This window comes from Cibotium barometz, chromosome 16, assembly GCF_041138505.1.
Source record: "Cibotium barometz isolate CiBa-2024 chromosome 16, ASM4113850v1, whole genome shotgun sequence".
Classification (NCBI taxonomy): domain Eukaryota; kingdom Viridiplantae; phylum Streptophyta; class Polypodiopsida; order Cyatheales; family Cibotiaceae; genus Cibotium; species Cibotium barometz.
Genome location: NC_141061.1, coordinates 52,580,431 through 52,652,519, shown reverse-complemented (window position 1 = coordinate 52,652,519; position 72,089 = coordinate 52,580,431).

Below are 72,089 nucleotides of genomic sequence, written 5' to 3'. Positions count from 1 at the left end.
AGAAGATGTTTTGCCTTAACTACCCTAGATTTAGGTTTTCCTCTTATCCCCTGAACAGATATTACTTGGCCATGCTCATTTTCAAAAGTGATACTCCCCTGGTTACAATGAATGCTAGCTTTGTTTGTAACTAACCAATCCATCCCAAGGATTCCATCATAAATTCCTAATGGCAAGACTCTAAAGTGGCCATGAGTTTGCTCATTACCCAGCTCAAAATCAAGGTTTCCTATAGAGTGGCGAGATACTACTTCTTTCCCACTGGCTAACTCTACAGTCATTCTTCTAGCTATTTTTTGACTCAAGTTTAATTTTTCCAAACACCTAGGAGAAAGAAATGAATGGGTACTGCCACAATCAATCAAAAGCTAAAATGGCTTACCGTGATGAGTGGCTGGGGTTTGGATTACACCAAATTGTTTATTCAGACCTTGGTGTTCTACTGCCGCATGGACGGTGGCATGCTCTTCTTCAGCCATTTCCAAGGTCGGTTCTTCACTTATAATACAGGTGGTCCTAGCAACTGCTCCTCCGCAGCCTCTGCCACGCCCACCGCCTCTTGCACCTTGGTGGATAGGGGTTCCACGGCCTTGATTTCCTCTACTACCTTGGGGAAATGATGTTGCCATCTTGGGACAATTGGCTCTAAAGTGTCCCGGCTCATTGCACTCAAAACATAGAGGGCCTTCTCTGGAAGAAGCAGCATACAAGCGGGGGACAAAAGAGTTGCCTTGTCGCCCTCTGTTGTAGTAGGGGAAATTCTGTTGGGGTTTCTTGTAGGGTGGATCTTTAGTATTTCCAAATATTTACAAGGACAAGTTTTATTACAAAGATTTGAGACTAATATAATTAGTCTTATTTGCCATCAAGGGAAATCCCTAAGATTGACTATGACATAAAGGTAGAGAGGTCCACATAGGTGAGATATGGGGTTCCGCTGTAGTTTCTAAGACTCTAAAAACTAATGGTAAGTGTGGTAGACTCTGGATTGGGATAGGTCCCAACACAGCTACTCTATCAGATAAGATCTGCATCACTTGGTCATACACCCAGCAATCCTGAGGTATGCGAATCCCATCTATAGTCACGGAGGTGTCGGCCCTGGGGGTACTGAGACGAACCAAAATAAACAGATCATCTTCAACTTTTCAATCCAACGAATCCGCTTTAGGTCGGTGGTAAGGTTCCCAATTCGATCTCTCAGATGAAGAAATATCTCGGCCCACGACTCCAGAAATCTCTACCCCATCCTCTTTCAATACGAGAGAAATGAGGGAGGGACATCTTCTCTAGTATCTGCACCATGGTGTCACGGAACTCGAAATTTGAGGAGTGACTAGCAGTCTCGAAGATGCATTGGAAAACTAGAAACTTCAAGTAGGCATCTCCCTCTTTCTACAATCATTCAAACATCAATTTAACTTGTTTGTTTTAGTAGGCTGTTTTTATTAATTAGTGTTATGTTAGGTAAAACATTCATTGCAAAACAATCCTTAAATGGCAATTCCTAGGAGCTAAGATCGGCTCTGATACCAATTGTAAGGTTCCCCCCTTCTAAAATAGGGGCTCAAAATGCTCTCGCTAGAAGACCCAAATGGACTGAACCGTTGAATCTTCCAAAGAAATTGACTTAGTGCCCCAACACCATTGATGAAACAACTAAGTTTAAGGCTACTCAAGATTTGGGTTGAAAGAAACCTACATCTGATTAGAGGGACCTCGAGGGCCACTTCAGTCTGATTCCTATAGATTTATGCCTAGAAAAACCCTTGATCCTATTGTTGAAGGATCTAAGAGAGGAAGTGTGTTGTTTCCTTAAGGACCTTGCCTTGAAACCCAAAAGTTGAATCTTGAGCTTGTAACTATGCAAGCTACTAAGGTAAACAAATTCGACTCTCTTGTTGATGTGCAACAAGGCTAGATTCTAGTTCTACGTTGATTTGGTCCTCGGTCTGGTACTCTCACATCAAGAAGGTTATGGTGTTGGGATGTAATTCCCACAATTTATTTCATTAAGCCCGTACCATATCGTCGAAAGTAAGAGCGGCATAGCCAACAAATGTGTGAAGCTTCCCCTAATACGAGTCATACATTCTTGACAATGTGGAAATGGATGATGTTGTTGATAGAATAAAGTGACAAAGTGATGCCCACAGCAAATTTCACGTAAGGGAGCATAAAAGTACCTAGAATGAGTTTGAAAAGGAGGAGCACTATAACCCCCGCGATGTTCAGGTTGAGTACTATCAGGGTCAATGCATGGTGGACATGTATCTTGCGAACAAACCATGCCAGTGGTGTAAGTGTGGGGCCTATCCCCCAGGCGGGTCATCAGTGGCCACCGCCTCACTAGACGAGCTCGATATCTCAACAGCAATAACCGACCAAATTTTACAAATGGCTTAAGTCTAAACCCATTTACCCCCTTTGGTAGCAATGTTCCAAAGGCATCTGAAAGCATAAAGGTTCCTTGCCCCAAGTCTTTTTCAATTCTGTAGGGCCCAATGTACCTAAGCCTCAACTTCCCTGGGTGTGGCCCTAACTTGGAATTTCTAGAATATGGTAGGAAGTTCTCTTTTCATGCTTTGAATGAAATTATTTTATGTGTAATTTTTATAAAATTTTTAAGATAGTCCACTAAGTCTTAACTTGGAGAAAATTTCCTATTTATCGACACCTTGACCATGTAGAGATTCAAGGATACGATTCATAGGTAAGACCTAGTCCTATCCCGCAGGGGAAGCGTGATCTTCTAAAAGTCGAATCACCCATAGGGTAATTTATCATAAATTGGGTAACTACTAGACTTGATTTCTAGAGGCAACGCTTTTTTCCTCATCCATGCAAGGCACAGCTGCGCTGACCTAGTCTTCTAGAATAGAGTTACCCAAGAACCTAATTATCTAGCGTAGGGCTTTCACTTAATTTGTTGGAAAGCTACCCGACTAATCGGGTCCACCCGTCCATAGGATGGTGCCATCGGGGCATTCCATCCTCCCACTTTCCACCCTACTCACGCGTCAATTTATTTTCTAATTAATCCTACCACACTGTTTGACATAAATAAACATGTTCCTTAATTAAGGCCCTTTTCACAAGGTTTGTTAAAATAGCCTTTTTACACAATACAATCATGCCAAATACAAGATATATATATAAAAAGTTTATACCTGAATCAATTCCATACAAGCCAAACCGGCTCTCTTATTCTTTTCCTTCATTCTGTCGATGATCTAGAATTTGGCCTTCCAGCCTCTACATGCTGGGCAAAACCCTATGGGACCATACACCTCATTGTCGGCCGCTGGCGAGGACTCAAGCCAGCCTGTCGCCCTCTCAGGCTCCATCGCTCGATCCTCCCGCCTCTCATAGGGATGACTGCACACTAGGGTGGGCTTATTCACCGCACTAGCCTGGGCCCTCAGAACTAGGCAGCATCATAATCTCTCGCCTCAATCGGTGAACCTTATTCTCCCAATGGTATGAGGGATACCTTGGGCCATTCCCGAGCTTTGCTAACGACGCCGCCCGGCTACACAAGCACGGAACGGAGTTAGCGTTGAAGCCAGGAAAAACTTGCACTCTTTAAAGATAACAATTTCAAAGCAATTTATTGAATGCAGCATCACACAATTCGTAACTTCATACAATTTTATGTCATTATTTTTAAAAGGAAAAGATACACATTTATTAGCACTAATATAAAAAAACTCTTCTTTAAAATATAACCAAGCAAACATGGCCCACCATTTCCTTGAGGAGCTTGAAAAGGGAGGGTTGGGCATCGGGAGCATCTTCCCTAATCTCGTTGTTGCGCGCTCCTCTCGAGGCAATATTCTGATGTTTCCAAGAAGGGGCCATCTTGGACGTCGTCTTGTATGGCTCGCTGTCGCATCAGTCGGATCTCAATTCTGAGATCATTTGCTCACTGTATGAGCAAAAGACTATAGCGCATGAACCCTTTCTTAAGGCAAAAACCTCTTATTAAAGTCTAAGCAAATGTCTACGCAAATGGGGGGGGGGATTGTGAGATGTCCTTAATTAAGACAAAAACGTTTTTGCTAAAGGGGAGAAAGGCTGAGGGCTGCTATAAGTCTCTTCACACACGGGGGGGGGGGGGGGGGGGGGGGGGGGGAGAAGAATTAAGGACACTACAAGAGGGGGATGGAGGAAAATTGCCTTATCTAGAAAGAGGCAAATAAGGGGGTGTGAGAGGGGTGGCTGCAAGGGGCGGATGTACTACAGCAAGTACACTACACAGGGACGGACACGGTACAACAGGGCATACGTTGCGCAGAAAAATGTGTTGCCTGTGTAGCACCCCGAGGGTTTATATAGCCGAGGGGTAGGGGTACGGGCGCTGCACAAAGCAAGGACGAAAGGATGGTGTACCATCAAAGGCTATGGATCAGTGGCCTGCATGGGTCTAGGGGAAAGGTACAGTGTCGGTTATCAGGGAAAGGAGTGGTACGCATGTACCTTATCTGGTCTGGGACAGCATGGGTGTCCACGTAGTGGTACGTGTGGACCATACAGTGGGCGGCCATCCTTTGGTTCTTGTGCGGCCATCATACGAGCGCCTCGTAAGTGTGTACGGTCTAAATTTTGGGACGGGGTCCCCAAATTTGAGACGCCCGCCTCGATTTGCGTGTCGGACCGCCCGGGGTGCGATTTTTTTTTGTCCAAGAGGTTCTCCTCGTCGTTGGGGTTTAGACCGTTCGTCAATCGGACGCCCAGTCGTGCATTTATTAAGGTTTAAAGGTCGTCGCTTTTTAACTAAAATGACTGAAATTTGCATATAAGCTTGATCCGGTGTCCGTTTTGGATGCTGTAAAATCCTATATTAGGGTAAAATCATGCGCAAATTTCAAATTTGGACTCAGAATTTAAAGATTCTAAGTAAAAATAACTCAAATAATAAAATCATTGATTTTTATATCATAAAAACTCATAAATTTATCTATTACATGAATATTTCTTTATTAGTGAAGATGGGTATGTTACAGATAAGATGTGAATGTGATGTAAGGAGATGTGAGTGGATGTGATGAGATGTGATGTGATGTAAATGGATGTGAATGTGATGTGAGCAGATGTGAGTGGATGTGATGAGATGTGGATGAGATGTGATGTGATGTAAATGGATGTGGATGTGAATGTGATGAGATGTGAATGAGATGCGATGATATGTGAATGGGGGTGATGTGATGTAAATGGATGAGAATGAGATGTGAAGTGATAAATGTGCATGTGAGTAAATGGATGGATGTGGATAGATGTGAATGTGAATGAATGGATGGATGTGGATGAATGTGATGAGATGTGAATGGATGTGATGAGATATGGATAGATGTGGATGTGATGTAATGTGGATGGAATGAATGGGATGTGATGTGGATAGAGGTGGATGTGATGTGATATGGATGGAATGAATGTGATGTGATAAGAATAGATGTGGATGGAATATATGTGATGTGATGTGGATGTAATGAATGTGATGGATGTGAATGGGTGTGATGGATGTGAATGGGTGCGATGAGATGTGAATGGGTGTGATGAGATGTGAATGAATGTGATATGATGAGATGTAAATAAATGTGAACATGATGTGATGAGACGTGAATGGATGAGATGTGATGTGGATGGATGTAAATAAATGTGAACATGATGAGATGAGATGTGATGTGATGAGACGTGAATGGATGCGATGTAAGGTGGATGAATGTGATGTGATGTGGATCTAGGTAGATGTGAAAGGATGAGATGTGATGTGAATGGATGTAATGCGATGTGATATGGACTGGGTAGATGTGAATGGATGAGATGTGATATGAATGGATGTGATGTGGATATGGGTAGATGTGAATGGATGAGATATGATGTGAATGGATGTGATGTGATGTGATGTGGATTGGTGTAGATGTGAATGGATGAGATGTGATGTGAATGGATGTGATGTGGATATAGGTAGGTGTGAATAGGATAGATGTGGATAGATGTGATGAGATGTAATATGATGTGATTGGATGAGAATGGATGAGAATGATGGGAATACATAGCGGCTGGATGTGGAATAAGCTCGGGGGGATCACTATATGTAAATCCTCTATATCACGTGCGTTCAAGGCCTATTTAAAAAGTCCCTTATCTGTGAATTTTTTAGTGAATATAATGTATCCTTTTCTATTCAAATCTGTAAATTTTTTTTAAAATACAATAAATAAATCCCCTCTGTAAATATATTTCTGTAAGTTTTAAATATTTAAAATGTCCTTCTGTTGAACCCACGTGATACTTACATATTTATACGAGTGACCCCCCCGAGGGAATAAGCAATGTGAGTTGATGTAGAAGAATATGGAATAACGAGAAATGATGTGGAACAATGTGGAAAGATGAGTGCTCATTAGAAACTGTATTTATGAAACCTGTTTTTAAATGATTGTTTTATGTCAAGAATGCTGGGAAAGCATTTTTGACCATCTTGTGAATGAGGTCATGAAGACCTAAGTGATAAAGTTGCAAACAGCTGACGAAGAGTCAATGGAGGAAGTCTCGCGTAGCAAGGTGAGTCGAGGTCTTGACCAACCTCGGTTCGATTTAAATGGTGAGCTTCCGCTAGTACGGTGGATGAGGGACCAAGGAAGCGGCCGATGAGTGAAGCGCTAGGTGAGCTGCGAAGTAGCCTAGAGGGTGCTGATGACCATACAATGCTCGAGCTATGGGGTTCGCTGAAGATACCCACGCATGCGTCGAGGAAGAAAAATGGAACAATGTGTTAGAGATGTTTTTTGAACTCAGGCATGGATCTGGTTGATTGTCCTTGGTTGCTGGTCCGGATGAGTCCATGGCTCTTTTATATGGATCTGTTGGTTGATCTTGCTGATCTTCAACGGAGAGTCCATCTGGATTTTCTTATGTGATTATATTGCCGGGTACTATGAGCTAGGAACTATTGAAAAGGCCCCTGAGTAAACAGGTGGTGGAGCGTTTTGGTTGCCAATGAGGCCATAGGTACACCGATGAAGGAATGACTGGAAATTAGAATTCAAGCTAGATATTTTGGAGGATTATGATCAGTGATACTATGGTTTCATTAAAAGATTGTTTTAAAGACAGTTGAATCTGTGAAAAAGATTGTTTTAAAGATAGTTGAATCTGTGAGAATTATGATCAGTGATACTATGGTTTCATTAAAAGATTGTTTTAAAGACAGTTGAATCTCTGAAAAAGGCAATTTCATATTGGGTGTGTAAGTGGTGTGACTATCTTGAAGTTTGCTTGAAGCGTCGGCTAGGGAGCCTGGGAACTCTTTTCCCTAGTACCCGGGGCAAAACATAACCAAATTCCTAAATGTATCCTATCATTACAGTAGTTGGGGGCGGTTGGCTAACCCATGGGATTGGATGGGGTTAGGCTGGACTGATGGATCCCTAAAATGAGACTCAATTCTGTTAAGTTACGATAGTTGAAGTAAATCCTGAATAACCCTTGTTCTATGGAAAAGAATCAACGGTTGTGCCTCTTGACGAGGAAAAAAGCGTTGGACTCTATGATCCAAGTGCAAGTCTTTTCCTTGATCTGACCATGCGACTTACAGGTTCGGTTGGATTAGTTTGGTTAGTTAAGGCTCTTGACTACATTAGAATAAAAATATCATGGAAGAATCGCCTATGTCTGCTGGGCAAGGGAAGTTTTTCCGGGTTCGGTTTTGGAAGAATCAAGGGATTAGTCTCTTGTCTGGATATCTGTGGGCGAGGCCTCGATTAAGAGGTTTTGCCCTGTGCAAGAAGTGTTACTTTCACTGCTAGCACCCTCGGAATTTGTTGCGTAGAGGGGCAAGGATCTTTCAGCTACTGTATGCTCATTGTTTATGTGTGAGTTCATGTGAGAGAGGGATATTGTGAGAGGAGGGTTGAGCTTCCATTGGAGTGCGGCGGCGGCATTGGAGTGAAGCTTTGAGTGTGGCTACATAGCAACATCATCTCCTATGAGAATCCGAGCAGCACAAGCATTCATGAGGTGAGTGAGACACCTTTCCCATGCAATTGCGAGCTAGGTTATGGTGGAAGATAAGCTTCTTGGTTTGAGTTGTTTTATGCTCCTGAGTGCAGTTAGGCAAAGCCCCGTGACCTTGGTTAGTTCTTGCACTCTTTCTATGAGGCAAGGGATTCCCAAGTTGTTGAAGATTGTTCATCACATAATTGGGATTATCTACAATTTGAGCGCCTAAACAGATTGTCATATTATTCATTGAACGGATCATCGCAAAATGCTAATGTCATTGGAAGATTTGGATCGCCTATGATCGTAGAGCCCAAGCAAATCATCAAATAATGCTGTGATCAGCGGGATTACTAGAAGGATGGGATTATTTGTGATTCGAGAGCCTTAAAAAATCATCAAATGCTGTGATTGTTGGATTATTGGAAGGCTGGGATTATCGTTTGCAATTTGAGAGCCCAAATGGATCATGAGATGCTGGGATTGTCATATCATTGGAAAGGTAGGATTGTCTACGATTGTGATTTTTAGAAGGCTAGGATCATCTGCACTCTGAGAGCTTTAATGGATCATCAGATCACTGGGAAGCCAGGATTGTCTATGATCTGAGAGTGCAAATGGATCATCGAATTGTTGTGTAAGGCTAGGATCATTTGCAATCTGACAGTGTGGAAAAATTGTCAGGATCATTGGAAGGCTAGATCATCTATAATCTAAGAGCTCGAATGATGTGGATTATTAGCAAGTTAGGATTATCTACAATCTGAGAGCCCAAATGATGTGGATTATTAGAAGGTTAGGATTATCTACAATCTGAGAGCCCAAATGATGTGGATGAGACTGTATGTATGTGCAAGACGATGGTGGCAAGGGTCCCCTCTACAACTATGCTTCCTCCTCTGGTGTGATAAATGCTAAGCAGGAAGCCTCTTGAAATCTTTTGTTATTGTCAAAGGAACTATCTTAACTATCTCAAATCCATAATTTTTTATTAATCTAATCCCCTCGATTAAGTTTTAAGCATACTTAATCTCTGTATAATCTAATAATTTTCTTGCTGCACACTTGTTTTATCCCCTTTTAAGCCTTAATATTCCATTAACCTATCTTAACCCAATATTATAGATTTGCAATGAAGATCATAGGTCGAGACGTCACCAAGATTAACACTAATCATAATTATTAATATTAACCATTATTGTTAACAAATTTCTTCATCAAAAAATTTCTTAGATGACTCTCAATCTTCAAACTACTACATATTTTGCCACTAAAAACCTCAATCATGCACCAAACTTGCTTAATCTCTACATAAATTGCTTGTTGTCCACTAATAGTTTTGACTTTTGTGCAATATTTCCATGTTTCTTTATAATAGAATCAGTAAGAACTATAGAAAGGATGAAAGATTCACCACCACTTACTTTAATTCTTGCACTCTAACCATTTGTTGTAGGCTAATTTTGCACAAGAACACTCTACATGCTTTCTTGATCAGGTAAATTTGCAATTAGCATCTTCAAAGACTTGAATAGCAAACATTTCTTGATCTTTTTCCACCAAGATTTATAGTAGAATAGGAAATGTTGATGGTGGTTCTAGGGCTTGCTATAGTATTGTGTAGAAATTAGGGGTTAGAAGTGACAAAATTAAGGTTTCATCATGCATTATAGTAAAAGTAACTCTAATCAAGAAATAGTGTAGATTAGAGTTTAAATAATGATTAACATTAATCCCAGTACTAATCCACTCTTAACAAAGATTAAAGAAAGTCTTTGAAAAAATATGTAAAACCTAATCTAAAATTAATTAATCACTAATCCTTTCCTAAACAAGGATGTAAGAAAAGCTCTAATACCAATGCAAGAAAGGAATCTAGTGAGAGATTAGAAAATTACACTCATACTACATAGAGTATATACATGTCTACTCATCATAGAGAGTAGCCACCTAAACATGGAAAGTATGCCATGGATTAGCTATGAAAACTTGGGCCATGAGCTCCAAGAAAGGTAACAATGTATAATAGGTCAAAAAGTACCAAATACACAAGACATTTGCCTTTTATAGTCCCAAGGGCCATGTGCCCACATGTATAAATAACCCCAAGCCCCTAGGCCCATAAAATCACTTCACTACAATATGTGTGTGTGTGTGTGTACATACTTAAACATATATACATATACATGTATATATATATATATATATATATATATACACGTAGATATGTATAGATAGAAAGATAGAAATATATATATGTGTGTGTGTGTGTACGTCTGTATGTATGTACACACAAAAATGTATATATATATATACACACACACACACACACACACACACACACACACACACACACACACACACACATATATGTATGTATGTATGTATGTGTGTGTGTGTGTGTATACTCTCTCTCTCTCTCTCTCTCTCTAAAATGGTTGGCCTTTTCTTTATCCATATCCATAATAATTTTTCCTTTGTGTATTCATGTGCCACATAAAGCACACACTCACAAACATACATATGTATATATAGACATACATGTGTGTGTGTGTGTGTATACATACAAATTTGTGCATTTTTATTTTATTTATTCCATGCATACTCAAAGGTTCATGTATTATGGAAAGAAAAGCCAACAATGAGAGAGAGAGAGAGAGAGAGATGTAAGATATTGAGTTGCACATGACGGGGACTATTTTATGAACTTTTTTGTTGTTGAAATGCAAACACTCCCAAAAGGCTACATAGGTTTCTTTGTCCCTATAGAGAAAGAGAGAGAGAGAGAAATAGTTACACATGAAGAGGACTATTTTATGAAGTTTTTTGTTGTTGAAATGCAAACATTCCCAAAAGGCTACATAGGTTTCTTTGTCCCTAGAGAGAAAGGACATGGTCTCTATCATCCGTGCCTCCATATTGTCACATGGAATCTTATAGTCTCACAATGTTACAACTTGGCTATTTTATTGGTGCTAGGTGAGTTTTGATTTTGGAGTGACGAGAAAGGGTTTTAAGCTAAATAGATGTAAGATGGATTGGGCCATTTTTCATCAAAGGTTTATACATATAGGCGGTTTCAAACCTTGAAACCTTTTGGTTTCTTTTTGGGTATTGTCCTTGAAAGAGAGGTTAGTAAAAAAGAATTCTTCACATCAATATCAATCATTTTGATATGTTTTTAATACGATGGTGAACATGCTTGCTTGAAGATCCCATGGTGTAATTTTACCTTCAAGTAGTATAATAATGCATGCTAAACCCTATGTCACAAAGCATAATTCATACTTTGAGCTACCTTATAAGTGATATTAGGGAAACTTTGCTACACCAATAAATTAAATTAATCAAGTTTCTCTTCTTCAAAGTGGTTCCAAAAACCCATTTTACTCCTCTAAACCACCACCCATGTGGTTTTGAAGTGCCAAGGTTGATTTGGCCAAAATGTGAAGTCATTGAGAGAGGTATTTTGCTATTCCAATTTAGGCAAAAGATATTTCATGCACTGTGTGCGCCTGTTTCTTTTGTGAAATGGAAGTCCTCTCTGAGTGACATGAGGAAAGGCAGAGAAGGTACAGATTCCACCAAATGGCTATCTAATTGAGTTGATAACTCCTTTGAGTTATAATGCTACAACTTGGTTGACATGTGGTAATTAGCTTTTCATAGAGTGAAACTGAAAGATGATCTGCCCACAAACGAAAAAGCCTTAACATAACGTACTACAAGTATGGCACTAGCAGCCCATCTACAAACCAAACGGAATCGAGCACTTCAGACCAGAACAAACCGCACTATCGTACCCCCTTTTGAGCTTTGTAGTGCATGTATAACAGAATAAGAGTAGTGCTCACCCCCTTTTTGGAGCTTTGGTAGGGCAAGATATATCTGCTGCGCCTAGTAATCATAGATCCCATTCAAGAGGTGGCCAATGGCAACCACGTGACGAGTGAGGTATGTCTCTTGATAAAAAAAACACTTCAGGACAAGGGTAGCATGTTATGTTATGTTGGATGCCTCTCTAGGTGGTGAGAAGGCTTTATGAGTACCCCACCTTCCACTATAATAATTGATAAACACATGCACTTTTACTTCTCTCACCACCTCTAGGCCTATTTGAAGTACAATAAACTAACTCCAGAATGAACATAGATTAAACAAAGCCTCTCTTGTCCTTCACGAGTTTTTTTAGAAGGATTTGATGAGTTTTTCAAGCATGATTGCTCAACACACTAGGCATAGCATGGATTACAATCAAGTGCTTTTCCTTGTCATTGCTTTAAGAATATCCAAAAAGGGCTATGATATCCACTCTCTGTCTGTACGTGCACACATGTGTCAATTCAGTAAGAGTTTTAAATTCAAAGAGTTGGCCAACAAAGGCTTGATTGTGTGAGAATCAAATTAATAACTTTACAAGATTTTACATTTGTAGTACAAGTAAATACTTATGTCCCCAATGTTGCAGTAATGGTTATTTTCTAAGAAGGCCAACAAATGATAGGATTTATGCGATCATTTTAGGCCCTAAAGGTTGAAGCATCTGTTACCCCCTAGTGTATACATACTAGGTTGACATGTAATATAATATTTTTTGGTTTTCATTATGCCATTCCCTATCTTTGAACAAAAATTTTAATGTGGAGTACTGCATTCCTGTTTTTCTCTTTGAACAAGAATTTTAAATCCCTCTTTTTCTCTTTTCATAACTAAGGGAGATACAAATCAATTCTCTATGCAAATTTTTGAATTAAGTAGTAATGTTATCATAGGCAAAATACTTGTTTTAATGTGATGTAGAACATTAGAAAGATTTATCTGAGCACACACTAATGCACAAAGAACGTTCTGATTATGGATAACCATTTTTGTTTTCCTTTATAAACCTAAATATTGAAATCCTTAGATTTGGCTACCCTTAACACAATTAATGTTCAAGAAAAAGCTTAATGGAAACTAGTTCAAGGTGAGTGCACAATTTAAATTGGTTTCATTAGCAACACTAGGCCATACATAGATAGTTTAAAGGGTTTTCAAGATAGGATACCATGCCTATATTACTTAGAATGGGTTCCAATATCAAGCTAGAGTCATCATGCTTGAAGATGCTAACATGTATGGGCAAATGGTTGGTACCCTCATCCACTTTATTATGCTAACTAGGCCAAACCTAAGATATGTTATAGGTCTAGTTAGTCAATTCAAGCAATACTTGAAAGCCAAATTTGGGTGTAGTTAAGATGACCTTGATATACATGAAAAGAAAAATGTAAAATGAAGTGCACTGTAGGGATGAAACTTTAAGGATATACTGATGTTGATTGGGAAAGGAGGTAGTGTAGTTGAAGTTTACCTTTAGAAGTGCAACCGTATGTAAGTTATCGAGTAAGTACGATATAATAATTTTCTCCTCTATTCAATAGAATGTCAAGGATAGTTGCAATTATAGCATATGCATTTTCTTAGCCTCACTATGATAACTATGATATTAAAGCTCATAGATGGGCTAGTAACCTTTTCATCACCCACCATTTAGCTAGCAATTGAACAGTTGACAATATTAAATACATTTACATGGGATAGGAGTTTTCTACCTCAGGATAGATAAGCTAGACTTGTATACAAGGAGGTAGATGAACATGTATCTGATATATAATCAAAAACATATAGATAAGTAACATAATTAATGATAGAACACACGAAGTCCACTACCACTTTGCAAGATGAAAAGTAGTGCTAGATGAGCTAGAGCTATGCTTACACATAGCTAATGTATAGGCTGAATTATTTCCCAAGGATACTATTACAAGAATTATTTGATATAAGTAGAGCTATACTTACACATAGCTTACATATACTCGTGGGGTACATGAGCTAGAGCTATGCTTACACATGGCTAACGAGCCAAATTATTTCCCAATGATACTAGTACAACAATATAACATATTAGTTGGCAATTATATCAAAGTGTAGATAAAGCACACCCTACCTCAGACATGCCATGACTAGACCACATAATGATTCCATATGTGGAAAGATAGAGAAGCATCTTGGTATGATGCATTAGCATTTAGCATCTACTAGCATTTAACACCATACTTATTGTACCACTTTATTAGGATAAATTTGGACTCAAATTGGGCCTTTTAAGGATTGTTACACATTCTCTCTCTATAAAAATGGGCTTATCATCATGAAATTTTTACAAATCATTTTAGAAGTGAGTGGAGTTTGGATATAGATCATGATGGGCAATTTTACATATTCAAGAAGGCCCATCATGCTATATATCATTGGAAAGGTCTCGAGCAACGAAGAGTAGATTTCAAATGTCCAAACTCCGGTCACTTTTGCATTGATTTGTAAAAATTTCACCACCATGAGCCCATTTTTGTAGAGAGAGAATGTGTAGCAATCCTTAAAGGGCCCAACTTGAGTCCAAATTTTTCCTAATGGAAATCTAGAACATCAAATCATCTACATGAGTACTTCTACATGAGTAGTTAGACAAACTAATTCCCAAGGATACTAGCACATAGTTTACACATACACATAGTCATGTAGATAAGCTATGATTACACATAGCTAATGTATAAGCCAAGTTATTTCCCAATGATACTAGTTACTATACAAGAATATAACATATTAATTGGCAATTATATTAAAGTGTAGAGAAAGTATGTCGTGCTTCATGCATGCCACCTCTTATATGCCATGATTTCAAACAACATAGTCATGGTAGATGAGCTATGCTAACACATAGCTACTACTGTAAAAGCTAAGCCATTTCCCAAGGATACTAAAACAAGAATTTAACATATTAGTTTGGAGTTATATTAAAGTGTAAAAAAAGTACACCTTGCCTCTTACATGCGATGATTAAAGTCCCTATACAAGATGATGTAATGATTCCATACATAGAAAGGTCAAGGAGCTTTTTTTGACATGATGCAGTAGCATTTAGCATCTCTTGAAGTGTAGAACATCAAATCATCTAAATGTGAGAATTAGATAGATAGTTCTAATTTGGTTTGGAATTTCATGTATGCATACATGTTCACCAACAAAAAAAAGGTTAATATAGTAAAAACAAAATATGCCATCTCATGTTCATGTAGTATGTATTTTAAATCATTATTAACATGTGTGTAGATATAGATCTACTAAATAAAACCTAAATTTTTACATTTCTATACATCTCATATAGTGCACACATACATCAGAGAAACATTATTATCAAGTTCATATGATGATACGTGGTAGTTAAGCAATGGTGGAGAATGCATATCATCTCACAACATTGATTCGTTATATGCTACATTCACATTAGCCACTTGGACATCAAATCGATCATAAGCACATTGTGGAAGAGTATAAGATCATTATATCCTCTCAATCTTGTCTTTTTCTAATAATCTATAAGTGTGTATATGCCATTTTGAATTTATAGTTAAACTCAAAACGCAATCATACACACAAATACAAACAAAAATATAAATGTACATACATAGCAGCATAATGAATCCATACATACATGTAAATACACATATACCTACATACATGCAAATATATAAACATACATAAATACGTGTATACATACATATACAATGTGTGTGTGTGTGTATACATTTATACACACACAAAAACATATACATATACATATATATATTTTAATGTAAATGTAAACATATATATGTACGTATGTATTTATGCATGTATATAGATATGTGTATGTATATAAATGGATGCATAAATGTTTACATACATTATACGTATACATACATACATTTGTGTGTGTGTGTGTACACAAACACACACACAAACACATATACTGATATATATATATATATATATATATATATATATATATATATATATATATATATATATATATCAGTATATGTGTTTGTGTACACAAATGTATATATATATATATATATATATATCAGTATATGTGTTTGTGTGTGTGTTTGTGTACACAAATGTATATATATATATATATATATATCAGTATATGTGTTTGTGTGTGTGTTTGTGTACACACACACACACAAATGTATGTATGTATACGTATAATGTATGTATGTATGTATATATATATATATATATATATATATATATATATATATATATATATCAGTATATGTGTTTGTGTGTGTGTTTGTGTTTGTGTACACACACACACACACAAATGTATGTATGTATACGTATAATGTATGTAAACATCTATGCATCCATTTATATACATACGCATATCTATATACATGAATAAATACATACATACATATACATATACATATATATGTTTACATTTACATTAAAATATACATAGCATATGTCTCATATATGTATATATGTATATATGTATACATATGCATATAGTTATACATATAAGTATACATATATGTATATGTATAAGTATATGCATATACATGCAAACATACATATACTGTATGTATATGCAGGTAGATATGTATGTATGTATATGTATATATATATATATATAGATACATACATATACATACCTATATATATACATATATATTTACATATACATACATACATACATATTCATATACATATGTATATGTAAACATATATGTGTACACACACACACACACACACACACACACACACACACACACACACATACATATATACATATATGCACATATACATATACCTATATACACATATACATATATGTATACACACACACACACATGTGTGTGTGTGTATGTATACTTAAATATTTATGAATATATATATATTTATGAATATATATATTGTGTATACATATATATGTGTGTATATGTATGTATGTATGTATATATATATACATATATACATATATATATATAGCTATATATACATACATATATATATATATATATATGTATACATACATACATACATACATACATATATAAATATAGACACACGCACACGCATGTATATCTACACATAGACACACACACATGTATATGTATACATATAGACACACACATACATACATACATACATACATATATAAATATAGACACACGCACACGCATGTATATCTACACATAGACACACACACATGTATATGTATACATATAGACACACACACACACACATATATATACATGTGTGTATGTATTTAAATATACATGTGAGTGTGTGCACGTGGTGCATGTGTCTCTATATATATATTTAGACACACATGTGCACTCTCTCTCTCACTCTCTCACACACACATAGGTGTGTGTGTGTGTGTATGTCTGTATGTATGTACATACATACATACATATATATAGATGTCTTTATATATATAATAATGTATAATAATAATGAATACATTATTATATATATAAAGATATATGTGTGTGTGTGTGTGTGTGTATATGTATGTATATATATACATACATAAGTATATGTATATACATACATACATACATACATACATACATACATACATACATACCTACATATATATATATATATATATTTTGTTCAGGGAAGTTGTAGCTTCACTAACAAGCATTGTCTTCAACAAGGAGTACAACCCATCTAGATCGTAAAAACACATTGAACGTGGGAATTGAAACCTCAAGGAGTGTCAAGCCCTCAACCTCTACCAATCCAATGTTTATACCTTTGTAATCTAATCACTCATGAGGGAGTAGCTAGCAAGCTTTCTATCTTCTCTCTCTCTCTCTCTCTCTCTCTCTCTCTCTCTCTCCACACCTAGTTAATTACAAGCAAGGATCAAGAAAGCTTACCTCAAGTACAAGAAAGGATCAAACAAGCTTACCTCAATTGCACACACACATACTCAAGCACTCACACATGTAAGCAAGCAACTCATCAAGACTCCATAGCTAATGACAAACACAAATATGAAACCATGCAAGAATTAAGAAGAGATTTAGATAAGAAAGAATGAAGGAGCTCCCAAGTTTGAGCTCAAATGTAGATTGTATTATTAAAAAGTTCCTTTACACACTCCCATAAGTCACTTATATACAAGTGGGATTTGCTCGATTGCCCACACTTGCGGGGTGCCCAAAACATATTCTCATTACAAATTCAAGCTTTATATGGGTCAACTTTTGTTATAATGGTGGGACTTTGGCCATATATAATTTAAAATATGTAGGATGGGGATTACAAGGGCTTTACAAAAAAGGAGTCACATCCACACTCCCTACCTAGGCTAGATTTTGTCCTCAAAAGCCTCATTACATAGCAAGGAGTGTGATTTTTGAGGGAGCTTGGTGGAGGGAGCTTTTCCAGGGTTTCCTCTCTCTCTACTTGAATAATCTCTCTCTAACTATTGCTACCACCATCTTTGCCCCACCACCACCCAATCCAACCCACACCACTGCCTCTCTCCTTCTCCCACCCTCTTCCCTCCCGTTCTCTCTCTTCCCTCCCTTTCACTCTCCCACCCTCCCTCTCTCACTCTCTCTATCCTTGTCTCTCTTTGCTAACTCTCTTTCCTCCCCCCTGTCACTCTCTCTATCCTTCTCTTTTCTCACTCTATGTATCCTCCCTATCTCATTCTCTCTATCCTTCTCTTTCCTAACTCTCTATCCTTCACTCTCCTTGTTGGTAGCTCTCTCTACCCTCCACATCTCTCTCTCCTTCATTTCCTTCTCCCTCCCTCCCTTTCACTCTCACACCCTCCTTCTCAATCCTTCTCCCCTCCCTCTCTCTCATGTCCCTCCCTCCCACCCAATGTTGCACCCTCCTTGTCTCTCCTTCTCCCACCCTCCCTCTCTCTGCTCTCCCACCCTCTTCCCTCTCTCTCTCTCTCCTTATCCCATGACCACCTAGCCCAAAACCCTGCCTAGCCCACAACACCCTCTCTATCCTTCTCCCACCCTCTTCCCTCCCCCTCTCTCTCTTCCCTCCCTTTCACTCTCCCTCCCTCCCTCTCTCACTCTCTCTATCCTTGTCTCTCTTTGCTAACTCTCTCTATCCTCCCTCCATAACTCTCTCTTTCCTTCTACTTTCTCACTCTGTGTATCCTCCCTATCTCACTCTCTCTATCTTTCTCTTTCCTAACTCTCTCTATCCTTCGCTCTCTCTGGTAGCTCTCTCTATCTTCCCCCCCCCCTCTCTCTCTCTCCTTCATTTCCCTCTCCCTCTATCTCTTTCTCTCTCCCACCCTCTCTCTATCTCCTTCTCCCACCCTCCCTCTCTCTTTCTTCTCCCTCCCTCCCTTTCAATCTCCCACCCTCCCTCTCTCTCCTTCTCCCACCCTTAATGTCATCTCCCCAATTCCAAAGAGGGACACAAGTGTTCTTGATGTTCAATGATACCAAGGTAGCTACTAGTACTGTTTTGCATGTAGACCCCACCATGGATATTGTCCATGGAATTGGTTTGCTACTTACATTAGGAGAAATATGGAATCTCAAATTTTTCCCTTAAGGAGTGAATAAAAAAAGATTGGCCTGACCAATGAGTGAGCTAGGATTATAGATCCATGTAACATGGATCTTTTTGTCATATCTTTGCCCAAATCTCTTAAGACAATAAAATAATAGAGCCCATATCTGTAGACATATACAAAGATATGACCTTGTAGGCTAGTCTAGTACTTAGTCTTTTTTATGTTCTACTTGGGTACTATATATACCAAGTACTTTGTATCTCTTATCCATCGAACATCTATTGGAGCTTTCTTGTGTGAGCACATTTCGTTCACTCGTGTTCACTCTTTGTCTCCATCTTTGTTCCTTCATGTGGTATCAGAGCATTCGTCACTAGAACCCAGATTCAGCCTTGCCTTCCGTCTCGCGGCAAGTTCCCTGGTGTTCTTGTGTTGCTTTCGATCCGACATTCAGCTTGCTCCACTTTCCAGCTTGTTTCCTGACAGTTGGTCGCAAGATTTCTTCGGTTTACTTTAGCCATTGCTGCCCCGGGTACTCTACTTCAGGTCGCCTGCTCTCTGAGATTACCAAGAGCAAGTTTGTTTAATTTTTGCATTGCCGCGCACGCGCGCGCGCGCAGTTTACAGACTTATTGGTGGAGTTAAGCTCTTGAAATCAATCTCGGTGTTCCCGGAGCTGTGGAGCCAAGCGTCTTGGGGTAATACCCCCCTTTCGGAGCTGTTCGTGCACTCAGAATTTCATTCTGAGCTACGCTTCAAAAGTTGACTTTTTGTGGGCTACGAATTCATTTAGCATACAGCACGCTCCTATTCAACACGACTTTGTTCCTGGTAAGAATCCCTTTCATCCTTACAGGATCTCGGTGAACAGGTACCTCTTGCTTGGACACAGTTGCCAGCTTGCAATTTCAGATTGTGTTGGCAAGTGATTGAATGCATTTTCAGATTTGAGGTGCAGTGGTTTATGCCTTGGTAGTGATTGCAAAGAGCCTATTTGCTCTGTGTTGCAAGGAGCCTGTTTGGTCTTGGTTGCATTGGATTTTACTTGCAGTATTTGCAATCAGTTATTTGTGCAGGCACTATGTCTCTTTCAGAGAACTTTGGCACTATTACAGATGGGGACAAATTGGAAGGTCCAAACTATGCCTTGTGGTCATTTATGCTTCGCAACATTTTGGTTGGCAAGGGACTGTGGGATATTGTGAGTGGTGACGAAACTAGGCCAGCTGCTGCTGCAGCTAGTTCATCTTCATCCATCTCATCTTCATCCACAGCTCCTACTCCTGCCTTATTGGAGGAGCAAAGGAGGTTTGATAGGAGAAATGCCCAGGCTCTGTCCTTGATTTCCCTCTCAGTGAAGAGGCACATTATGTCTACCATCAAGTCCTGCAAATATGCTAAAGCTGCTTGGGATAAATTGGAATTCATGTACCATGTCAAGAATGAAGCTAGAGTGCTAGCTTTGACAAATCAACTCAAGGAGTTGAAGATGGAAGAAGGGCAGACAATTACAGAGCACATTGCTAAGATTACTGATCTTAGAGATCAATTAGCAGGTGTTGATGAGGAGATAGAGGACAGAAAGCTGGTCACTATCACTCTCAATAGCCTGGCTCCGTCGTTTGGCACTTTTGTTACCTCTTTGTCTATCATGCTTAGGGCTGCTCCTGTTTCATTTGATGAGTTGGTAGGTCTGCTCCTGCAAGAAGAGGAAAGAACCTCTAATTTTGCTCATTCATCCCGCCAAGGTGAGCAAGCTCTTGCCATGCAAGGAAAGGGCAAATTTCAGTCAAAAGGAGGCAATTTTCAGAAAAAAAACAGCCATGGATTTCAGCCCAAAAGTGAGGGCAATGCAAGCTCTCAGGCAAGTCCCGCATCTCAGAAGAAGGGCAAATGTAACTATTGCAAAAAGCCTGGTCATTACATTGCAGAGTGTCAGAAGAGGATTGCTAATGAGAAAAAGAGGGGGGTTACAAACAGTAATTTTGTTGCACCTGTTGAAAATTCAAATGCCTCTTCTCATGCACATTATGCCCAGGATGACAAGGATTTTGCTTTTGGTGTTGTGGATCATGAGATCATTGACACAGGGGGGGAATCCAGTATGTCCAGTATGTCACATGCTACACATGCTCATGCTCTTATTGAGCCAGTGCCAGAGGGTATTGATGCATCTTTGGCGACCACTGATCCTTGGTATTTGGATAGTGGTGCTTCTAAGCATATGACTCATCACAAAGATTGGTTTGAGGACATTACACCTGTTCATGGCAGACAGGTTGTTTGTGCCAATGATGCCACACAGGATATCACGGGAGTGGGACATGTTCCTATTCTTTTCGATGGTTCAGGGAAGAAACAATACATCCGTGATGTTTGGTATGTTCCAGATTTGAAAAAGAATCTGATTTCAGTTTCTTCCATTGCTTATGACCAACATATGTTGGTAGAGTTTCAGGGCAGCCAATGCAGGATTAAGGATCCTAAAAAGGGTTATGCTATTGTGGCTACAGGCACTTATGAGAAGGGGTTGTACAAGCTTGATGCTCAGCCCTATACTCAGCATGCTATGGTTGTATCATGTGTATCTCAGGGTGATTTATGGCATGCAAGGTTTGGCCATGTTCATCATAGGGCATTGACCTATTTGTTTAACAACAATATGGTCATTGGAATGCCAAAATTACAGCAGCCAGTCAATGAAGTATGTGAAGGGTGTGCTCTTGGCAAATTGCACCGCTTACCTTTCAAAAAGGATGGGAAAGGTGATGTGAAGGCAATAAGAGCATTGCAAATAGTGCACAGTGATGTTTGTGGCCCCATGAATGTTACTACTCATAGAGGGGCAAGGTACTTTGTTACCTTCATTGATGACTATTCCAGATTTACATGGCTCTTTCTCATGAAGAACAAATCAGAGGTGTTTTATTGGTTCAAGATATTCAAGGCTATGGCTGAGAATCAGACCAATTCCAAGATACAAACACTTAACACAGATAGAGGGGGAGAGTACACTTCAGATGTATTTGAAGGCTATTTGCGAGAATATGGCATCAAACATCATTTGACTGTGCCATACACACCCCAGCACAATCCTATTGCCGAAAGGAAGAATAGGACTCTTGTGGAAATGACAAGGTGCATGCTGAAATTCAAGAAAATCTCAAAAGGATTTTGGGGAGAGGCCATTACTACAGCCACATACATTTTGAACAGATGCCCAACAAAAGCTTTGGTTGACAGGACACCATTTGTTGAGGCATACTATGGGTACAAGCCCAAGGTCAATCATTTCAGAATTTTTGGGTCGGTTGCTTATGCTTTGATCCCTGCTCAACATAGAACTAAGCTTGATGACAAGAGTGTCAAGTGCATATTTGTGGGGTACAGTATTGAGAGTAAAGGATTTCGTTTGTATGATCCTGTTACTCGGAGGGTTATTATCAGTAGAGATGTTGCCTTTGCTGAAAATGAAACCATGCAACCGGTCAATGTTGACTTGCCACCATATGATGATGTGCCTCTTGATATTATTCAGTTTGATAATGGTGAGATGAATTCTCCATCCTCCTCACCCAGTTCAGATTTGGTGCCACGTGTTGAGGGGGGATTTCCCTCAAATGTTCTAGAAGGGCAGCCAGCTAGTGGGGCAGGACAGCCACATGTTTGGAAACATTACCACCGTCGTGCCAAGGATGCTACACCCAGTGGTACAGCCAGCGGTAGTGCTGAAAATTCAGTTCCAAAATGGGCACGGTTGACCCTCAGAGAAGCTAATGTTCAGCCAACTTTGGGGAGAACCAGGACAGCCACAAAGAATGCATCATCACAGGTGAATTATGCTTTGATGGCTTCAGTTATGGAAGCTGAAATTGAGCCTCAAAGATTTGAGGATGCCAAGGAACATCCCGCATGGCAGGAAGCCATGAAATCAGAAATTAGATCCATTGAAACGAATGCCACATGGGATTTGGTTGATAAGCCCATTGGAAAGAATGTTGTTGGCACAAAATGGATCTATAAGGTTAAGTATCATGCAGATGGTACTGTTGAAAAACACAAGGCCCGGCTAGTTGCCAAGGGGTATGCCCAAAAGGAGGGAGTTGATTATGAGGAGACCTTTGCTCCGGTAGCCAAGATGACTACCATTCGGTCTGTCATCTCTCTTGCTGCAAGTTATGGCTGGCCCGTCTTTCAGATGGATGTCAAGACTGCCTTCTTGAACGGTGATTTACAGGAGGAAGTTTATGTGCAGCAACCCCAAGGTTTTGAGGTTGAGGGACAAGAGCACAAGGTGTGCAAGCTACGCAAGGCGTTGTATGGGCTCAAACAAGCACCCCGTGCCTGGTATCACAAGATACATCAGTATTTGCTGTCCCAGGGCTTTGTGAACACACATACAGAGTCCAATCTATATGTTCTGCAAGAAAAATCAGATTTGCTGGTTTTAGTTCTTTATGTGGATGATATACTACTCACAGGCAGTAGTACTCAGCAAATTGCAGCCATAAAGACTGCGTTGTGTCAGACATTTGATATGACAGATTTGGGCCTCTTGCACTATTGTCTTGGCATTGAGTTCTGGCAAACCCAGGAGGGGATATGTATGTCACAGACAAAGTATGCAAAGAGTCTCTTGCAGAAATTTAAGATGGAAAATTGCAAACCTGTGGCCACTCCATTGACAAAAGGCCTTAAGCCTTCAAAGCATGACACAGCAGAGAAGTTTGATGGCACACTTTATAGACAGTTGGTGTGTAGTTTTATCTATCTGTGTTCTACCAGGGCTGATATTGCACATGCCACAGGGGTGCTAAGTCAGTTCATGCATTGTCCCACAGTCACACATTGGCAAGAAGCCAAGAGGGTTCTCAGGTATCTGCAGGGCACTCTTACTCATGGATTGCACTATGCTGCAAATTGTGACATTTCTCTGAGTGGTTTCACAGACTCAGATTGGTCAGGGGACATGGATGATAGAAAATCAACCACCGGCTATTGCTTCTCATTGGGTTCAGCATGCATATCTTGGCTCAGTAAGAAGCAAGACCGTGTTTCTCTTTCCTCTAGTGAAGCAGAGTATAGAGCAGCAAACGCAGCCACTACAGAAGCAATGTGGTTAAGGAAGCTTATGTTTGATTTGCATCATGCACAAGATGGTGAGGCCAGCTCAATTTTGTGCGACAGTGTGAGTTGCATTGCCATTGGGAAAAATCCTGTTTTTCATGCCCGCATGAAACACATTGAGAATCATTATCATTATGTTCGGGATTGTATACAGGATGGCTTCATTGATCTTATCTATTGTCCTACTGAGGATAATGTGGCGGATATCTTCACTAAAAGCCTGTCAGCTCCACTTTTTACTCGTCATCGACAAGGCTTGGGGATACGAGATATAACAACAATGTCAAGGGGGGTTATAAAATGACATTGTTATTCATGTGTTACCCCATAGGTTGCTATATCCTGATGGATGAATTTGTGCAACCATGGTACTTCAGGTGCCCTAGGTACTTCTGAGACGTTTCCAGAGTACTTCAGTCATATCTTTGAGGGGGGATTTGTAGACATATACAAAGATATGACCTTGTAGGCTAGTCTAGTACTTAGTCTTTTTTATGTTCTACTTGGGTACTATATATACCAAGTACTTTGTATCTCTTATCCATCGAACATCTATTGGAGCTTTCTTGTGTGAGCACATTTCGTTCACTCGTGTTCACTCTTTGTCTCCATCTTTGTTCCTTCAATATCTTCAAAAAATAGAGAAATGTTAGATTCCATATCTCTCATGTCAGATGTACCTTGTGGTCAGCACATGGAAGTTTGAAAACCAAATTTTATTTTTTTTTCCATTTTTTATGTTTAACTTTTTAGTTTCCCTCCTTTTGCATTTCACTACCTTTTCATTTTCCCCCTTTTTTTGGCAGAATTCAATTACACCATATCTTCTGCAACTCTAGTTCTTTCTTCACAAAAATTTACAGGCATGTTGTTCTCCACCATATCTCAGAGCCAAAGGAGACCACTCTAGACCCTATCGTTTTGAGGCTACAGAGAGCTCTCACATGGCGTTTGTATCCATCTAGCCTGATGAAACCCAAAGTCACGACCCACCACCACTAGCTTCATTGATGAGTGCCATCACCACCATCGAATGGGTGGAGTACCTCCTCATGCAGGATGTGTTAAAGCTCTTGGACTTGAGGGAGGAGAAACTATATAGTATACTTGTGCGAGATACCAGTGATGATCTCTTCGACTTTGATTACCTAGAAGCCCTACCATAGGTTGATGAGGTAGGGCGATATAATAAAAGTAGTGTAGATGATATCTCTGCTATCATTGCCATCCAGAAGCAGATTGAGGATACAGCTCCTCAATATGAGATCACAGAGATGAAGAGTTTAAGCGCTTGCAGAATGAACTCTTTGGACCTCGACCACAACATGCGACACTTGCAGTCCCAGCCAGACGATGGCAGACCCATTCCAGGAGCAAATCTAGAGGCACCCTTGCAGAAGGAGCTTGATGAAGCAAAAAAGGTATTTCCTTTTACCAGTTGCTCCCCATATTTGATATTTAGGGCCTCTAGGGCATGTAGACCCCACATGTATGATCCCATGCCCATCAGAGGCTGGGAAGTGTACTGTCCAAAGGCTCGCGTCATGGGAAGCCCTGAATCTATAAAAATCAAGGCTTCCCACACGAGCTTTTGGACATTGCACTTCCCAGCCTCCTCTGATGGGCATGGGATCATACATGTGGGGTCTACATGCCCTAGAGGCCCTAAATATTAAATTTGGGGCCATTCTTTAAAAAAAATCATCCTCTCCCCCCATGCATTGCATGATCGATGCTGACATCAATTTTATTTTGCAGGAAATTGTGTATCTTGATGAATTTGCATCAAGGCAGAGTGGAAGATCTGGGGGCCAAGGAAGGGTTCAACACTCTGCACTCAAGGAGTACATTAGCAAACTTGCCAATGATGTGATAGTCTTCCACACAAGACTTGCTCTCTGGGGTATGCGGAGAACTTTTTAAAGATTAAAGCACTTACAAAAGGTGCTGCATTCAAAATTATTCTGACTAAATCAAGTTTGGAAAAAATTGTTCTACTTCGACGCTCAAAGTAACTTTACTTGTTCTTGACTTAAAGGTCAGGGCCTTTACATTCTGTGGTGGCCCATGGCATTGTTGAGGGTACAAGATCCCACCGTTCATCAGGGCAGAGCTTTAAGGGTTCCATGTTTTGATTCTAGCCATCAAGGTGGCTTCAGAGCAACCTGGAGAGCCTAGTAGTAAGAAGCCTAGGATATAGCTATGATGATTATGTAACTTTGATGACTATGTTTTGATGACCATATAATTTTTAATTTTTTATGCTATGAATGGAAATTTGGATTGCAGAGTTTTTTGTTTGATACATGTCTTGTAATGTATTTTATTAATTAACTCAAGAAAATAAATTCAAATCACACACGTAACTCAAATAAAAATTGTATCTATTCGAAGACGCATATAAATCAACAAATTATATAAACTCAAATTAAAAGAGACTTATTTGCAACACAAGATAAGAGAAACTTTTTTTAAAGATGTACATCAAGCTTTACATAGCTTTTGAGAATTACAATCATGTGAGATATACAAAAATAAAACTAAAGATCTTGGCCTAGAGGATCTCTCAAGTGTCACACCAACTACATGTCCTTTTCACTGATTATGACCCTCTTCACATGGACAACTGCAAACATCGTGTCACCAAAAATGTCCACTATGTACGCTCCACAGCCTCCTGGAGTGCCTCCCAAAGCTTTGGCTATCCACCGCATAGGTAGTGGGCTTGATGCTGCGTGAACCCAAAACCTCCTATCACAACGGTCTTGTAGATCCTACATGATCTCTCGCACCACGCGTTGGAAGGAGAGCTTCGGTATGAGCAGGTTCACCATCTTTTGGTATTTCCTAATCTCACGAAGAGCCATAGTGCCAGGCCTCCACCTACACTTGCGATGTTGCTGCTATGGTGGTTGGATGAGTGGTACTCCACGTTCCACCTTGGGGGGGGGAGACTCTCCTAGCAATTTGCTTGGTGTGAGCCATGCTCTTGGAGGTGAGAGAGAGAAATGAAAGATGAGAAATGAGGTGAAATGAGGGTTACTTCCATACTTATAGATAAAAATTTATCTATTTTCTAAATTAGCCCAATACATAAATTTGATACTTTTTTATTTTAAAAAAAAGTTTTCCTTATTAGAATGAGCTCTAATTTTATGTGTACATATAAGTATCATGGAACACCTCAACCCCATCAGAGGTCTGTTAGGGCCCTTGTCCGAAGGCTCGCGTGTGTAAAGACTTGGTATTAAAAAAAGAAGGCCTCTACATGCGAGCCTTTGAACAAGGGCCCTACAGGCCTTTGATAGGGCTGATATTTTATCTAAGACATGTAACTATATGATCTATGCACATAATAAATTTCAACCCATTCTGATCACTACACACCATGCATCAATTTTTTATAGGAAAAAAAATAATATCGTATCAGACAGCACTTGCACATGCACATGGACTTGCTTGCATATGCACATGCATGCTCATGATGTAATCCACGTGATCTGTGCACAGAACAAATTTCAGCCTATTATGATCTATGCACACCATGTGTCAATTTTTCCTACACATGCACAAATAGAAAAGCATCTACACATACACATGCACTTGTAAATTTTTTCCCACGAAAAATTATAAGAATATACACTGACATTAGAAATGAAGAAAACTCAAAATATTCAAATCAATGGGCAAGTCCAATACACAACATTGAACACAAGGAAACTTAAAATATCCAAATCTAGTACATCGCATAAAGTACAACTAATTGAGTAGAACTGAAGGAAAATGTGAAAACACAAAACGATACACGAGCATTTACATAGCGCTTCAAACTATGTCATGGCTAAGGTTTAATGCATCACTATTGTTTACCGAATCCTATGAACAAGAGTGAGATCCAAGGGCTTGAGTGTGATGCGTCCGGCATGGATGGCTAACAGCTAACCATCATGCATGAGATCCACCAAGTAACTTTCAGCCACCTCTTGAAGAGCAAGCAACGCTTGGACTGACCATCACTCCACATTATATGCTTGATCTCTTGAAAAGTACTTGTAGTGATTTTCTCTTTGTAGATCTTGCAGTATTTCTCACACCAACCTCGAGAAGGGCGCCTTGGGTATAATCAACTCAGGACTCTTCTGGAACCTCCTAATTTCATGAAGAGCAGCAGTGCTCGGTCTCCATCTTCTCTTCTTATGCATAGGTGGATGAGCATTTCCAGCTGGAGCAGTGGGAGCAGCTTTCCTAGAGCTGGAGCAGTGGGAGGAGCTTGACGTTCATCATTGTCGGTGTCAGTACATTCACTAGATCCAGATGAATGAACCGGTGTCTTGGAAGGCATCTTGTTTTGCTCTTTGCTTAGTATGCACCATACTCACAAGCTAGAAGGAATGCAGAGAAATGGATGAATGGAGAGAAATGAAAGAAGTGCCTTTATTTATAAATAGAACTTACTATAAGTTATTGACGCTTACTTTAAAAAATATCAACACTATCAAAAAGTTATCCATATTGACTTTAGTAAACACTTATTTTGAAAAAGTTATCCATATTGACTTTAGTAAACACTTATTTTGAAAAATTTATCCATTAACTTACTTGAGCAAACACCTATTTCTTTAAAACATCGGATTGCTCCAATACTCTCATAAACATAAAATGTTATTTCATAATTACAATTCTATCGATATTTCCATTTGCTACCGACTCTCTCTTGGGTTGTCAACCATTCTGCATGATGTTCTTCGACCATGCTATTTTCATATCTTGCTTTCCTCACTTCATATATTGCCCTGAGCGAACAGCTTCTGTATCATTGGATTTGGACTTTATTAATTTGTCCTCATATCTTATCTCTATTCTCCTATACCACCATTCGAGTAACTGCCTCATAGGATTGGAATCATTGATTTGTCCTCATATCTTATCTCTATTCTCCTATACCACCATTCGAGTAACTGCCTCATAGGATTGAAATCATTGATTTGTCCGAGCATATCTTATCTCTGTTCTCCTCATATCTTATCTCTGTTCTCCTATACCACCATTCGAGTAACTGCCTCATAGGTTTGGAATCATTGATTCCACCTCCATGTGCCATTGCTTTTTGGAATCCACATCGAGCTTGCCAAAATGGGATCGCTCCATGCCTTGTGTGGACCATATCACCAAACTTCCTTCCTTTCTTTCTGGATTGCATAAAATATAAGCAAGGGAACTCAACTGATGCTGAGTTTGAAACACCAAACATACATTTCAATGTTTTCAAATCACCATAGCAAGATGCCATTCTACCTTTTATTAACCAAATCCATCCACATGCAAAACTTCACCATTGTTTTGCCATCGTACAATATCTGGTATCTCTATGTTAAGTAAAAAAAAAATTAAGTACTTCATGGTCCTCCTTTGGTACCTCAAATATAGCAAGCCACCATATTTCATTCTCCGATTGCACACTGAAATATTTTGGATGTTTTAAATTGATGTTGGGATCCAATGCCCTATTCATCATTAATGTCAAGCTAACACGTTCAAGCTTTTGGCCCTTAGAACTTCACTCTCATCAAGCTTCAAAACAAATTGAAGCTTACCTTTACACTCTGCAATACATTTTGTAGAACTTTACCATTGCTGCTCTTGTAGCTTACATACATCCAATACAAAGTTATTGTCTACATGTAATTTGAAGGGCACTTCCTTTGATCCAGACTTAAGCATTTGTGTATGTTCCAAATGCATTGGCTCACCAATTGTGTCTAATACTTTTGCATTAAGATCTTTTCGTGCGTGCTTTACATGGAACAATTTAGAGATGGGGCACCACCCGTCTCTTGTTTTAAGAACAGCCTTAAACACTGCATCCAATGGCTTATAAATCATGGCATAGGATTCAGGGCTAATCCCTATCTTGTCACATATGCCTTGAGCATCTGTAGTAGCTGCTGTGAAGGTATTTCCTACCTCCTTCAAGTGTACTCTTGCAACATCATCACCAATGGTTTTGAATTTGGGGTTTTCCAATGCATACTTCACCATACCTTTACTTAAGATCCCTGCAATTGCATCATCAACCTCTTCACTTGGGTTGGAAAACATATTCTTCATGTTTGCACATTGTGCATAGACTCGTCGATTATATTGCCCACTCCCTTTGGTCAACTCATGAAGTGGTTTGGGCAACCTCACATGCTCACGTGCTTGTTTGGTTTTCATTTGGGTCCAACAACAACAGTCTTTAAAAGCATTGCTACCATCTTTTTATTGTCCTTCTCCAAACCTTGCATTTTGCAATGCATTTCTGCATTGTCTAACTCGACAACATGCATCGCATCTTGCAGACTCGGATTCTCTCTCTCCTTTTCACTTAGTGATTTTGTGAGCTCCTTAATCCTTGCATCCATGCCCATCATGGTCCACTGAACAAATGTGTAAACACTATGAGGAAGCATTGCTAGCCTCCTAGTGTATCCCAATAACCCTGCATTATCTTTGTACACACATACTTAATGAAAGATGTAAGCCCACTAAATTGTGGAGGTGTTTGGGTAATTGGATCGGGTGGATAAATACACCCCTCAACCCAAAGATCGACATGTTTTTTCCCTGCATTTTTTTCCTTTTGCATTATCTCTAGTTGCTGTTATCAGCAGTGTGTCCTCGGCCTCCAATTAGAAGTGAATGTCTCTCTTCTTAGTCTAGCCTGCATTTTTTTCCTTTTGCATTATCTCTGGTTGCTTTTTATTGCTGTTATCTAGCAGTGTGTCCTTGGCCTCCACAACTGGAAGTGAATGTCTCTCTTCTTATTCTAGCCTGCATAAGCATTTGGACAAAACACAACTATTAACCAAAAATTAACTCTGGATAAAATACAACTATTAACAAAAAAGTAGCTTTTATACATTTGTACAACTCAAAAATTTAACCAGAAATAACATTATTGAACACAACTTTAACTAGATATAACTTCAATATAATATAGAACTAAACCATAACTTGTAATCAAAATAACACACTTGTTTCACCCAAATAACACAGAAATAATATCATAAATGAGAAATGACATTATTGAATATAACACATAGACTTCAATATATCCTAAAACTAAATCATAACTATTAAAATGACATTATTGAATATAACACATAGACTTCAATATATCCTAAAACTAAATCATAACTATTAAAATCAATAATTATATTTCACACACTTGTTTCACTTAGAAAATCACTAAGATATAATAAACAATCCAAATACCACAGAAATAACATCATTAAACTCAACTATTATCTTCTATTTCACACATGACTAAATCACATTTAGAATAATAAGATGGTCAAAATAGAAAAGAAAACATAATAACTTAGACAAAATTAAACCATAACAAAACAACATAACAGATAACAAGATGTGCATACCTCCATTGCTCTCTTGTTCTTTGATTCTTTTGCAGAGAGTAATGAACAGAAAGATGATTGAAGGGAAAGATGAATATGTGGTTCTAACTAAATGGCACCAAATAATCAACCTACCCTTCAATTTCTCTGTTATAGAGAAGAGAAGAAACCCCATGATTAAGAAGATCTAAACTCATTATTAATGTGGTTTAGGAGGGAAAGAAAGCTCTTGAGCATAGCTACGAAACAAAACAAACACAGATTTGAACTTTCTTTGTACAAAGGAGGGAAAGTGAATAACCTAAAGCAATATCTCATCAAAGCAAACTAAAATCACCCTATACTAAAAACCCTACTTTTCTTATTCTAAAAAATCAAGAAAAGTCTCTAAATGAAGAGAAAAATTCATAAACCCATGTATACTTAATGAAAAATGATGAAAATTAACAATCACACTCTTAGAGCATAGAGGTAGGCGTGGGTAAAAAGAAATTAAAAAATGTGATGTCTACATCAAGTTATTCCGTTTTTTAGCTTCTTCCATTTTGAAATGCATAAATGCAATCTATTTGGAAGGCATTTAAGAGTGTCATATCATAAAACGCTTCACATTTTTAGATCAAATAGAATATTATTATTTTAGATTTGAAAATTTTGAGGACAGGTGGTCTTACAATAAAATAATAGAAGAATCTCTTTTAAAAATAATATAAAGAGATCTCCTTGATTCTACAAGAGCTAATATTATAACATTATTTCAGAATCTTTTTCTAGAGAGAGAGAAGTGAGAGAAACCCCTTAAGGGTAAAGTGGAGACTCCATATTTCTCTTAATGGTCATGTTGGCATGTCGATAGAAGATGTTGAAGTGGGAGAAGTTCCTCTTCATTTTCCCCTCGAAGATGGTGATATTGACAAGTTAAATCAAACCAAATGATACATCATTGTGTGGCCAGCTAGAGATTGCGTAGTAAGTATTAATCTACCTCTCTCCACCTTTCCAATTATGCTCTTTTTTAGTGGTTTTTTAAAGAGCAATTTGTCTTGTATATGTCGATATGTTTATATTGTTGCCAACACATCAAAGGAAACCCCACATATCCAAAGCGTGCAAAATACATAAAGAACACACCTACTAGACAAGCAAGCCAAGAAGTGATAATAAGTAACAAGAAGAGGAAGAAAGTGCAAGAGGAAGATGATGATGATTGGAGTCCTCCAAGGAATCCAAGTCAAGTTGCTAAGTCTTTGAAGAAAGGTGCTTCTTAAAAATCCATTAAAGAAACTAAGAAAGTAGGAGAGGTGGACGAGGGAATTGAAAAAGAAGGCGAGAATGAAGAGGGTTTCATGGTGAGACTCATGCAACTCGCTTGCGATTAGAACTTCTACAAGAAAGTCTTAACAGAGTGAAGGTATTGTTAACCACTTTTTATCAAATCTTATGTGAGGTATCTTTTGGATTTCCAAGCATAACGTGTGAGTGTGTGTGCATTGCATGTGGTAAAATCCACTCCTTTGCCATCTATTCCCTTATGGAGACTTGTGCCTAACCCCTCTATACGAAGAGTGTAGTTTAAGTACAAGAAGCTGGCAAGGGAATTTTATACGAATGGATATGTTATCGATAGATGCAGGTTCATTTGCTCTGTCTCCTCATCCCATAATCCTATTAGAGAAGTGACTCAATATGATGTGATTGTATGGGATGACATCTTACGATTAAAAACCGAGGAGTTCAAGAATATGATCAAAGGCATGGAGTGGGAATTCATAAGCAACAAGATGTTGTATGTGGGATAGAAATCATCGCATTGTAACATGGATGGAGGAGCTTAATACATGTGAGTCTACTAAAATTACCTACCTTTTTGAATGCAATCTTTTGTTTTATAAAATAGTTTTGGGACTAATTAGATTTGGACTATCTAACTGTAGCATCCAACAATGTTGCATCAAGCATCCTTGTGTTGATTCTATCCTTATTGAATTCAATAAGGGTAGCAAAGGGGAGGTTCTCATAGTGATAGCTCGCTTAAATAGGTAATAGAATATATGTCTTAAGTCTCTTTGAATTAGGAATATTTGATGTACTATGTTTCAACCTTTCATCATAACCTTAAATTTTGTTGCCATAGGATGAATGAAGTGGGCTATGTTTCTTCTTCCCTTGTGGACAAAGTGTGCCTCATTAGGGCACTTAGGCTAGCAAACAAAGAAACCTGAGATATTATCCATTAATGTTGTAATTCTTGAATAATACAATGAGTACCTCACAACCACCCAAGATATTGAGACCCTAGTAGATAGTTTGCCTGCACATGAGTTTGAAGAGAAATGAGAAATAGCATTTTATAGAGATGAAAGAAAGTGGAGGCATGCTACAAGGCAGCTAGCAGTGATTGCAAACCCTACACAAGGGGAAGGTTTCTTTGAGTAAGAAATCCTACATTCTTTCCTCTCTCTATTACGTAGGCAACAAAATTTTATGGTTTTAATGTTGCGGTTTAATTTTGGTGTTGTGTTGTAGACAACTAATACAAGTTAATTGGGATGAGGACAGAGGATAGGCTATACAGTCTGGTAGCTATCTCATTGTCAAATGACCACCACAAAGTATAAATTTTGGATATCTTGATTGATGGCAATTTGCACAGGCTGATGAAGGATTCACAAACCAACCATACAAAACCTTTCTCACTTGATTATATCATTGATCCTTGCAACATGATGCACTGGGGCAAACGCCAGATGGGACAACATGGTGAGGTATGGAGTTGATATTTTTGTGCTCCAAAATAAGGGCCTTACATTTTTTGTAAAATTAAGAGAGATGTTTTCTTTGCAGGTGGATCTCAGTATGGATATAACTTTTGGGATAGCATGTGCATCATGTAAAGCAAGGGCAAGTGATAGTAGAGCTTTATGTTGGATGTGGAGATTCTGCTATGGTAGCATAAAAATTAGGCATGAACATTGTCTGTATTGATCCTCAAGAGGATGTAGTGGAGGGTGTCTTGAAGATGAAGATTTCATTGTAGTGCAGTAAACATATTTATTTATGAATATTCAAGTGACTGGGTTTAGCAATTGTTTATGATTGTGTCATGATCTTATTTTTCATCATTCCCCTCTGCAATGTACAAACCAATAAATAATCAACATTTTTTATATTGTATGGATGAATAAGGTAGTGAAGCGTTTGTAGACTTTAGGATATGTATGCAGAACATGAGTTAAGTATGTTGTGTTGAGAAATGAGAAGGAAATATAGAGAGAGTGAGCAAAGAGAAGGACAGAAAGAGTGCGTGAGAGAGAAAGAGAGAGAGGGAGCGAGAGCAAAGATAAGGGAAGAGAGAGAGGGAGGATAAAGAGAGTGAGCAAAGAAAGGGACTGAAAGAAAGAGTGAGTGAGTGAGAGAGAGAGAGAGAGAGAGAGAGAGAGAGAGAGAGAGAGAGAGAGAGATGAAATGAAATTTTATTACTGTCTTCGAAGGACCATAAATAACGGGTCCATGAGACACATGTCAAACATACATGAATACATAAGTCGATGCGCTTGGGAGCCTCATTGGAAAGCATAATGAAACTGAAATGTGTGAAACTAGAACTCAAACTGAAATGAAAATCAAACATACATGAATACATAAGTCGATGCGCTTGGGAGCCTCATCGGAAAGCATAATGAAACTGAAATGTGTGAAACTAGAACTCAAACTGAAATGAAAATCAAAAAGCTATGGCAGCATGCTATAAGTGTACATCATGAGATGAGAAGCATGTCATGCCATATAGGTACTCATGAGGGCTGGGACCCCTCGTCAGGTGCACCATGGCAAACGTGTGGGGAGGATCCATGTACGGAATGTGTAGAGCTGGAGTAGGTCCGCACAAATGACCTAACTGATTTGGTGTCATGATAAGTATAAGTGAGGAGCATCGAGACTGTATCTGAATGGCAGAACCCTGAACTAGGTTTAGGCGAAGCGACTGAAGCCATGTACGGAGTCTATGGAACCAGCATCTCTGAGTACCTGCATCTGCCAGAGCCTATGATGAAATCAAAGCAAGCCATGGAAGTCGGGTGCGACCCTCTACTGTGTCTCCAAATCTAAGGATCCGCTAGAGGTATATGATAGTCTGGAAGGCTACATCGAGGACCAATGGTGAGGCTCCAAACTCTCCCAATAAAATGTGGTGGGGTATCGAAGGCTTGGCTCTGATGAGCCTGGAAAATAGTCGAACATGTACCCTCTCGATTGCTCTCCAGTTGTCCAATCCGAGGTCGTAGGCTCAGAAAGGACTCCCATACATGGTGGCAGGTCGCACTAATGTACAAGAGGGACTTCGTGTCCGGGTGCTAGAAATTAGATTGATGGCACTATCTCTCGAGATGCGCCAGTGAAGGAGAGAGAGAGAGAGAGAGAGAGAGAGAGAGAGAGAGAGAGAGAGAGAGAGAGAGTGAGTGAGTGAGGGAGAAAAAGCAAAGAAATGGGTAGAGAGGGAGCCAAGAAAAGGACTCAGAGAGAGAGAGAGAGAGAGAGAGAGAGAGGGGGGGGGGGAGTGAGAGAAAAGAGAAGGGTAGATAGAGAGAGAGGAAGGGAGGCAAGAGTGAGAAAAGAGAAGGACATAAGAGTTCGCAAAGAGAAGGATAGAGAGACAAAAAGAGAGAGGGAGGGATAGAGAGAGAGTAAGAGCCAAGAGAAGGATAGAGAGAGAGAGGGAGGAGGATAGAGAGAGGGAGTAAAGAGGAGGATAGATAGAGTGATCAAAGGGATGGATAGAAAGATAGGAGGATATAGAAAGCGAGAGAGGGAAGGAGGAGAAGAGATAAGGATAAGGATAGAGAGGGAGAGGAGGATATAGAGAGCAAGAGAGGGAAGGAGAATAGGAGGTAAGAGAAGGATAGAGAGAGTTAGCAAAGAGAAGGAGAGAGAGAGAGAGAGAGAGAGAGAGAGAGAGAGAGAGAGAGAGAGAGAGCAAGAGCCAAGGTAAGGATAGAGAGAGAGGGGGGAGGATAGAGAGAGAGGGTACAGAGAAGGATAGAGGGAGTGAGCAAAGAGATGGATATAGAGAGAGAGGATGATATAGAGAGTGAGAGAGGGAAGGGAGGATATATATATATATATATATATATATATATATATAGAGAGAGAGAGAGAGAGAGAGAGAGAGAGAGAGAGAGAGAGAGAGAGAGAGAGAGTGAAAGGGAGGGAGGGAGGGAGGGAGAGGGAAAAATGAAGGCAAGAGCAAGAGGGGGAGGATAGAGAGAGTAAAGAGAGGGATAGAGAGAGTGAGAGAGGGGTGGGATAGAGAGAGTGAGCAAGAGGGGGATGATAGAGAGAGTAAAGAGAGAGTGAGAGAGGGGTGGGATAGAGAGAGTGAGCAAAGAGAAGGATAGAGAGAGTGAGAGGGGAAGAGAGAAGAGAGGGAGATGAAGGAGAGAGAGGGGGAGGGAAGAGGGAAGAGGGTGGGAGATGGAGAGAGAGGGAGGGTGGGAGAGTGAAAGGGATGGAGGGAGGGTGGGAGGGTGAAAGGGATGGAAAGAAAGGGACGGTGGTAATATAAGACAGAGAGTCCCAACTTTGAGCTCACACCAAAAAGATCATCCATGAATTATCTTTAAGAATTTCCTGAGGAAATCTTTGTATGGAGTGCACATCGATCTCTAAAGCGTAGATGGCACACTGGGTAAACCAAACTGCATTACTTTATAGAATAGCTCCAAGAGAATACATCTCTAGAGGGACTGCTTTTAGGTAAACATAGTTCCAAGCAAGTACATCTCTAGATGGACTCCTTTCACGTAAACATAGCTCCAAGTGAATACATCTCTATATTCTTTGAGAACTTCTACAAGTTCTATCTTCTCTTATTGGTTTAAGTCTATGGCTATCCACACCAGTTTGGGCTCCTCCCTAGGCAACGCTAAATCCACTTATTTTGCATCCTCTGGTCACACCAACAGTCCCGGTTCCTCATATTTTGCTTTTTGGCAGTGGCCATGCACACCTTTTTATTTTCCACTTTATAGTTTTTGAATAGAGAAGGGACTTGTTTGAAGTCCTCTTCTGATCATCACTAGTGGTTCGGCTTGAAGGCTCACCCTCTTTCTTAAGTCTCCCTTCCTTTATGGCCTTATTTCATCTTCTCTATCTACACCTGGAATTATTTTTAGAGTCCATCAAAATTGCATATAAGAGTAGTCATGAGTTAGCACTTTAGCTATCTCAAGATCTATTTTCATGGAATTTACACTTATCTTTTCATTAGATCCTTCTAGTTAGATTAGAATTCTTGAATTTCCTTCAAGTCTTCCACATATTATAGTATTATTCTTCCCCCTTGAGGCTTAGTGGGTCTCTAGCTCTAATCATTGATGGTTTCTTATCTCTTTTGAGTAGAGATTCTCTCTTTTTAAGAAATTATTTGAGTGTTCTGGTGACACTTCTCCTTCATCGTCTTTGCTCTTAAATGAGATGCCTAGTGCAAGACTTACAACTAAGCCCTTGATTGGTATAGTTTTAGCTCCTTGAAAGTCTTTTCTCTAATTTTTATTCCTTCTTCCTATACAAGCACTAGGGTCATAGTCTTGACTGGGATTATATATCTACCATTTTCATCTAAAATTGTGTTCACATAGGTGTAGGATATACATCCATCATTTGTTTCTAGCAAGTGCATCTAGTTTTCCTCCTCGTCAAGGTTTGGTAGTGAAGCTATGGAAGCTTCCTTTTCTGACTCACATCTTTTTTCCCACTTTGTCTACTAAAGTGACGCATGTGTATTAAGTCCATTGAAGTGATGCATGTGTATTAAGTCCAAGGGAGCCATTGTATATTCGATCCCAAGTCATTGATATGCATGCTGTTGATATGCATTCTGTTGTGACTTCTTCGTACTTAAGGTCTTTTAGGTTTACTTTAAATGGTATTTCCCTCTTGACGAAGTTAGATGATATCATAACCCTAATCGTGAATCATTAACAATCGACGCATGAATGGTCTTCCAAGAATCACATTGTAGTTGGTGGTGGGCCTTACAAAGTTAACAGTACCAAATGTATACTCATGGGTCAGGCCATACGATGTTACCTCCACATCCTTCAGGATTCCCATAGGGGTTTCTAAATTTTCATCCACTAGCTTGAAGACTATTTTTTCTCTTTTAAGGGGCTTGCTTCCCCATCTTTGTCACATATCTTCAGTAGAAATGCTTACTCTTGCTCCCCCAATCAAGCACTACAATGGTGGTGACTCCTCCCAATTTGGTCAGAATGGTGGCATTTATATCATCTCCCTCTCATAGAACTTCCCAGAGCTGCACTGGCTGGAACATCCTTGAATGCCTATCATGGATTATCTATTTTAGCTTGGTCTTTGTCCTCAATTTTCCCAATAGGTTTAAGCTTCTCTTTCACCATTGATAGATTGGTCTCTCTTTTCAATTTTCCCAGTATGTTTAAGCTTCTCTTTCATCCATTGATAGACTTCATCCCAAGATTTTGCCTCGCATGTTGAGTATTCGACCACACTTATGGAACTGGGGCTAAGAGGATTTCTCTCAAGGTTCCCATTTTTCCTTTCAATGGAAGCCTTAAAGATGGCATGTTGTTTTTGTAACTCCTCATCTACACCCATGTAGGATGGTGTAGTCGATAATGAGTGAGGTTTAGATTTGCATGGCACCCACATCCATTCTGAAGGGAATCTCTTCATTTATCCTCCCATAAGGGGGGCATATTACCTCTCTTGGTTGAGCCTCTCTTTTATGATGTGCTCATGGAGCAGCCTCGTATTCTGTATTTTTGTAAGATCTTGGAGCTCTTCCAATCTTTTTGTTTCATTCTTTAGGTCTTCATGAGACTCTGGCATTTATGTAGGAAATTATTATTCCTTACTTGAGACACTCTCTTCACATGTGATTCTCTCTAACATGCTCTAATGGTGTCATAATGGGGGTTCTATGGTATCGTAATGGGGATTTTGTGTGGGAACATAGAAACTATAGGTCCTTCTATTTTTAGTTGGATCTACTACACCAACTCTTGCATGCCATTTGGCATCAATCTTTGAGAAGCGCATGGTAAATTCTAGTTCAAGATCCTCCATGGTCCCTTTTTGTGAGTCTTCTAGCATTTGAAACCATAACATTGCATTACCTTCTAAGGTCAATCCAAAGGTATCTATCTTAGTTAATACATACATGGTAAGGAAAAAAGAAAAGTTACTAGAAAGAGGCAAGGCCTTAGTTGATGTGTATTGTCTAAATGTGGATGGATTATATAGATTTGTCTAAATGCAGCAAGGTGTTTGTAGGGATCCCTTGATCATTCAAACCTGGACACTAGTTTAGATATGTGTGAGGCTCTAATCCTTGGATGGCCATGGTCATATTCATCTCTCTTTCCTCTTGGTAGTATGACCACCATGGGAACGACATCTATAACTCTTCTTTCTTTGTCAGGAATATTGAGCTCATCCTTGGATGGCCATGGTCATATTCATCTCTCATTCCTCTTGGTAGTATGACCACCATGGGAACGACATCTATAACTCTTCTTTCTTTGTCAGGAATATTGAGCTCATCCTTGGATGGCCATGGTCATATTCATCTCTCATTCCTCTTGGTAGTATGACCACCATGGAACGACATCTATAACTCTTCTTCTTTGTCAGGAATATGAGCTCATGCTCTAAGTTTTGTGTTAAGATTCTAGAAATGGGATTGATCATGGTGAAAGACATAGATTAAGCATAAGAATTAAGGTGGATTAAACCACACTAAGAACTCCATAACTAGAGAGAGAGAGAGATTGCACACTCAACACTATTCCCTTGTATTGCATATCACAATGAACCATACAATGATATAGGCTCTCTAGCCTTATCCCACTTTACATGTCATCATCCATGTGGCAACTCCTTTTCCACTCTTTTAGTCAACACTCACACACCATACAATATTACATGTGGCATTCCATCTCACCACAATATCTTGCACTTCTAGAGTGCTTTCCCACATACACACATACACACAATATCTTGCACCTCTAGGGTGCTTTCCCACATAACACAACACCACGTTTATATCTCTTAACACCCCTTCTTAATCGAGGTGTTCAACAACTCACCCATCATCCATCATCCATACAATGTAGCATTGCACAACCGCAACCGCTACCTCTCAACACTCCCCCTCAATGATACATTGGAGTGTCCATCATCCAAACATGTGTGCGCATGTCTACCATTTAGACACCTAGTCCATTTTGAGTCGACTCATCGCTCACAGCGGAACCACTGAGTCCAATTTGAACATGGAAGTTCGGGTGGGATCCAACCCATGCGCATGCACCTCACACGTGCATCGCTCATGCACACATCACAACAACTACCATTTCGAGCTTCTAGGTGAGCTCGGGCAGGTTACCCTCATACCATGGATGATTACAAAAAAAATTCTGTTTTGAGCACGCATGCTCGTGGACGCTTGTCCATCATCATTTTTGGGTGAAAAATACAAAATTACAAAGCCCTTTGTCGCAACCGGGCAGGGGACCCTCGATGTGTGTGTGAACATGTATCAACGGCTTTTTCACTTGTGTTTTTACAACAAGTATTCAAAGACCATGTGAACTCAAGCTTATGAGGGAATGGTGTGAAGCAACCCTTATTCATTAAGGGTAAATTGAACCAAACAAAAATTTAATTTAACTTTTTTTTTTGTTGTTAAGAGATATAATCGTGGTGTTGTGTTATGTGGGAAAGCACCCTAGAGGTGCAAGATATTGTGTGTATGTGTGTATGTGGGAAAGCACTCTAGAAGTGCAAGATATTGTGGTGAGATGGAATGCCACATGTAATATTGTATGGTGTGTGAGTGTTGACTAAAAGAGTGGAAAAGGAGTTGTCACATGGATGATGACATGTAAAGTGGGATAAGGCTAGAGAGCCTATATCATTGTATGGTTCATTGTGATATGCAATACAAGGGAATAGTGTTGAGTGTGCAATCTCTCTCTCTCTCTAGTTATGGAGTTCTTAGTGTGGTTTAATCCACCTTAATTCTTATGCTTAATCTATGTCTTTCACCATGATCAATCCCATTTCTAGAATCTTAACATGGTATCAGAGCCAAATGGGCTCTTGGTCATGGGTGATTATTATGTATATTAGCTTGTTTGTGTGTTTGTTTGATTAAGCATAAGAATTAAGGTGGATTAAACCACACTAAGAACTCCATAACTAGAGAGAGAGAGAGATTGCACACTCAACACTATTCCCTTGTATTGCATATCACAATGAACCATACAATGATATAGGCTCTCTAGCCTTATCCCACTTTACATGTCATCATCCATGTGGCAACTCCTTTTCCACTCTTTTAGTCAACACTCACACACCATACAATATTACATGTGGCATTCCATCTCACCACAATATCTTGCACTTCTAGAGTGCTTTCCCACATACACACATACACACAATATCTTGCACCTCTAGGGTGCTTTCCCACATAACACAACACCACGATTATATCTCTTAACACCCCTTCTTAATTGAGGTATTCAACAACTCACCCATCATCCATCATCCATACAATGTAGCATTGCACAACCGCAACCGCTACCTCTCAACATTTTGTAGGTTCGCCTATTAGTTGTAGAGACATTAGGGCTACGTATCTAGGTTCATTAGGAATATGAGCTCGTGCTCTAAGTTTTGTAATATCAACTGTTGGTGTGGAGCCATCTAGGGTACGTATCTAGGTTTGGCTCTAGGTGGTACAGGTGCCAAGGATTGTCCCACGTGTACCCATAGGCTGATACTCTAATTGAGGATTCTGGTAATGATTCTAGAAGTACGTTTTGTCATATGGGTCTTTGGGTATCCCACGATCGATATCTCATTAGCTAACACATAGACTCATTGCTCTCTATTCATGACTGTATAGCCTCTCAGTTTCCCAAGCTCCCTGAGCTGGTACTCTAGTTTCTAAGGGAGTGGTTAAAGGAAAATGGAGTTAATGATGCATTTATGGTGGATCAAAGCATATGTATGCCATTAGTGATGGGTGATTAAGAATATGATTAAAATAAGATTAAGCTAATCACACAAGCATGGAGAGGGTATGAACCAAACTCAAAAACTGATTTTTCATTTGCAAAGGTGCATTTTTATAGGCCAATAGTACATCCTTGAATATAGGAGAGGTGCCTTGATTTTAGGAGAGATTGAGAGGAATGTGGAGAGGTAGAGTGATTGTAGGAGAGGTGGAGTGAATGTAGGTGGGAAATGCCCTCAATTTTCTCCTTGATTCTCTACAGGGGAGGGCGCCCTCTTTTCACCTCTTTGACTATATTCTTGTGCCCTTTACAATGTTGTAGTTACATGGATAATAACCTTTGAACCTTTGTCTCTAATCTTGGCTTTATGTATAAGCCAAACATGAACACAATGACTTATGATTGACTTTTCCTAACAATAAAACCTCCTTGATACATTGAGATAGAGCCCCCCCTTAATCACAACATAGGGTGTGTACTCTTGTCTTACAAACTTCAAGGTATGGATTAAAAAAAAGTAGGTATACACATCAAAGAGTTAAGCCAGCAACACAATAAGGCTGACTCAACAACTAGTGTTTCCACAAACATAAGGCATAGCCAAATATGAGCTAGATAAAATTTTAAAAGGTATAAGAGTCCCCTACATCTTTCCACACTTGAGCAAGGTTGGTTTCTTCTGCAACAGTGTTGACTTTCTCCTTTCCTTTCTTCTTGTCCTTGAGGTAGCACTTTTGAGAGATGAGTGGTTTGTCTTTCCACAATGAGCAGGCTTTAGTAAGATGATTTGTTCTTCCACAGCTTACACACTTCTTTTTCATGTTGTTGGAGGACACAGCATAGGCACCTCCAAATTCATCTTTAACTAGCTTCTTCTCTTCTTCCCGCAAAGAGTTAATCACACTTTCCTTGAAGAGGAAATGGGTTCCTTCTCTTTAAGCACAGTGACTATTTGATTGAAATTTCAAGGCATAGCCTTTAACATTATGGCAATGACATCTTCTTTAGCCTTCACATACACAAGTTGAGTCATAAGACTCTTAAGTCTGTTGATTAGTGAAGCCACACTTCACTGTCTTCCATTTTAAGCTCATACAATTGCATTTTAAGACTATTTTAGAGTGTTTATCCTTAGCACCAAAGATCTTTTCAAGTGTATCCCATGCCTTTGCAGTAATGTCATCATCATCATCAATGTAATGAATGTAACCATCATAAAGTGCAATGATTATGATGCCTAATGCTTGCTCATCTTTGGCTTGCAATGTAACAGTAGTTTCTCTAGTACTAACAGCATAAGTTTCATCTCCATCAAGTTGTGGTTTGACAAGACTCCATCGATTCTTCTTCATTAAGTACCCCTTAATTTTGGTTTGCCAAGTGTGGAAACCTTGGCCATTAAACTTATCTGTCATTTTCGATGAAGCCATGAGAAGGTCTTACCGCTTAGATGAACCTAGGGAAGTGTCAAATCTCTTAAAATTGTGATAAATGTAAGTAATTATCTAGTTGTGTGGAAGCTATAACATTGTAACACGTATGCTTCCCTAATTCTAGTGTTGTTAACCTCTAACTTGTTCGGCTTATGGCCTTTCTCTCGCCCACCATTGGTCTTCCATCTTGGGGCCTTTTAGCTCCTTTTGATGAATCATCTCTTCATGATCTTGTTTGGCCATATCTGAGTTTGGATGTTTAATTGGGCTAATGCCCCACAAGCCTACTCTGGTACCCTCTGTTGTGAAGGATTCCTAGTCTTCTTTACGAATTGGAATATGGAGCTCGTAGGATGGTTCCATCGACTCTTGGTCCTATCCCACTTCCTAGTGTTGGCATGTACGATAATGTTTCATGTTTAAAAGATGGGTTTGAGTATGAAGTTACAATGATTTGGCCCGAACATAAATGCATAAGCACTTAGTCCAATGCTAGAATCACTTGTTGAGATTCTTTTTATGATTTTTCTTATTTTTTAGGTTTTTATGTTTTTTCTTTTTTTTCACGATTTTTTTGTTAAATTTTTCTTGATTTTTAATGCTTTAGTACTTTGAGGAAGTTTTATATTTTTATAATTTTATGGTTTTTCTCTAGGATTTAGTAGGTCTAGGTTTTAGGTGGTGGTCAGACACCCTCACATTTGCAGTAATTATTTTTTGGAATTTCAATGTTTGTGGATTTTAGTCTCAGTAGGATATCGATGATCCTACTTGGGCGATTCACCTGTGTGATTATGATATCGATGATCCTACTTGGGCGATTCACCTGTGTGATTATTGTTGGAAATAATTCTAGACAAAACGATTCTACTGAAGAACAATTTAGAAACTCAGACAATTCACCTCGTCGATCTAACTTAGCAATTTAGCTCCTGGATCATAATGATCCTAGTTGACTCATAATTCAAGACTTGGATGGGTGATTGCACTTTTGGGATTGTCACAATCTACCTCGATTACCATCGATTACAAATGTAATACTGTATTATCAATGTCAGGTTGGCAGTGCCTCAATTGTGGTTGATTGCGATGTAATTATTATATTATCAGGAAAATTACCCTAGAGATTTGGTGGGTAGAGTGGCTCTGACTCTCCCATGTTCACGATTGCTAATTAACTTCTCACATTAATGCATTACAGACATCAATTTAGCAATCATGCAACCTGGTGAGTCAATTCAATCTAACTCCTGGACTTGGATTCGGATGATTTTACCCCAAGCGATTCTACTAATAAGTAGGATCAAAAGGATATGACTCGAAAATTATCCTTTCCTTAGTTTTTACCTATACCTAGCTTAGCAATGATTCCAAGATGGTTATTCTAGCATAGAAACATCAATATAACCGATTATTGAATCAATTGAAAGAATGGGACAATTTTTTCCTTGTGAACATAATGGGAGAATTCCTAGTTTCACCTAATTAGCTTATTTAACCTAACTTAATGCTTAAGATATTAATGGAAAAGCCTCACAACAGAGATTACTAACCTCAATCTTGCAAGGGGGAGCTCAACTTGAACATCCATCTCCACAATTAAGCAAAAATGATAAAAAACATAAGAAGGGTTATGGGTTAGGAAAAGCTCATTCTAATCATACATTCTTCTCTCCCAATCACCTAAACACACCTTTAACTCCACCATACGTTTTGTAACTTATTGGTAAACTAAATCAAACAATGGATCAATAGAATTCTTCTATTCCTTTCTAGCACTAGTTCTACTCCTTGTTAGCAATGCCTCTTATTCAAGGAAGTTGTAGCTTCATAACAAGCATTGTCTTCACCAAGGAGTAGAACCAATCTAGAGCAAGAAAGCACATTGAATATATGAATGAAAACCTTAAGGGGTGTCAAACCCTCAAGCTCTACCAATCCAATAGTTGGACCTCCATAATCTAATCACATGAGGTAGAAGTTAGTAAGCTTGCTCTCTTCTCTCTCTCTCTCTCTCTCTCTCTCTCTCTCTCTCTCTCTCTCTCTCTCTCTCTCTCAATCACACTCCACACCTAGTTAATCACAAGTAAGAATCAAGAAAGCTTAATTCAAGCACACACACCCACTCAAGCACTCACACATGCAAGCAAGAAGCTCATCAATTCTCTATAGCTAATCACAAAAATAAACATGAAAGCATTCAAGAATTAAGAAGAGATTAAGATAAGAAATAATGAAGGCCTCCCAAGCTTGACCTCAAATGTACATTATATTATCAAAAAGTGCCTTTACACACTCCTATAAGTCACTTATATACAAGTGGGCTTTACCCAACTGCCCACACTCCTATAAGTCACTTATATACAAGTGGGCTTTACCAAACTGCCCACACTCCTATAAGTCACTTATATACAAGTGGGCTTTACCCAACTGCCCACACTTATGAGGTGCCCCCAAAACATATTCTCATTATAAATTAAAGCCTTACATGGGTTGACTTTTGTTAAAATAGTGGGCCTTTGACCATATATAAAATGTGAAATATGTAGCCTAGGGCAGGGATTACAAGGAGTCTATGGAAAAGGAGTAACATATATACACATATACATACACGCACACACACACACACACACATATATGCACATACACACAAAGTATATATATATATACATACATACATACATACATACATATATACACACACACACACACACACATATATGTATGTATGTATGTATGTATATATGTGTGTGTGTGTGTGTATATATATACATACATACGTATGTATATGTGTGTGTGTATGTATGTATGTATGTGTGTGTGTGTGTGTGTGTATACATACATCTGTACATACATACATACCTATATGCAGCCAGATTGGTAGATGTACCTCACAAGGTCTTAACACGATCTCAAACACAAATTCTACAAAGGACCCGATTGAGAATTTTATTTCTAACTCGACACTCAAGGCCGAAAGAAGAAGAAGATTAAGGAAGGTTGGAAAAAGCAAATCATCTCAGTTCCTATATAGGATAGGTTCAATGAGGGAACTATCAAAACCATTAGTGACTATATTTAGGATGGGTTCGACGAGGGTCTGATGCGGGAACTATCAAAACCATCGAATCATTAGTGCCTATAGAGGATCAGTTTGACTAGGGTCTGATGAGGGAGCTCTCAAAACCAACAAATCATTAGTACCTATATAGGATGGGTCTAATGAGGGAACTATCAAAGTCAGCAAATCATTAGTGCGTATATAGGATGGATCTGATGAGGTTCAACATTCTAGCCCAGACGAAACACAATCCTTGGTAATGAAGAGTGAATATGTCATGGAGAATAGAGTTGAATCGCGGCTAGCCACTACAAAGGGAGTTGGAGAATACCCCAATGCATAGCTAGAAATTGAAAAATTGGAAGTAAGAGCCTTCTAGGAGAGGAAAACAAAACTTGACAAGAGACTAAGGAGAGGCATAAGAAACTTGACGAGAGGAGGAAGAAATTTACCTTCTAGGAGAGGTAGAAGAAACTTGACGAGAGACTAAGAGCCAATCATGCTACAAAGACAATTTATCCAGTGCAAAAATGACAAGGGAAACTAAAAGAGCTTTTGATCCCTTAATGGAACAAATTGTGGAAGGGTCTAACTCTGAGTAGGAGATGAAGGAGGACATGTTCAATCATATGTTTGAACATGTTTAAACATACAATTGAACTTTTAGTCCCTTAATGGAACAAATTGTGGAAGGGTCACTCTCTAAGTAGGAGATGAAGGAGGACATGTTCAATTGTATGTTTATTGAAGGAGCATAACTTTACCCCATGGAACCAACCATTCTTGAATAAGGATCCCTAGAATTTGATACAGCACAAGATGTATAGGACTTACAACCTTCCTTTCTTTGGAAATTAAGATGCCTATAGGACCATTTCTTAGCTGAAACCAATGCTTGTGGATGGATTTGAAAGAATGGGTAGAAGGAAGACTCCAAAGTAGACCTAGATCTAATGGTGGGAGTGTACCAACACCCATTAATTTGAATATGATTGGAGAAGCATAAGTGCTATTTTAACTTGCATAGATTTTGGTCAACCATCTCGGGAATTACGAGAGTGATGATATGAAATACAACAATACCAATATTGCATAAGGGTTATCAAGCTACAACTATCCTACATGGATGAGTGGGAGTAAGTATCATTACCAAACAATGCTAGGAAAATTAGGGTAAATTGGCCTTAGAGAAAATAAACCTGATTGTGAAAATGGCAGATAGAATGATAGCAAAAGCCATCCATGGGAATTTTATGGAACCTGAAGATTAAGATCTTCTCATTTTTCTTTTGCCATACTTTTGTGGTTAAGACAACCCAACTTGTATGACATCATCCTTGGTAGACCTTTTATGAGGGAGGCTAGCTTGGGCTATTGACCACATATATTTATGAAATGATTTACAAATTCTCAAGGCTGGCTTGCTCTCATGGAAAATGCATCCTATGTATGGCGGTTTGTTTAGAAATGATTCTCATACCATGAAGAGAGCTACGATAGTGCAACTCTACGCGGCACTAGTAGAAAAAAAAAAAGAGAAGAGTAAGGATGAAGACATGTTATATGCTTCTCTTCGTACATATGAGTTTTGTGAAAGTTGGATGCATCTATTAGCAATAATAGATGTGGTGGGGAAGGTAGGAATAAAATATGTTGAGGAAGACCCTTAGGGGGGTTCACTATATGTAAACTCTCTATATCACGTGCGTTCAAGGCCTAATTTAAAACCCCCATTATCTATAAATTTTTCATAAATAAAACACACCCTTTTTTTATTCAATTTGTAAATTCCCCCTTAAAATGGTCCATTTGTTGAGGAAGACCCCAAGGGTGTAAGTGAGCTTACCAATGTGCAAGTAACGACGAGCTCGTTGAGGAAGACCCCAAGGGTGTAAGTGAGCTTACCAATGTGCAAGTAACGACGAGCTCGTTGTTATCAACACTTAATGAGCATGTTAGCATGTGGACCAGCAAAGATACTTATGTTTCGAATCAAATGAAGCCATCAAAAACCATGTCTTTGGACACGAAAGGCTCACAAATGACTAAAGAAGAAATGCTACCAAGCTAGATGATGTCATGCTCAAGACACGAAGGTGACCCCCCCACTGATGATGAATGACTAAGATATATCGAGGCTACTGATATTCATGAAGAGTTCTCTAAGAATTGGAGAGAAGATTTGAGTAGATGTAGGAAGATGATGAAGTGATGAAGAAGCCTAAACCTAGAAAAGAGACTAAGTTGTCTAGATTCAAAAGGAACAAAGCCTTGGTAAAAGCTGAGAAAGAAGCAAAGAAGATTATGGCTAAGTAGGATAACGAGAGGAACTAGACTTATGTAAGGTTCCAAAACACTTCAAGAAATTACAGGCAGCGAGATGAGAGGAGCATAGTCCATTTGAGAGCATGACACTCAAAAAATGAACCGACTAAAGTTAAGCAGGTGGATATTACTAACCCTAGGGATCCACCCAATCGAGTGTACATCTCTCTATTGACCAAACTTTAAAGGAAGAGGAGGACTTAATAAAGTTTTGGAAGGATTATAAGGATTTCTTTGCTTGGACCTATAAGGATATGAAAGGTATGCCACCTCGGAGGTTGATCATTGAGGGATCAAGGCCCTAGCAAACGGCTTTCTGATGGGTTTTTTTAGTGGTGCACCACATATCCTCACCATATTAAAGCTAAAACGCTAGACCCTCAAGATAAACATGGCCACTCTTACCCTAATAGAGGAACAAAATCAAACCTACAGGTTAAGGGTAAGCGTGTCTATCTTAGGTAATTGCACACCCTGCATTGCGTTGATTGACACGAGAACTAGCAAACAATCTTCTCTCATATGAAACATGGAAAAAATGAGACAACTTGAGGGGTTGGAACCAATAAGGACCAAATTCAAAGTATACACTTAGGGATAGTCAATCCTATTTAGAGTATACACTAAGGGATAGTCAATCTTATTGGAGTTTTAAAGGTTTTTGTGTCAAGTAGAAATAATCCCATTCCTAGGAAGGTATATGTTATGCTTACAGCACGATGCGCAAGAAGAGATGTTGAAGAGCTTGGATTAGTGCATTCGCACAACTTGAGCATGAGGGGATGTTGTATGCCATGCCATTATCAAGAGACAAAAAGGAGAAATCAACCCAGGAATACCAAAAAGAGGTTACAAGTCTAGTACTCATGGTGACCACCTGAACAACAAAATCTAGATTCCAAAGAAAGTAAGAACAAAAGATCTCAACAAGAACAAAAGAAAACAAGAACAAACAACAAAATAATAATAAAGATAGAAACATAAGAAAAAACCTCGAAAGGGGAAGTTTGAATGGTATGGTAGCCAAAAACTGAACAAACCTTGAAAGGGGAAGTTCAAATGGTATGGCTGCCCAAAACTGTACAAATCTCAAAAGGGGAATGTTTGAACAAAAGAACAAACCTCAAAAGGGGAATGTTCAAATGGTATGGCAACCCAAAATTGTGCCTAAAAGCAACTAAGAAGCCACAAGAGCCTATATTACAGCCACAAGAGTCTTCTCAATGAAAATTGCACTTATAGCCCCATAATATAGAGTAAAACATGAACTCCCAACATATGGTTGCTTTAAGGGAAAGGAAAGGTGGCAACAACACATAAGAACACAATTCAGAATATGAGTTTTTGCCACAAAAACCTACACAAGATGAGATGGTTTCTTATCATGTCCGTACAATATGCATCATGCTTTGTGCCTGCTCTTGATCAATTTCATCAAATATCTTCTTTCTATCTATTTCCAAATGGATAATTGATGTGTTTATAGAAGTAGACCATCCTGCTAAAATAGGCACATCCACACTATTCACACAAAAGTCAACCACTCAGACCCACCAAAGCTTCAAAAATAAAAGGAATCACTAGCCATGATTATGTAGTCAGCCCCGCAGTTGTCTCATTGGCCTTTCCAATTAACCATTTCCACTATCAATGCTTCAAAATCTCTTTCATGTCCCAAGTAAAAATCATGGAGGTGATCAACTAGTAACAGCAGATGTGATTGGCCACACATGTGTCTGGCCAGTAACATCACATGTGATTGGCTAGTAACGCTACATGATCATTCTCAGAGGCTTATCAATAGTGGCTTGTCTGATTTTGGACTCAACCTTCATAGAAATCTTTGCTAATAGATTTTTAGAACTGGTGTCAAGACGAGTGATAACATAAAATTTGCAAGGATACAGTGTAGCATGATTCGTCCATTTCAAAAAACACCTCAATTGCTAGGGTAGGCTAAATAGAAGCACAATTCTGTCTAGCCTCTTCTGCGGGGTTGTATGAAGAGAATAATGTTATGTAAAAGTCAAAGTCAAAAGATTCTTTATTTTTTGTCATTTTGGGCTTGGTTACTAGGGTTATGATTCTTGTAGGTTCTTCTCGAGCACCCAATTTAATGGCACCAACTATAGCATGATTTTGTCTCGTTTCGTGCTGGGGTTGTCATTCTTGTAGGTTCAGAAAGAAAATTCTAGTAAAAGTCTAATTCATCATTCTCTAAGGACTTATTCGCATACAAATAGTTGTGTTGTTACTTTTTTAGCTTTATTGCCAATATTCTCATTTTGGGTGGATATATCCAATCATCCATAGTGTAGTCGTTACTAAACTCTTCGTTTTGAGATCTTGATTTTAACCAAAAATTGCATTTGAAAGGCCCAATTGCATTTGAACCAACTGTATTTTAACCAACTGCATTTGAAAGGCCCAACTCCATTTTAACCAACTGCATTTGAAAGGTCCAACTGCATTTGAAAGGCCCAATCCCTATCGATCTTGATTTTAACCAACTGCATCTGAAAGGCCCAATCCCTATCAATCTTGATTTTAACCAACTGCATTTGAAAGGCCAAATCCCTATCGATCTTGATTTTAACCAACTGCATTTGATTTTATTAAGGGGAGGTGTTGAAATATGTAAGTGAATAGGGTGTGTGCGGGAACAAGCCCTTGGCAAGAGGTTGTAAAAGAGAATCTGTAAATGTGAGAGAACCTATGAAAAGGTGAGAAGTATCTACTGGGAGAGAATAAAGGGTAGCATGAGGACATTTAGGAGGTGTGGAGATATTCTAGGGGAGAGGTGGAGAGAATCAAGCAGAAAAAGAGGTGGAGTGATTCATCAAGGAGAAATCAGTGGGATTGGATGCTTGGATGGATGTAAACTCTATAAATTGAGGCATTGGCCTAATGAGAATTTGATGGTTTTTCATTATCCATGCCTACATTAAGCTATCAATTAATTACTCACTAATCACGTCTTAATTATTATCTAACCTCTTTGTTAATGATGTTGATTCTAGCATTTGATCCACCATAGCTCATCACATTGTTGCAAATTTATCAATTTTGTCCTCGAAATTGAAGGGTGGTCGTGCCGAAAAAAGAAGACATATACAAGTGGCTATGTACAAAAGCTAAAAATCACATCCATGACTAAATGTTGATGTAGCGGAAGACCCATACATGAATCGTATGACACCCAAGGTCAAATGGAAAGGATAAAGGGCTCCCGTCAATGATGAGGGTATCTATGCAACCACCTGAATCGAAAGGAAATCTGAGCCATGTAAAATCCAAGGCAATGACCCCACAATAATTTGGTGCAAAAGGAGAGGATAATGAACCACTTTCAATGACTAAGCTAGTGGAGTATCCTCCAAGATCAAAGGGATATGTATGGTATACATCCCAAACTGTCAAAGCTGAAATGATAGTAGCTCCTGGATCAAAAGGAAAGCTCAACTCCGAGGCCGAGGTAATGGTAGCTCCTGGATCAAAAGGAAAGCTCGAATCCAAAGAGATAGTAACTCTAGGGTTAAAAGGGAAACTCATAAGCCCATCCTCACGACCACAGTGTGAACAGTATGAAAGGTATCCACCAAAGAAGCTTGAAACACCTGGCCGCCAGAATGTCAAATGGTCCTGTACAAAAGAATCATCGTGTAGGCCAAGACTAAAATATGTCATAGATGCATCTGAATGTCAAGCCACATATCCAAAAACTCTGCTCCTCAAATGGCAAAGATTGCATCCAAAGGAAAATGTCCTAGCTCCAAAGAACATAGGCTCTTGTTGACATCTGTGGAAGCCAAATGAACATAGCTCAAGGTCGGCCTCATGTAGAGTCAAATGTGAACTCATGCCACCATCCCATGTAGCACCACTCAAAAATTCGAAGGCATGATCCACCATATCAATGTATGTATGAGTATGATCTGACCCATATACAATATCTCCATGTGTAAGACACTATATATGTGTGTGTACTTCTAAAATAAAAGCTCGATCATCATCATAAAGATCACCATTACTAAGCACTAACAAAGTGTGTACACAAGAGAGATAAGTGGTATCAACCAACTCACTATCAAATGGAATCTCCAAGGACACTAAGACTTTATCAATGGTATCCCTATATTACCTAAATACCATGATAAATAAATCTCCAATAACACTGGATCTAAGAAAATACCTAGATCAAATGTAAATATCTTGAGGTCAATGTCATAGGATATGCAAAAAATATGATCTATATGCATACTCCTAAGATGTTTGACCTCCACGAACTCATCACACTACTCTCCTCGGGAGGGGGGGTCACTCAAAAATATGTAAGCATAGCACATGGGCTCAACAAAAGGGATTTTTAAAATCTCTGTTTTACACATTTTTTACATACAAAAAGGTACCAGTTAAAGGGGGTATTCGTAGGTTGAATAGAAAAAGGGTATGTTTTATTCATGAAAAATTCACAGATAAGGGATTTTTAAAAATAAACCTTTAATTCACATGATATAGCGGGTTTACTTATAGTGAACCCCCCGAGCTACTCTCATGCACTATCCCTGACTGCTCAATCACAACAACTCGATCCACATGAATGCTGCCAAGAATGCTATGAAAACTAGGAGTAGTGGTCCTATTTGAAATCTCTCCACATGTGACAACTCTAGAGAAATAGCCCAACATATCTAATACTAGAACCTCAAGTCTATGTTCCTCGTGGTCTGTGATGTGCTCATAAACATGTGAAGTATCATCCCCATGTGTAACTAGGGATGCATGACTAGCCGAATGATCATGACTAATTAAAGTCCCATCAAGATCATTGGATGCATCACTATGGTCATCTAATGTATCCCTATGATCACTAGGAATAGAGATAGGTAGCTCTATGATGCTCGCAATGCTTGATGTGCTCGCTACCATCCCTCCCATCAAGCTTGCTACCATCCCTCCCATCAAGCTCATGCCCACATGATCTAACTCACACACATCACTCTCACTATCACCATCACATACATCATCATCATGTGCATATGTGTCAATGGCAACATGTACACATGTGTCATTATCATCATGTGTATGTGTGTGCGATACATCAATATCATCATGTGTATGTGTGTACAATACATCATCATGGGTATGTGGGTGTGATACATCAATGTCATCACATGTGTGTGTATGATCATCACCATGCGTACATGTGTCAACATCAATATCATCATAAACATGATGATCATCACTATCCACATCTTCATCTACTGAATTCATGTCATCACTCATGATACCTATCCTAGGTATACAGTCATCTCTACTCATGCGTTTAGGGAACTCGATCAAGTCCCCACATACATCATTCCATGCAAGCAATGTTGAACCATCCCCGTAAAGATAACCATATAGATCCTCGACAAAATCACCATGTATAGAATGTATGGACCATCTGGACGGACATCCTCCTCATCAAATAAGTGTCTAAATTAGCTAGGCAACAATATCTAAAGCTCAAACATCCATATGTAACATGAATATGATGTGCCATCGTAGCATGATGTTGGTGAAGAAATATCTAGAGGTTGAAGCCACGATATGCCAAATGTATGTATGAACTCAGCAAATGATATGTATCTCCACACCTGAAATGGTAAATCAAAATGACAGACATAGAGCCAGAGTGATAGGGTATGAGCGGATGCTGCACGATCAGTGTCTAGGATGGAGTCCTAGTGATGTCAATGATGATGATGGTGGGTAGCACGAAGATTGTAGGTGGGGTAGAGGTAGTAATGGATCCCCGTGTCATCTGCCAATGCCCAAAAGTGTGAAAACACTCCCAAATGTGCTCAAAAATGCCACACAGCATATGGAAAAGACACCAATATGCTTAAATGACTAGCCACGCATGAACAAGGGCCAAAATTGAATGCGAATCACCACCAAATATCCAAAATAGTGCAAAGATCAATCCACAAGGTAGGGCTCACGTGTGAACCCTTAAATGCACCAAATGGCCAAGATGTGCTTGTAAAAGCCCAAAATTATAAGATTCCTCCCTCCAGCTTTTGAGGTGTATATGTGTAAGAACCTCCCCTTCTGATCTTGTAATTATTCCCCTCGATGAAATAGAAGAAAGATCTTGTTTTACCCTATTTTGTCTTGGAGAGAGAAAATGTCTAGAGAGAGGTAATCCAAAATTGAGATATTTTTTGATATAAAAATCCCCTTAGTGTCTAAAATGGTTTCCCCTGAAATACAAATTCAAAAAGAACTTTCCAATGTGCAATTGGAATTAATTGAAAATGTGTATAAAGGACCTTAGCCTAAGGGTCTAGATTTTCAGAAACTTTTGGATTATGGTCCAATTAAGGTTCCTATGGGCCAATAGGATCAATCCCAATGTGGGGAGGAGATAAATCCAATGAATAAAAGAAAATACCCAAAAATGAGTAAATGCCCACATAAGATGAAGAGTTGACTGAGTACAAGGTTTATTAGTTAAAAACTATGAGACATTACTAAAAAAATGAGATATTTTGGTATAATGATACATTTTTGACACCTTGGTAAGGAGGGGGAGAGACTTCAAGGAGGCACCTATTTCACACATGTGGTAGAGTTTTTAACTTTAAAAAAATGTGATATTTGTATCTCTCCTCTCTCCTGGATCAAACCAAATCAAAAGGGAGCCAAACTAGGTGTCAAAATCTTGTCCAAATTCAACCAAACTAAACCTAGAAATTCTAGAACCTAGTTGGACTTCGTTAGAGGTCTCCCTCACCTATAAATAGATCCTTAGTCTTTTGTAAAAAAATCTGTGAACTATACCATGCCAGTATTACATTAAAATAATATTTTTTTTAAATCCCTTAAAAATCCTCTACTTTTGGAGAGAGTGGAGCCTCTCTCTCTCTCTCTCTCTTCAATCATCTTTGGAGCTTTCCTTTCAACACACCAATTGATTGGTTGGGGGCTTCTTCTAAGATAGAGAAGCAGCAAAAACAAGAGGTAAAGTGTAATTTTATGGTTTTTCTCTACTATTCTCAATGTTTTCACTTCTCAACCCCTCTCAAGCTTGAGAAATTTCTAAATTAAGTGTTTATAATGCAAATCAAGCTTTTCGTAAGAATTGTAATGAATAATTAAGAAAAGTTTACATTTATGCTTAATTAGGATGCTTTTATGTTTATCTCTCTCCCCCCCAAAGAATGGTCATTCCTTTGACCAATTCTCTATTCAATTGATGCTTCTCATGGAGAAATTCTCAATTCACAAATCAAACTCTAGGCTTGTGAAGCTAGAGGTTAAGAAAATGGTTTTTTATACTTATATGCTAGTAAATTATGGTAATCTTATGAGTTAAATCCATAAATTGGATCTAAGAACACCATATTAGATAATTTGGAAAAAATCCCATTCCCATTTGAAAAATGGGAGCATGGTGAACTTGTCCAAAAGTTTTTCAAAACCCCCTCATGTGACATATCATCGGAAAGATCTTGAAGAGTAGAATCTAAATCTATGATCTCCGACAAATTTGGAGTTAGTATGTTTAAGATATGTCCAAAACTATATGAAGTAATTGATTCCCAAAATGTGAGATTTTTCCCAAATTACCTAATATTGACTTAAAGGTTAAAATATAGTTATACTATCATAATTACATTACTAAGTCTTATTCTTTTTAAAAATATTAAAAATTATCAGTAATAATAGCAACGGTAAAATTTTTAAGAAATTGATACATAGTTCATTCTTATGCATAACGTGAAAAGAGGACTTCCTACCATATTCTAGGATTGAATATCCTAGGCTAAAAGAATGATTTTCATCACATTCAATGGAAAACTAATTTTTAAGATTTATGTATAATTAAATAATTAAGAAAAGAGAAAATTATGATAATTTTATTTAAATGATAAAAGAGGAATTCCCATGACATTTGGAATTCAATTATTTAGATAGTAAAAGTGAAATTCTTGGCATATTGAATTAATGGATATTTTAATTAAATTCAAAGAGGAATTTCAGATAAATTTATTTTATGCATGAGAAATATTTAAATGATAAAAGAGGAATTCCCATGACATTTGGAATTCAATCATTTAAATAGTAAAAGTGGAATTCTTAGCATACTGGAATTAATGGATATTTTATTTAAATTCAAAGAGAAATTTTAGATAAATTTATTTTATGCATGAGAAATATTTAAATGATAAAAGAGGAATTCCCATGACATTTGGAATTCAATCATTTAAATAGTAAAAAGTGGAACTCTTAGCATATTGGAATTAATGGATATTTTATTTTAGATAAATTTATTTTATAAGAAATATTTAAATGATAAAAGAGGAATTCCCATGACATTTGGAATTCAATCATTTAAATAGTAAAAGTGAAATTCTTGGCATATTGAATTAATGGATATTTTTATTAAAGAAAAGAGGAATTTTAGATAAATTTATTTGATGATAAAAAAGGAATTCCCATGACATTTAGAATTCAAGCAATTAAATGTAAAAAGAGGAATTCCCATGATATTTGAGATCGAAGAAATTAAATGAAAAAAAGAGAAATTTTTAGTATAATTCAATTTATGAATATTTATCAAGAGTGCAAATATGGGTAGAATTGATTTTTGTAAATCCCATGAATTCTTTTATTCAAAAGAGGAATATTGAATATAATTCATTTGAGAAATTGAGAAAGAATATGGAAATAGTCATCGAGAAAAAGAACCTTTATCTAACCCAACAATTGGCAGAAATTTAAAAAAAGTCCCATTATCGGTATCGAAGTAGGAAAAGCTACTAAATGGGAATAAGATGTGAATGGGATGCGATAGGATGTGAATGGATGTGATAAGATATAAATGGGATGTGATAGGATGATGTGAATAGATGTGATAAGATATAAATGGGATGCGATAAGATATGAATGGGATGTGATAGGATGTGAATAGATGTAAATGGGATGTGATAGGATGTGAGTAGACGTGATAAGATGTAAATGGGATGCGATAGGATGTGAATGGATGTGATGATAAGATGTGAATGAGATGTGATAGGATGTGGTGTGATGAAAAAATGAATGTGGATGTGAATGATGAGATGAGAATGAGATGTAAGGTTACGTGAAAGAATGTGATGTAAATGGATGTGAATGTGGATGTGATAAGATGTGATGTAATGTAAATGGATGTGGATGTGAATGTGGATGCGATAAGATGTGATGTAATGTAAATGGATGTGAATACGGATGTGGAATGAGATGTGATGTGATGTAAAGGGGATGTGAATGTGAATGGATGTAATGTGGATGTGATGTGATGTAAAGGGATATGGGTGTGATGTGATGTAAAGGGATGTGGATGTGAATGTGATGAGATGTGAAGTGATAGGTGTGAATGTGAATGAGTGGATGGATGTGAATAGTCGTGCATGTGAATGACTAGATGGATGTGGATGATTGAGATGGGATGTGTATGAATGAGATATGATGTGGATAGATGTGGATGTGATGTAATGTGGATGTGGATGAGATATGATATGGATAGATGTGGATGTGATGTAATGTGGATAAAATGTATATGATGGGATGGATGAGAATGAATATGATGGATATGAATGGATGTGATATAAATGATGTTGAGATATCAAGCTCATCTAATGAGGCGGTGGACACTGATGACCCGCCTGGGGGATAGGCCCCACACTTACACCACTGGCATGGTTGGTGAGATCATGGGGTGATATGCAGCCAGTGGGATGACAGGCTGTGTGACAGCCATTCTAGAGAGACTGGCATAGTTATAGCGCCAGCTCATTTAGTTGGGTTCACACTATAGAGAACCCTAGTATGTATTTGGTTGAGTACCTTTTCATATAGTGTGTACTCTTATCTTTGTATATGGTGTGCTGAGTGTTGTGTGAAGAAGAAGAAGATTTTTAGCCTCTCACCTTGTGTGTTCTCTTTTAGGGTTTTGTGAGTGTGTGTGTGCTTGCAAGAGCTCAACCTCTCTTCCCCCCTGCATCTTTTCATGGTATCAGAGCCTGGTTCATGCTAAGGGTTGAGCTATAAGCAAGAGAAGCACAGGAAGCAGTACGAGGGTAAGAGCTTCAACTGCTCTTCCCTATTTGTGTTAGCAAGACTACACCCTTGTCGGGAGCTCTACGGGAGGCACTTAAGTGCAACTCATACATACATGGAAGCTCTATTGGAGTTGTTGCCCCCTAGCTTCTACTTAGAGCGACGACATCCTGGTCCCAGAGGGCCAAAGGCTCAAATGTTTTGTCCTTCAGATGTTTCACACACATGGCATGTAGATCCAAACATAATATACAAGTCATCATACCCAGATATGTGGAAAGTGGATGTTGGGACCAACATAACTAGCCCCAAGAGATAGAGAAATTAGTAAAGGCAGGGTTCAAGTTAGATGTTACTCACATGAAGAACCTTTTGCGTCAGGGGTGGGAGAAACATCCACACAAGCAGCGGGCAACAAAGAAAGTGACAAGAGGCCACATGATGCTACACAGAATACAAAGAGATCAACCAAGTGGCAGCATTGGATTTCCAACAAAGTAGAAAAGAGGATTGGTAGTGCCGAGGCCATGACAGCGACAGTCCTTAATGAGAGTGCAATGCAGCCGTCCCCCTACTCTATTTTTCATTTGGCATGTGAGAGTGGAGAGGACTATTTTATACACATCAAGGTACAACCTTGGTGTACATGTCCTGATTTCATGCAAAGAGAATCTAGAGGAAAGTCTTACGTTGCATGTAAGCATATCTATTTTGTCTTCTTGCGAGTTTTGGGATTACATAAGAATAAGGATATGGTAATGCATAAACCGATATTATCACCAGAGGATGTGGGCAATATACTATCATGTCCTCGAAGCAAGGATGTTTGTGCCTATACTTAAGCTTTAATCAAGCCTCTCATCTTTGTGCCTACTTAAGCTTGTAAGGAAATGTGAAGTCAATCTTTTTGTAAGAAAATTTGAACCTAATATTTTTGTCTTGCTTTGGGATGGAGTATACTGTCACGTACTCTAAAGTCTTATTGTAGGTAGCTTGCGATGCTATGGTAAAGGAGTTGTACCAACCATATATCTTCTTGTAAGGAAATGTGAACTCAATATTTTTGTAAGAAAATATGAACCGGGTATACTTGTTTTTACTTGTGTTGAAATAAATAATGGTCTTTTCTTTGAGTATGCATGAAAAGTTGAAGTATCCTTGTCATAAATTGTATGTATTGGAAGAAAGGTACATAGATAGGTATGTTTGTGCCTATATTTAAGTTTCTTTGACATAAAATGTGTGTTTATATGTAGGAAGGTAGGTATGTAGGTATGTAGGTATGCATTCATGTATATGTTTGGGAGTATGCATGCATGTATGTATGTATGTATTGTACAAATGTGTGTATATATGTATGTATGTATACATGTATGTATATATGTTCCTAGGAAGGTAGGTAGGTAGGTAGGTAGGTGTGTTTGAGAATATGCATGTATATATGTATGTATGTATGTGAATATATTTATCTCTTTCATAAATACTTACTATATAAAAGCTCACCAAAATGTATCATTTTTCTTACAAGCTCGCATAAAACTTAGATCTTATCTCCAAAAAGCTCGCCAAATAAAGCTCGCAAAAAAATCAAACCCATATTTTCATCTCTCCTCTCTCCTACTTCAACTAGATCCAAAAAGTAAGCTAAACTGACCTAAAAATGGTCAAAAATTGACCAAGCTGATCTAGAAAACTCTAGAATCAGTTTGCTTGGTTAGAGGCTCACTTTTTCCTATAAATGAAGTCTCCCCCTTTGTAAATGGTTAATAGTGTTTTATATGCAATGTTACTCTACTCCTCCTCAGAGCCAAAAACACTGAATTCATTGATAATTCATTTGTTTTTTGACCATTTCCTCTTCAAAAGAATTGGTGGCCACTCTTGTTGCAAACAAGAGTAGATTCCTCAAACCATCAAGCCCAACGAAAGCTCACAAAACTCCTAGTAAGTTAGAAATTCTACTTTTTCTTATTCTATTTTATGATTTTATGATTTTTACTTTCTTTAAAATAAAAATGGATGTTATGCCTTGCTGGAAAGGCTTTTCCCCTATTCTTCATTATTGAATTCAGCCTTTCTTTATCCTAGATGTGTAATCAAATTGATGGAATTAAACTTTTCATATTGTTTACTCTTAATAAAGGAAAAATTGATTAGATTAGAATGATTTAAATCATCTTGGATAATTTCTAGTAGATTTTAGAGTGAAAAATTTTAAAAATGGTCAGCCATACAAAGGAGGTTATGGCAAAATTTTCTTTAATTTGGTGAAATAAGTTTTATCTTTTTATTATTCAAAAAGAGTAATCCCCACCGCTTGTGTATTCTAAAAGTGTTATTTTTATTCTATGCATAGAAAAATGCATATTAGAAATATTTTTATTATAAAAGTGTTATTTTCATTAGAATTAGTTTCTATGCATAGAAAGATGCATATGGGAATATTGTGATTATAAAAGTGTTACTTTCATCAAAATTGATTTTTATGCATAAATAGATGCATAAAAGAATTTTTTTTATTATAAAAGTGTTACTTTCATTAAAATTAAATTTATGCATAGATAGATGCATAAAATAAATTTTTTATATGAAAAGCATTACTTTCATCAAATTTTGATTTTATGCATAGAAAGATGCATAAAGAATTTATTTTTATTCCAAAAGTGTTATTCTCATCAAATTTTGATTTTATGCATATAAAAGATGCATAAAGAAATTTATTTTTATTTCAAAAGAGTTATTTTGAGTAATTTTTATTTTATGCAAAGAAAGATGCATAAAGAAATTTATTTTTATTTCAAAAGAGTTATTCTCATCAATTTTGATTTTATGCATAGAAAGATGCATAAAGAAATTTATTTTTATTTCAAAAGAGTTATTCTCATCAATTTTGATTTTATGCATAGAATTATGCATAAAGAAATTTATTTTTATTTCAAAAGAGTTATTCTCATCAATTTTGATTTTATGCATAGAAAGATGCATAAAGAAATTTATTTTTGTTTCAAAAGAGTTATTCTCATTAAAGATGTGGATGGATGTATGGAAGATGTGGATGGATGTATGGAAGATGTGGATGGATGTGTGGATAATGTGGATTGATGTGGATGGATGTGTGGATAATGTGGATTGTTGTGGATGGATGTATGGATGATGTGGATTGATGTGGATGGATGTATGGATGATGTGGATTGATGTGTGGATGATGCGATTGGATGTGATTTGATGTGGGAATGATGTGATGTGATAGGGATCGATGAAGAAAAAAAAATTTGTGGGAAGATGAAAAAAGATGGGGACTAATGTGAAAGAATGTGGAGTGATGAGAAAAGATGGAAATATTGTTGGAACTGTATTTGTATGTGAAATCTGTTTTTAAATGACTGTTTTATGTCAAGAATACTGGGGAAACATTTTGAATGTCTTGTGAATGAGGTTGTGTGGAGACCTATCTGTTAAAGTTGCAACTGCTGACAGAGAGTCAACGGAGGACGTCTGAGGTCTTGATCAGCCTCGGTTTGATTTAAATGGTAAGCTTCCGGTACAGTTGATGACGAACCAAGGAAGCGGCCTATGAGTGAAGCGCTAGGTCATCCTAGAGGGTGCTGACCATACGGTGCTCGGGCTCTGGGTCGCCACAATACCCACATGTGCATCGTGGAAGATATTGGAACAAGGAGTAAGAGTTGTTTTCTGAATTTGGGCATTTTTCTGGTCGATTGACCTTGCTGGTCCTCAACGGATGAGTCCATGGCTCTTTTATATGGATCTGTTGGTTGATCTTGCTGATCTTCAACAACAAAGACTCCATTTTTGTTAAAGTGAATACTTGCCGGTTACTATGAGCTAGGAACTATTCAAAAGGCCCCTGAGTGGATAGGTGGTGAGCGTTCTGGTTGCCAATGATGCCATAGGTACACCGATGAAGGAATGTTTATAAATAAGGATTCAACTGGATAATTAGAGGATTATGATCAGTGACTCTATGGTTTCATTTAAATGATTGTTTTAAAGACTGTTGAATCTGTGAAAAAGACAATTTCATATTAGGTGTGTAAGTGGTGTGACTAGTTTTAAGTTTGCATGAATATCCGGCTAGGGGACCTGGAAACTCTTTTCCCTGGTACCCGGGATAAAACCTAACTAAATTTTTAATTGGATCCCATCACTAGAGTGGTTGGGCGGTTGGCAAACCCAAGGGACTAGATGGGGTTAGGCTGGACTGATGGATCCCTAAAATGAGACTAAATTTGTGTTCATACGATAGATGAAGTAAACCCCGGATAAATATTGTTCTATGGAAAAGAATCAACGGCTGTGCCTCTCAATGGGGAAAAAAGCATTGGTCTCTATGATCCAAGTACAATCTTTTCCTTGATCTAACTATGGGACTTTCGGGTTCGGTCAGATCAATTGAGTTAGTTAAGGCTTCTGACTACGTTAGAGAAAAGTTATCCTGGAGGAATCGCCCGTGCTTTCCGGGCAAGGGAAGTTTTTCCGGGTTTGGTTTTGGAAGAATTTATGGATTAGTCTCTTGACCGAATATCCGTGGGGTGGGCGAGGCCCCGAGTGTGGGACCCTGCTCCGCGCAAGAAGTGAGACTTCCGCTGCTAGCACCGCTGAATTCGTTGTGCGGTGGGGACAGGGATCTCACAACTGGTATCAGAGCGAATTGGCTAATGAGGATCAACTGAGAAGCCAAAAATGTCAAAAATTTATGAAGAAGCAGTAAAAGGTTGTAATTGTGTGATAAAATTCATACAATTTGATATTCAAACTGAAATTTGAAAATTGGTAATTGGGTCTTCAGATGGAAGTACCGCAATTGTATGGAATCCCTGACTTGCTTGAGGCCTAGACATGATGGTATTTACCTTATAGTTCCAACGACCGTGACTACCCGTATATACCGAGGGTATAACTGTAGCTCTTTACTGGCAGTATATACAAGTAAATCTAAGACTTGAAATTATAAGCATTAATACTATCCAGACGATGAATTCGAATGTGGTTGATATGATTTTAAATTTTGGTTGAGAACTGATGAGTTGATTTGGATTCTGATTGAAAAATGAAGTTTCTTGAATTTTGGTTGAAATGTAATAAACTAAGCAAAACCACAATGAGGATGAATGGGACGAGTCCCTGTGATGATGTTCGTAGCTGGAATGACGTTAATGACTTCAGCAAATCACTACTATGAGATTAGTGGATTATGCTGCCAGATTGCTACTATTAACACCCAGTGGATCAAGTAAAGGGATGTCAAATTAAAAATCTGTATAATTGAAAACAAAATCATGTGTGCCATTCTGACCAAAATAGTGGAGGCCAGCTGACTAGGAACAGAAATTTTTGGTTGTACTTTGGGCTTATAGAACTTCATATAAGGCAGCAACTAACACTACCCCCTTCAGTTTAACCTATGGCACTGAAGTAGTCATGCCCATGAAGTTCTTAGTCCCAAGCCTACGTGTCGTCGCGGTGAATGAAAAACTCACCAAAAATGCTTTAAGTTGTCACTTGTTTGAACTTGAAAAGCTTGATGAAACCCGCGTCCTTGCAGTCTACAGCATGATTGTCGAAAAGCTAAGGCATAAACAGTGGTTCGCCAACTAGCTCAAGGACAAATAGATGAATGAGGGTGACATGGTCCTCTTATTCAGCACAAAAACACATAAGAAAAGGCTTAAACTCCATGGGTTAGGACCTTTTCTGGTCTCTGAAATCACACCACAAGGCACTGTGTGTTAAAATGCAAGCAAAGTTATGAGCTATGGTGGATCAAATGCAAGAATCAACATCATTTTAGCAAAGTGATTAGACGATGATTAAGATAAGATTAGTAAGCAATTAACTAATAGCTTAATGTAGGCATGGATACTTAAAAACCAACAAATACTCACTAGGCCAATGGCTCAATTTATAGTGTTTACATCCATAAGATATAAGATGCCAAGCATCTAATCCCATTGATCCCCTTGATTCACTCCACCTCTTTTGCTTGATTCTCTCCACCTCTTCACTTTTCCCAGAATATCTCCAAACATCCTAGAACTTCTCATGCTACCCTTTATTCTCTCTCAGTAGATACCTCTCACATTTTCACTACTACTCACTCATTTATAGACTCTCTTTTATAGCCTCTTGCTAAGGGCTTGTTCTCGCACACACCCATTCACACTCATTCACTTGTATATTTCAACACTGTGCACATCAAAACCCTTGATGGTGTTGAGATGGCAGGATACTTCAATGGTAGCAAACTTAAACGCTACTATGGCCCTCTCACCACTGAGGCCACTTTGAATGCCATCCATGATAAAAAAAATAACAAAAACAAGGCCATGAGGATATGAAAAAAAATTGCACAAGAAGAGGTCAAGGCGAGGCAAGCTAAGCCGAGGCAAAAGCATGCTATGGTTAACATGGCTCAAATAATCGACTTAGAAGAAGAAGACTGGGAGGTGAAGCCAGCTCTGTTATGGTTAGGAATGACCACATCAACCAGATTTGCCCAAAAATTATCTCTTGTTGTGATATAGGGGCTAGTTACAATTTATTGTCTTATGAAACATGGTGCTCCCTTGGGGGACCCACATTGAAAGAAACACCTGCCATTGTCACCTGATTGCCTCACAACATATTCATTGCATTGGCACAATCACACTTTTGTTCCACATTAGAAATAATTCGCTAGAAAAGAAGTTTTATGTGATTCCTACAAAAACTATCAGTGAAGAGATCATCAATGGTAGGGGATGGATGGGCCATAACAGATGTAACATCGACTAGGATGCATGGATGGCCACCCTACAATTGGCTTCTGGCCATGTAACCGTTCTAAATGACAGATGAAGAACCAATTCCCATCACTCCTCCATGCCACAAGCTCCCATTCCCACCACAAATACCCCAACACCTCACTCTTATCATTCTGTTCCCCAGAAAAAGAGGCCTCTCAACATGCCATCTGTGTTGCCGGCGCCTCTCGCACCCACACAACCACCACACACTGTGGCAGCATGCTCTCACATGGCTAGATAACAAGAAATTGCCACACCACATTATACTAACCAATCTAGCACTACTAACCATACTAACAAATCTCCACTAGGTTTGATATCTCACCACTGGGTGCCCAAGCAACTTCTTGCAGGACAGGGCGTGACTATGAGGGAACATCTCCATTGTGGATCCCCAAAAGGTCCCACCATCCCCCTTGCCAATGGGCATCTAGAGTTTCTCGTCCCCAGAGCTTCCCCCCCATTCACCAACCTCAAGCCTACAAAGTACAAGATTGACACAAATCTACGTGCCCTCCTAGGCGTTCTAACCCTCGACCCAACCCTAAACCCACACACTCAACCCTTTGGTGGATCCCAAAATCTCTTCTCCTTCCTCAACATTACTATAAATGTAATCATACCCTATGGATCCCCAAACCTCTCCAACCTAAGCTCCTGCCTCATGTCACACCTCAGTCATTGACCTGCCAATGGGAATCCAAGGCAACATCTGCAATCCAAATTACTGAAGACAAAGGGAAGCAAAAAGTACTATGTGACATAGCCACCCCCGAGCCACCGCCTGACAAACTTCATTACAGAGATATACCTTTAACATCAACGATTCCTCCACCTATCATTCAAAGGCTTGATAGGGCCACAAAACTCCCCTCAACTCCCTCAGCCCTAGCTACTTCCTTACCACTCACATCATAATCTCTTCAGGAAGTGCTACCCCCTACTTAGCCATTACCTAATTGGCATAAAATCCTTTCTTTGGCAAACTGGGCATGTGGTCAGTACTACAAAACCCGCAATGGGGTGTTGGCAGCATAGCCTCTGCGTACAAAATTGTGATAGGGTACAAAAAAAACACAATCAAGGTGCCACATCCATTCCTTTCTCAGAATAAAAGCGCCACTACCGTTCCTTCCTCAAAAACGATGTCTGAGGCCGTTCCAACTTTTGCACGGCCATTCCCTTCTCAAGACTGACTTGCCACGGATGTTCCCAGTATGAGAAATGGCCGTTCCCTCTCCCACACACTACCACAGTCATGTGGACTGTGTTTAAAATCCCCCGGGTATTCCAACTAGTCCCGTGACCTTGCAACCTTTCGATCATCTTGTCGCGGGCTGTTTGATCATCTTGCCACACCCGTTAGCTTGTAGCCTAACTTGCCACGCGCGTACGCTTATAGTCACATGCCCATTCCCTGAACTTGTCAAGTTGTCACGGCCATGTCTTCTTCACAGAGCTATAAATATGGGCCCCCTCCTCCCATTTTCTCACTTTTCACTCTCAGCCTAGCCAAACTCTTGCAAAAAAATTTCCACAACCTCTTACCCTCACAACCAAACTTTAAGATGTCCAGCTTTAGATTTATGACGAAAGAGACCTACCAGTGGATTCTTTGAGGAGTACACAAAGCACTCAACCCATCTCTCCCATCTAGGTGAAGCACTGATGAAGCAGATGAATGGACACACTAACCATTCCCTCATGAAGAACCATCATAAAGTTGAGCACAAGCTCCTTTACTACACAGGGCTATGCGATAGAGCTGTTATAGCTGACCAAGCTGTGGTCCAGAAGTTGGAGCTACTCGAATTAGGCTAACTATCTACACTAGAGTCTTAAGGGCTAGAGTTGTACAACACAAATTTACATTTCATAGAGACCTATGATGCAAATTAGCACACAAGTATCATTCTGGATATTGAGGGGAGACACCATCCAGTCCATCTCAGCATAGTGCGGGAGGCACTAGCTCTACCACAAGTGGAACATCCATATGTTCGCCTTGTCAATACCCTTAATCTCACTCGTGGTATGTATAAGGGGAATTCCAACAAGGATGGTGTAGAGTGGGGCAACATTGCCTAGGAAGACTTTGTAATGCTAGCACGCGCCCTATAGTTTCTCCTCACATGACGACAAGGTGGATGGATAGGTTTAGCAGGTGTGCAGTTTGACAACCTTGGCTCGTGTTGGGCCAAATATCTCTTCTGGGAGCTCCATGCCGTCTGTTTTAACCCCCAAGGCAAGTTGGCGGTCGCCCCACTTTACTTACCAGGGTTCTGTATTACTTAGTGGGATGGGAAGAGCTGCCACCAGCCATATAGTTAAGTGGACATGATGCCACATTTACTTCTTTATACCATCCATCCACCTCTCCCATTTCCCCACGAGCCAATAGGCCCCACCATGAACTCGTACCTACAGAACAAGCACAGCCACCCCCAAGCCCCAGGCCCACCGGAAGAGATTGCTGCCACTGAGCTGCAGAAGAAGAAACTGCCAAGAAGGCCACAAAAGAGGAAGAGGATTGCCAAGGCAAGAATTCCTTCATATAAGTTTTTATGAGACCCCACCCCCTGACAGGGTCATAGACATACCACCTCATGATCAGGCCAGACCTCATGCCCCATTGACACCCAAAATACCGTCAACACTCTTCGTTGGACCCGCGCTGATAGTTTCAGCTCTACCCACAAATTACATAGAAAGCATCCATGCGGCCTGAGGGGACGTGCCCAATTTTTTCCAAGTTTTGCTAATATGTCCCAAGAGCTCATCCAAGAGATGACAGACTACATCTCTTGACAGTAGGAAGTGGCACAAATTTCAAAAGAGAAATGTTATTAGAGAAAGCCTAGGAGAGAACAGTATCTGAGGAGTTATACCAGACAAACATCCAGTTCATGGATCAGCAACAAAACAAAATTGATGTTCTCCAGACCAACCATGTGGCAAGCCCTTCTCTCATAAGCATGAGGTAAGCCCCTTCACCTTTCTCTCTTGTATGCTCGTTTGATCTCTTGAATGCTTAAGTAGTTGTATTAATAATTTTTTTAAAAATAAAAAAATTGCTTATCTTAATGCTTTTTGTGGCTGGGTTTAGGGTTTCTTCTCCAAAGATGATCAATCGTGTGCAAGCCCTTCTCACAAGCATAAGAGGTAAGCCTCTTGACCCCTTGCAATTTATTATTTTTGCACCTTCGGGTGCCGGGGATTATTTTTCTTGCATATGTTTTGCCTCTAGGCCTTATGCATGAGGCTTATACATGAGCCTTATGCATGACGCTCTATGCATGAGCCTTATGTATTAAGCTCTATGTGTAAAGGATCTTGTCTATGTCTAGTCAAGACCCAAAACTTTCATGGTTCGAGACCACCTGGTCGAGACTCAGGAGGAGACGTGACTAATGCAATTGTGCCCAATGAGATAATCCCAATGTTGGTGTGTTGCACCACTGATCTTCCTTTAAAGCGAAGGGAGTCTATCATGGTAGCATAGAGGTTAGCTCTTTCATCTAACAAGGTTCGTGAAACGTGGCTCTTGATCTTGTTTCCAAATAGGAGTCACGTCCAGATAGGATTGACTATGGGTCTAGGTACTTAGAAGACATATCCAGACAGTTAAGTACCTATAAATCAAATAGAATTATACAAAATATAAGATGAAGAAATGCAGAGACAAATCACTATATCGCTAGAGTGAAAGCATAGCCCAAAGTACAATGGCATAGATTTTATTTTCTAGTTGTCCTCTCTAATCTCTTTTCTATCCTTTATCTCTCATCCCTGGATAGTTCCCCTTTAGCCCTTTATATCTTCTTGGGTACTACCCATTTGGCAAGATTCAGTTACAAGGTTGTTTTATAAGCAAGAATATTCATGTCCCGAGAGTTTATTGCCCGACGGATATATTGGGCGACAAGGCTGGCAGGGCAAGGCTAGGCGGTGGTCGACGGGCTGGATGGCCCCCAACATCTGGTGATCAACGGTGGACAATGCGCTAGCAAGCAAAGCATAAAATGACCTATTGTTGCTGCCATCAGTACCACTTCATTTTTGAAAAATCAAAACAAAAATTTCATCTCCAGAATCCGGGTCTAAACTCTAAAGACTATTCCAGCCCCCTTCATCCAGTTCTCCCTTCGTGGGGGTGAGGCCTCCTAAGATAAACTTTATGGGCATACGTGGGCTCGTAAGCCCTCTTCCTACTACTCACTCAGGCATGCCCAACTCCAGTCCTTTCATCAGCTCGTGGAACTGCACGTCTATGGGCTTGGCATATGGATACTTTTCCCTGGCCCTTTCCATTACATCAATGTCCATCCTCGCTACAAAAGCATGTGGCTTTGTCTCTTCTGGAATGATGGCATCATTTTCAAACACAATCTCCTTGGGCTCTCTTGGTCTCTTCCTCCCCATATGGTGGGCTTGCTATTGGTTCTGATGTGGAGTGTGCCTTCTCTTCTTCCACGAGGTAATTCCATTGGCAAGGGACATTGGAAGTCTTGCCCTATGCATGGGCTATTGCCTCTTGGTCTCTTCCTTCCCCCTTGACTAAACTTCCACCCATATGGTGGTCTTGTTGTTGGTTCTGATCTAGAGTGTACCATCTATTCTTCTACTAGGTAATTCCATTAGCGAGGGGCACTGGTAGTCCTATCGTGTGTATGCGCTATTGACTCCTCACTCGGACCCTCTCATGTCATAAGACCCCCCCACTTCCTCACATTGCTCAGGATCTAGATGAGGGGATTTTTCTTGGCACTGATTCTACTTCCTAGGAGGTGCTTTGCCCTTGTTTTTCTGTTTGTGACATGTCTATTTAGTTCATGAATTTTGTAATTTCATCCCAATTAGACAGTTGCATAGCTCTTGCTTTCTTTGCAGTGTAAATCAAGCTCCTCATGTGATTGAGGGCTGTCTCTTTCCAGATGGTTGTGGCCTTTTGTACCCTTTCTTCCTAGAGTCTTTGTTGCAAGGTTCTTTTCCCCTTTTCTCCCTTTTGGTCCATCCTTGAAAATCTTCAACCATCTTGTCTTTACTTTGCATTTCGGAAGCATGAGCTTTCCTCATAGTCTCCACCTGATCTTGCCTTTTCTCTAGATAACTTCAGGTCTTCGGCATGTGTTCTTCTTGTGGCATCCAACTGATCTTATCTTTTCTTTAGATCAGCATGGGCTCTCGTCAGAGTGACATTCAACTCATTGACCGCTATTTTACTTCCTCTTCCTCTTGTGTTCTTATTAAGGGTTTTTGATTCTATTTCCTTCTTCAGGGCTTTTATTGTCACCCATCCTACCTTAGTTGCTCCTTGTATTCCGCCACCAGACCATCCAGCTCTTTAATCTAGGCTCTAAGAGAGACCTCATCATGTGCCCTTTCTTCTAGCTTTTTTGAG